Source organism: Grampus griseus, assembly GCF_964374135.1.
Source record: "Grampus griseus genome assembly, chromosome: 3".
Taxonomy (NCBI): domain Eukaryota; kingdom Metazoa; phylum Chordata; class Mammalia; order Artiodactyla; family Delphinidae; genus Grampus; species Grampus griseus.
Window position 1 is genome coordinate 125906425 of NC_139019.1, and position 65965 is coordinate 125972389.

The 65965-nt window shown below is 52.6% G+C and overlaps 2 protein-coding genes across 3 annotated transcripts; one reads left to right on the forward strand and one right to left on the reverse strand.

The window, feature by feature from the left end:
• The first annotated feature begins 409 nt into the window (after nt 1-409).
• Nucleotides 410-39754, forward strand: TCOF1 (treacle ribosome biogenesis factor 1). The gene is made up of 27 exons (XM_082651745.1): nt 410-533; nt 2939-2994; nt 5836-5987; nt 8052-8125; nt 9092-9278; nt 9840-9913; nt 11756-11983; nt 12856-13038; nt 13262-13489; nt 13665-13871; nt 14034-14216; nt 14350-14604; nt 14694-14891; nt 20270-20407; nt 20600-20785; nt 20913-21119; nt 24361-24468; nt 29190-29373; nt 30765-30901; nt 32548-32661; nt 32970-33216; nt 33684-33766; nt 34308-34488; nt 36424-36963; nt 37656-37753; nt 38506-38549; nt 39343-39754. The coding sequence occupies exons 1-26, from the start codon at nt 426-428 to the stop codon at nt 38530-38532; spliced, it is 4383 nt and encodes a 1460-aa protein (XP_082507871.1). The 5' UTR covers nt 410-425; the 3' UTR covers nt 38533-38549; nt 39343-39754.
• A 1366-nt stretch (nt 39755-41120) lies between these two features.
• On the reverse strand, nt 41121-50264 carry CD74 (CD74 molecule). 2 transcript variants are annotated; one of them, XM_082651347.1, is made up of 9 exons: nt 50067-50264; nt 45921-46093; nt 45619-45692; nt 45017-45079; nt 44152-44247; nt 43789-43876; nt 42567-42758; nt 42012-42074; nt 41121-41741 (listed from the first exon to the last, which is right to left on the reverse strand). In XM_082651347.1, exons 1-9 carry the CDS (start codon nt 50141-50143, stop codon nt 41731-41733), a joined length of 837 nt encoding a protein of 278 aa, XP_082507473.1. In that variant the 5' UTR covers nt 50144-50264; the 3' UTR covers nt 41121-41730. The 2 variants fall into 2 exon arrangements, with proteins under 2 accessions (XP_082507473.1, XP_082507474.1); XM_082651348.1 differs by lacking the exon at nt 42567-42758 and having other exon boundaries at nt 50067-50248.
• Nucleotides 50265-65965: the final 15701 nt, after the last annotated feature.

Here is a 65965-nt window from a genome sequence, read left to right on the forward strand (position 1 = left end):
AATGAATAAATGAGTGGGTAACTGCAAGTTCGGGTCTAGAGAGAGCTGGAGATTAGGATGTTCAGAGATGAGTAAAACCTGACCGCAGCTGTCAGACAGCTAAGTGGAAGACAAATCTCCAGGAACGAGTCCGAAGGATTTAAGAGGAAGTCATTCGAATCGTGGCCGGCCCAGGAGGCGTATCCGGGTCTGACCACGCCCTCCCAGCCAATGGGAGGTCTTGTTGTCCTCCCTGCCTCCGCCCCTTACACCCACCGGAGAGGGGCCGGCCACTCCTGGAGATAAGACTACATGTTCCGGCGTGCCGCGCGGCGGGTGAAGGAGGAGCCGGAAGTGGGAGGCGCGAGGTCTAAGGGCAAGAGGGAAGTGGCGGGCGGGGACTGAGGGGGGCGTGCAGGTAAGCCGACAAGCCGGGGGTTGCGGGCATGGCCGAGGCCAGGAAGCGGCGGGAGCTGCTTCCCCTGATCTACCAGCATCTGCTGCAGGCGGGCTTTGTGCGCGCGGCGCGGGAAGTGAAGGAGCAGAGCGGCCAGGTAAGCGTGCCCGGGCCGTGTGCGAGGGCCGCGTGCAAGATCTGAAGAGAGGAGGCCCGCGCCTCCTCCCCTGGCGGCCTGGAGGGCGCCCAGAGCCGGATACCCGCGGTGATCCGGGACGCGGCCTGGGGTGCCGAAGGAGGCTCAGCCTCTGCTCCCCACCCCTGCGGCTCCCAGTTCTTATGGGCCTCAGTTTCCCTGTCTGTGCACTGGGCGGGCCGGGACGTGAGATATGACTCTCAGGGCTTTATAATTCCCGCGCCCCTTACCTCCACGCCCTTCCTGGGAGCGGCAGTTTAAAGTTTCCGAAGTCTCGGGCCACGTGGCTCGGCGCGGCTCCTTGGGGCGAGAAGGTTGCTGCGAGTCTGAGAGGTGGATTGCGACCAGCTCTGGTGGGGCGAAAGAGCGCCGAGAGAGGGGGTCTGAAGCCCCTTAATTGAGCTGGAGCTCAAGTCCTTAGCAGCCCTTCTGTACTGAGTCGGACAGCTTTGGGATTCGAACTCGTGGTGCAGTCATTTCACTTCATCCGTTCTTTGAGCAGCTGTTAATCTGGCGGTCAGAGTGCTGGTGACAGAATAGTGAGCACGGTCCCTCAATTCACTGTTTAGAGTTTACAGTCTGAATTTGGTAGCGGAGATAGACATAAATCAAAGAACCATAAAAGCACCCGTACACTTAACACTGTCTTAAGTGCCAAGAACGAGAGGCATAGGGTGCTAAGACAAGAATGGCAGCTTGCCCTCGTCAGGGATATCCAGGGTTGCTTTCCTGAGGAAGTGGATGTTGCTTTGAGATCTGAGAGAAGGGAGGTGGATATTCCAAGCAGAGGTGCAAATGGTTGCATATGTACTGCCCCAGAAAGTTGACTGAAGTGTGGAGTACAAGGGTGATAGAGGTCCCCGGGGAGACAGAGGCAGGGAGTTGGCTTACTTTGGTTTTCATCTGAAGAGCAGTGGTAAGCCACGGGGAAGTTTTAAGCTGGTATGGTGGCTACTGACTTGGTTAATCAGTACCCCTTGGCTGTGGTGGAGGCTGTGGTCATGATGCTTGCTCTCAGGACCTCCTGGAGAAACTAAAGGCTGATGGGCCTTACGACATTACCTGTGCTTTTTCCAGTTTTCTTTGGACCTCGGTAGCCCTTCTTACTCCAGTTAACATGACTTAACAGCTACAGGGGGTGAAGGAGAATACCCATCTGCTTTGGGGCATTTACCTAAGCAAAAGCATCCTGCCCTCATGGAGCACACGTTCCAGCAGGAGCCGAAAGATGACTGATTTTTTTTTTTTTTTAAAGTTAATGATACAGTGTGTGGGGTGATGGTAGGTGCTAGCTATAAAAATAAGGCAGGTGTGGGGGGATAAAGAATGTCAGAGTTAAATTATCTATATAGGGTGGTCAGGAAACCCCAATGAGAAGGTGACATTCGGGCAAGGACCTGAAGGAAGTGAGGGAGTGAGCCGTAGAGTTGGCAGGAGAGAGCATTCCAGACAGAAAGAATTGCAAGCCCCCATGCGGGCGGGGTGCCCTGACAGATTTGAGGGACAGTGAGGAGGCCAGTGTGCCAGGGGCAGAGGAGAGTGAAACTGACACTTTCAATTACTGTCAGTTACAGTCTCAATGTTACTGGCTCCTGTGCTGGGCTAGATGGTCTCCATCAGGCCTGACAGCAACATCTTAGGTGGGTACTGCTGTTATCCCCATGTTAGAAAGAAAGAACCAGAAGTTTGAAGAGGTGAAGAGAGTAGCCCATCCAGTTAACACAGGCGCTCTGCCTGAGTCCAGGTGCACCCTCTTGACCACTCTGCCTAAATCCCCGGCACTGCCCTCGCCCCACATTACTCACTCAACCTCCTTGGGGCACTTGACACCCCAGGTTCTTGATATTTGCAGAGAGAATAGGCTTCTGATCTTGGCTCCAAAGGCCTCTGCTTCTACCAAAGGACTGGCACCATTTGGTTCCAGTCTCTTCCCAGCGGGTGAGCTGACAGCGCGGTGTCTGGGCTGTGGTTCGTACTGTCCTGGGGAGATTGACCAGCCTGGCTTTTGAAAGCCTTCTGAAAGGTCAGGGGTAGAAAAAGCCCTGTCTCGTGGCATCTAAGCCTGGAGAGTGCCAGGGAGGCTGGGGGCTGGATAAATGCTAGCCTGGAACATTCCAACTCTAATCTTCAAAGGTACTCCTCACCAACATGTTGTCTTAAAAGGTTTTAGCTGGAAATACTTGCCCTGCTTGTCTCTGGAAGGTTTGGGTGGTACTGGAAGGGTCAAGCAGACATACTTCCCAGAGCAGAAAGACCCCCTTCTCAACCACCTCTCTGTAGATGATGACGTTGAGAGAGTGGGGCCCAAGGAGGACCCTTACTGTGCTTGGGGGATTGATTGCTGCTTTCTCTTTACTTCTCTGCAGAAAAGTTTCCTGACTCAGCCTGTAACCCTTCTGGACATCTACACACACTGGCAACAGTAAGTCTAATGGGACTGAGAGAGTACAGCAGGGACACTGCAAGCCCTCAGCTTGGGATCAGCTAGGTTACTAACCTGGTCTAAGATCTGTCCCCATAGCCCGCCGTAGATACTGTTATCACCTCCAGGAAGCCAGGTCACAGATACGGGTGTCTGGTAATGGAGAGGACACTGAGCTGTGATCAGTGCCTCTTAAGGACAAAAGCTTCTCAGCAGCTTTTATTATTCATTCAATCAGTAAACATTTATTGAGTAACTACTGAATGCCAGGCTTTGTTCTAAGTACAAAGGTATTGTCATGAGTGAGACATACATGGTTCCTTCTTTCCTGGAACTGACATTGGAGTCCAGGGAGGTAAGCACACCTCAGAAAAAACAAATGAGTGTAAAATTATAGTGGTAGTAAGGGTTATGCAAAGAGGTGCCCAGTGCCAAAACTACCTAAACAGGTTAGCCTAGCCTCATTTGGGGGTTTAGGGGAGGCTTCCCCGAAGTGACCTTTGATTTGAGAGCTGCAGGTAGTAGGGGAGTGAACGAGGCAATAGGTGTGGAGGGGCCAGTAGAGCGTACCTGGCAGAGGGAACTACTGGTCTGAGGCCTGTAGCTGCGGGCACAGTGCAGACGAGGCTGGACCGTAGGCAGGGCCCACTCCATGCAAGGCCTGATCATCCATGGGGAGCAGTTGTGTCTTTGCCCCAAGAGCCGTGGGAGCCATGGAAGGGTGAAGCAGAGAGTGGTGAGATCACTGCAGCGTGGCACGACCAGTCGAGGCTGTGGATATCATTATCCAGGCAAGAGCTGACGGAGCTTGAGGCAGTAATAACATGGGAGGGAGAGAGTAGAGTCCAGGAATGTGAGAGGATGAGATGAGGGTCTGCGGATGGCTTGGAGAGGCAGTCTAGTCCACTCCCAGGTGTCTGACTTGTACACCTGAATGGAAGGAACCCAATTTGGAGGGAAAGATTTCAAAGACATGTTGAATGTGAAATGCCTGTAAAACCTGGGAAACAAGGAGGGGAATAATCTAAGGACGTATCAGCAGAGGAATGGTTTGAAAATGAAGGAGGGATAATCGTTCTCTCCATGAACTGGCCTGACCACAGCCAGCTACGGGAGTGAAGGACCTGCAGTCATGTCCCATGAGGAATGATAGTGAATACTGAACCGTCTGGGATGGGAAAGAGATGTCAGAGGGGCAGGCAAGGGACCTCTGTATGCACATCTTTGAAGACAAAGGGAGTGGGGTGTTCCCTGGGGCCCGAGAGGCTGAAGTGGGACCCACATGTACCTGCTTTAGGAAGACAGGTTTCAGCTTCTGAATAAAAGCAGTGGGTCAGGTCATCAGAGCTCTCCAGAAATGAGGTAGGCTACAGTGGAGTTGTGAGTTCCTTGTCATCAGAGGTGTGTAAACAAAGGCAGGCATGGTGTGGAAGGGATCCGAGCTTCCAGTAGAGAGCTAAGGTCTTTGAGAGCCCCATCAACCCTCAGTTCTTGGCTCTCCTCTGCTGCTGAGGTGAGCACAGGGCACACCCCCACTTCCTTTCGCACTTGCCTAGGTGTCTGTGTGTTTGCACAGCACTTCCTTCCCCAGAGAACTCCTTCAGTGAGCCGCAGCGCACGCCCTTCCCCGCCACCAGCCCCTTCTGTGGGTGAGGAGTACTGACTGGGATGAGGACCTCACAGCCTAACCTAGTGGTTCAAACCCAGCAACTAGCCGTATGACCTTGGACAAACTTGGCCTCCCCAAGTCTGTCTCCATCCATAAAATGAAGATAATAATGGTAAAGTGCTAAACCTAGCCATTGGAGGCATCCCCCTCCCACCCCCACTCACCTCCGTATTTATCGAGCACTTACTGTGAGCCAGAACTGTTCTTGATATAGCTGGGAACAACCCAGAGAAAAATCCCTGCCCTTGTGAAACTTACATTCTGTTGGGAGGAGAGAGGCAGAGTGAACTGATACATGTAGTAAATGAAACCTGTTTTTGCAGAAGATTCCCTGGGAACAAGGGACCCAAGCAGCACATCCCAAACTGGCAGAGCAGCATCCGTCCCATCTGGAGAACATGGGGCACAGACAGTGACTCCCTCGGGGCAGGAGGCTGGGGTCAGGGGAGATGATGCTCGAAAGTTCCAGCAACTCAGCCATCTGGGTGCTTATCCTCCCCAGTGCCTGAGACTTACTCTTTGACTCTGGGCAACTCACTTGCCCGTGAGACTCATGCTATGTGCTCAAGGTACTGAGGGAGCTGGAAAAGGTTCCTGCCAGCCCTCCTCTCCAGGGGCCTGGCTGTGCAGTGGGGGCTTCAAGCAGGAAGTAGGTAAAATAACAGGAGAGAGGAACGTGCTCTGAAGAAAATGAAACAGGATGGCAGGGCAGAGAATGTCTTAGGGGAGGGGGGGTGATCAGGGAGGGCCTCTCTGAGGAGGCTGTATTCGAGTTGAGGCCTGAAGGACAATAGGGACCGACCTGGGCAGACTCTTCCAGGAAGAGGGCACTGCAGGTGCCACAAGTTCTGGAGGAAGGAGGAGCCTGGATGGTGCTGTGAAGTGTCTGTAGTGCCGGCACTTAGCGCTCAGTGACTCTTAGCAGCTGTTATATAATATTGTCCACCCTTCCTGAATATTTGAAGACTCATAGACAATTGTAAAAATACGATGAAATGAGTGAAAATGCAGAACACAAAATTGTATCTAACACTGTGTTTCATCACTGTTTAAACTCTCTTCATGCACGTTTCCTTTGGGGGCAGGGAGGATGTGGGGAGGTCTTCCTTTTCAACTCTCCTGGGGTTGTCCTTGTCACCCGGTTGAACTAGCCAGTCACCCTTGTCCTGCAGAACCTCGGAGATTGGCCAGAAGCGGAAGGCAGAGGAAGATGCAGCCCTGCAGGCCAAGAAGACCCGCGTGTCAGACCCCATTACCAGCTCCGAGAGCTCAGAAGAGGAGGAGGAGGTGGCGCAGGAGGCAGAAGCAGGAACCACCAAAGCCAGTAAGAGCGCTGTGTGCCAGGGGCTCAGCTCAGTGCCCTGCACCTTTCAGGAACAGGCTGTTGTATATTGGATTGTTCCAGGGGAGGGTCCACCTCCAGCTTCTCCTTCAGTGAGCCCTCAGAGGACCGGCCCTTTTAGAGGGAAGGTTGGAAGGGTCCCACATACCTATTTCAGTCTTGATTTGAGCCCTTCCTCTGGGCCAGACATCGTGTCCCAGGGGCTAGGAATCCAATGGTGAACAAAAACATGGATGGGCCCTTACAGTCTAATTTGGGGTACGTGGAGTCAGCCCCTCCAGTGGGGCCCAGGAGCTGCATTTTTACAAGCCCTCCAGGTGATTCTGGTAAAGATAGAAGCCCACATTTTCAGAAGAACTGCTAGAGAGATTTCAGAGAGGGCAGCTGGCGGGCACCTCTTCTGTGTGCTTACGGGCTGCTTCAGGAGTTGCCGATCTTCCTGTTATTTTGGAAGTGTGCAGGTTAGCACTGGCAGGCCGTCCCGGGCACTCTGGTTTCAGGGTGTTGGCAGGGGTGACCCGGGGAGGCCTTCACAGCCCCTTCTCCCCATGTTCTCAGGGCAGTTTGTACTTTAACCAACAGTGGTCATAGCTCCACAGAGGAATTATCGTTCTTCTTTGCATTATTGGTTTTTACTTACATAGAAGATAATTTCTTAATTTTTAAATATGTTTTCTGATTGTAAAAGAAATACAGGCTTTGTTATGGAGTATTCATTATAGAATATGTGAAAATTACTTTTCAGAAAGGTAGGGAAAAATTACCCATATTCTTGCCACATATAATTTGGCAAATTATTCTTCCATTTATTTTTCCTGAACATGTTTTTTCAAATACTTGAGATCATACTGAATATGCATTTTATACCTTGCTTAATCTTTTAAAATTATAATGCAAAGCAAGTTCACTGTGAACTGTACAAAAGCATACAGAAGAAAAGTGGGAGGTTTCCTGTTCCCCTCGCCTGCTCCCCTTCCACTCCCTAAATGTATCTCCTGGAGGGGAGCCTTACAGTGCTCTCCTTTGTATCTGAAATCATACAGATAGACATCCATACTTGCCTACGTCCATACCTACACACTATTTAAAACAAAAATTGTAAAGTTTCCTACTGACGGGCTACTCGATATTAATAAATTTTTTAAGCTCTAATAATGGAATTATAATTATACTTTTTAAGAGTCCTCATTGAGAGAAACATGCTGAAATATCTGTGGGCAACATGGTATGATGTCTGATGTTTTCTTCAGAATAATACTCAGCAGGGAAGGGCGAATGGGGGGACAGTTGAAATAAGATTGGCCACAAGTTGATAACGGTTGGGGCAGGGTGGTTTTATACACTTTCTCTCTACGTAGGAACGGGCTTAACATTTTCCGTGATTAAAAATAGAGAGAGATGGAATTAAATGTCAGGAAAAGAATTAGATCATATCATTCATCTCAACAACATCCTGTTTATTTCACAGCATACATTAGAAATCTTTCCCTAATCTGAGCTCTAAGGAGACGACACCCCGGTGTAAAAGCAACAAGAATCTGGAAATCTCGACATCTAACAGGGTCCCGGTCTCATGGTTCAGCTACTTCTCCACTGAGAAACCGCTTAATTCGAGCAGCTTTCTCTGTGGACCTGGGGCTGCCTGACCTGCTCCTGTCTCACTGAGTGATGTTAGGGCTGCAGTGTGGCAGGTAGCCTGTGGGAATGGCACCCCTGGAGTTGTGCGGGACCTCCGGGGTAGTATGCGGCAGGACTAGGAGCCAATCCCTTTTCCTCTGGGGGCTTCAGCATCTCGTGCCACCAGGGAATTGGGACCCCATCGGGGATGCAGACACATGCCTTTCATGTCGTCACTCTCCTCTCTTGCTCCTGGGGGATGTGGCTGATGCACCACCGAGCTCTTTCCCAGTCCAGGCTCGGCCTCAGATCTCATGCCAGCCCCAGGCAGCCATACCAGTCGAATTATTAGGTGAGCTGAGCCTGTTTGCCACTCACCCATGAGAACATGCTCATCTGGCTCACCCAACCAGTGTTTGTGTCTTGCAGTCCCGGCACTAGCATCTACCAACTCCTCAGCCACGGGGATGGTTTTGCCTTCAAGTGTGAAAGAAAAAGCCAAGGTGAGTGAGACCACCTTCCAAGCTGTCGCCCGTGGGAGTTGAAGTGCCCTGTAGGACACAGTCCCCTGTGTCAGAGAAGGATAGGGTTGTGGGTAATTGCCCAACCCTTGGATTGGATTCAGATCTTGGATTCAGATCTCAGCCTCAGTCGCAGTGTGATTGTGGTCTGTCCCTTCACCTCTGTCGGCCTCAGTTTTTTTTTTCTGTAAGATGGGGATAATACCTACCGCCATGGGCCACTGGGCACATTACACACCTGGAAGAGACAGTTCCTTTCCTCCTCCAGCCCTGCATTCACCTGTTCACTCGGCAAATCGTTACCAATACAGTTATGTTCCAGGCACTGCACAAGGCAGTGGAGACACCAGAGCAGATAAGACACTGGTGGCTCTGAAAGCTTGAGAAGCATTTTATTTTGGGTTTTTTTTTTTTTTTTTTGGTTGTTTTTGGCCGTGCCGGGGGGCTTGTGGGCTCTTAGTCCCCCGACCAGGGGTAGAACCTGTGCCCCCTGCAGTGGAAGTGTGGAGTCCTAACCACAGGACCACCAGGGAACTCCCTCAAGAATCACTTTCTAGGCTGGAAACTACTTGGAAAGTAGAATATCCTTTTTTGGTCATCCACAAAGCAGTGTCACAGGCACGTAAAGGATTATGTCCCTGATATTGCCTGTAGCATTAGCAAAAAATATGTAGAAAGAATTATGACGCCATGGTAATGTCCACAACAAGATGCTCCTTACCACTGAGCAAAACTGCTGTGTCCCAAGAACTGTAATTCGGTTCTCTCCACACCTCTGTGAGGGGAGGTACCATTTTTAGCCCCACTTTGCAGATGAAGACACTGAGGCTTAGGGAGGTAGTGTGCCCAAGCTCACAGGGCTAGGAAGTGGTGGAGCTGGGCTCAGATGTGGTCTGTGCTCTCATTTGCCAGGCCATACCCACTGTCTGTCACTCCTGTTCTGTGTAGGCAAAGACCAAGAAAGCCAGCAAGACAGTGAACTCCACGGCACACCCTGCCTCCGGGAAGGCAGTGGCCCACCTCCTCACCAGGAAGTCACCCCAGAAGGCGGCAGGGCCCTCTGCAAATACCATCCTGGTCTCAGAAACTGAGGAGGAGGGCGGTGTCTCGGCCCTCAGAACCACTGTCAAGCCTGGTGAGCGGCCCTGCCCCTAGGACCAGGCCCCCCGAGTGCGGGCTGAGGAAGCAGACCTGGGCGCTGCTTTGTCAGGCCCTGGGACCCTCTGGAATTCAGGAGGTTGTCTCTATGACAGCGAGGACAGCCACCTCAGGCCATTTTCCCCTCCCCGGGTGAGGAAGAGTCAGCTGCAGGGACACCTCAGGCCTTGCGAGGGAGTGTGAGCAGCCGGGGTGGGCTTGGAGCCCTTTCTGGCTTATTGCTCTCAGGTGGGTGCAGGGCCTGCTGCAGAGGCTCAGAGGCTAAGCTGAGAGGCCTGGGCTTGCCTCCATCTCCCATGTAAAATAGGCGTCTGCCCTGCCTGCTGCTGTGTGCTGGTGGAAGGAGATCATCTGAGCCATCAGCTTCTGGCGCTCGTGTGCTGGGACCTAACATCACAGGCCTTACCGGGGCCTCAGAGCCGCGCAGGAGCTGCGGCGGGAGCGCCCGCACCTGGCCCTGAGTAGTTGGCGTGGAGGGTGCCGGCGAGGGGTGGGCGGGTCTGGAAAGGCCCTCAGTCCCTCCTTGTTTATTCCTCAGGAATGGCGGCCGCCAGCCAGGCCGCCAGCTCCAGCGAAGACACCTCTGGTTCGAGCGATGAGACGGACGTGGAGGTAATTGCCGCCCATCCTCAGGAGCTGCCCTCTGCAAACCTCTAACCCTCCTGGGGGCCTGGCCGGGGCCTCACCTACCAGGGGCACCAGATCAGTTCAGCAAGGGTGTCAGGGTGACCGGGAGCTGGGAAGGCTGAGGCCTGCGGAGGCGGGGAGCCAGGCACTGCTCCCTGCACTCTAGGCAGGCGAAGGTGTGGGGCTGGGGGGAAGAGACGCCATCCTGCCTGTGAGGTGGGGGGAAGCCTTCCTGGGATAGGCGGCACTGGACTGCGGCCTTGACGCACAGGAGGCTTCACCCAGGAGGGAGGTAGGGGGAGGGGTATTCGAGCGGGAAGAACTGCATGAGCAAAGGCCCCGGGGCAAAGGCCCCAGGGCAGGAGCATGGCTGTCCAGGGCATTGGGGTGTGGGTGAGGCTGCTGCGGAGGCTCTGGGCCTGCTGGTGAATGCCAGGCCTCAGCACTGGCCAGGGGTAGGCAGGTCTTTTAGTCAGTGGCCGTGTCTATTTTGTGAACCGTGACCTGGGAGGAGTCCCCGCTGGTTATTCCTTATTGTGCACCTTCCAAGCGCCAGGCCTTGGGGAAACAGTGGTAAGCAGGACGGGTGGGGTTCCTGCTGCTGTGGGGAAGTGGAGGGGTCCCTCAGAAACTTAACTGCTGTGGTGATGGTTATTATGAAAGGGAAATGTGGTGTGGAGAGCTCTGAGGCACAGTAACAGGAATGTGATGCAGACAGAGGGACAGCAGGGGCAGAGGCAGACACAAAATGAGTTTGGTGCTTTTAAGCAACGGTGATCTGCGATTTCATGAATGAGGCATAAAGTGATACAAGGTGAGGTCAGAAGTAGGCGGGGGCCAGATCCATGCCTGACCACGAGGACTGCTGAGAGGAATTTGGGTTTTATTCTGGAGGCTGGGAGAAGCCACTGCAGGGCTACAGGCCCAGCGGCAAGGTGGCCTGACTTACGGTTCGGAAAGATGGCTGCTTGTGGCCTGGATCGGAGGACAGTGCTGAATAGATGTAATGACGTGGTTGAGGGCTGTTGGAGTAGTGCTGGCAGGAGACGCTGGTGCCTGGCGCCAGGACACCCGGGGAAAGGTGTTGCAGAGGGAGAAAAGTAGCATTCAGGGATGGATTGCCCTGGCCCCCACGGTGCTTCCTACCTTGCCTTCCTGCCTTAGCCAGTCACCCACGAAGGTAGAGACCTTGCTCCCAGCTACCCCGGGCCTAGCTGTGGGCTGCTCCCCACATTCTGTCCCACCGTTGGGCCCTCGTTACAGCCAGCCGTAAGGACGCCCTGGGCTCCCATCCCCCAGGCCCTGCCAAGGGAACGAGCGACACTCCTGGCCCTGGGAAACCAGCAGCCAAACACATAGCTTCAGTGGGCCAGAGCCCAGAGAGGGAAGGAATGTGCCCCAGGAATCTCAGCAAGCCAGTGCCAAGACTGGGGTTCAGAGCCTAGCCTCCTGGCCCTTGGGGTGGCCACCATGACAAGATACTGTAGCTGGAGGGACAGTCATGAGCTGTCCTGGTTGAGAGTGGCTGCCCCTCTGCTGGGCCCTGTGTGCCAGGTGGGAGAGGAGCATCGTGGTTGAGAGCTCTGCCCCTAGAGCCATATAGACATGGGTTCAAGTCACAGCTCTGCCCCTTAGTACTGGTGTTGAGTGGTTTAACCTCTCTGAGCCTTTTGCCCTTTACTGGAAAATGGGTGTAAAGATAGTACCTGTCTTAGGGAGTTGTTTGAGAACCAGATGACATTAGGAAAGAGCTTTACAAACTATGAAGCATCTTATACTCCTCAGGGGTGGAGACGATTATTCTCTGATTCCATCGCCTTGTTCCAGGTGAAACCTGCAGTAAAACCACCACAGGTCAAAGCCTCGGCAGCTGCGGCCAAGGAGTCTCCAAGGAGAAGGGCAGCCCCGACCCCAGGGAAGGCGGGATGTGTGACACCCCAAGTCAGAGGGGGTGCCATGACCCCAGCCAGCAGGGCCAAGAAGCCAGAAGAGGTCTCAGAGAGCAGCGAGGAGTCCGAGAGTGAGGAGGGGGCCCCTGCGGGGACACCCAGCCAGGTGAGGCCCAAGGGAGGCCTGCTCCTCAGGGTTCCCTGGTTCCCTGGCCCCGAGACTGGTGGAGAAACTGTGTAATGAGCACCTTCCCTGCCAGAGGAGACTCGCCTTGGAGTTTGGGGAGAGGGAGGTGGGGCTATGGGAGTTGAAGGGCAAGGGCACCTGGTTTTGCTCTACCCGCTTCTGGAAATGACCTTTCCTGTCCAAGCAGTGGCCTGGAGTGGCTGCTTCCCAAAGGGCAGGTGCTGCACCCCACCCAGTCAATAACCACTCCCTTCACCTCAGTTTCCCTGTCTAGTAAATGGGCTGCTGTCCTTGTCCCAGCTAGTCCTGCTGTGAAGGGACTTGAGAAGTTTTAATTACCTGGTCCTCTGGCTTCTCAGGCCAAACCATGGCTTGTTAGCAAACAGGAATCCGCTTCCATTCCATCTGCTGGGACCCCCTTCTCCTCGCTTGGGTAGCCAGAGCTGCAGCTGGGCATGTCCTAAGGGAAAGCCAGAGAGGCTGGGAAGCTGTTGGAATCAGAGAACAGGGAGGAATAGGGGTGAGACAGGTGGTAAAAGGCCCCTGGGAGCCCTGAGCCTGCCCACCCTGGGGCAGGGCCATCATGGAGAACTGCTATAAGGAACTGGGACCCAGGGGATGAGGCAGTAGGGGTCAGGTGAAATGGGCAGGGGTTGTGAAGGCCCCGGGAATGAGGAGGTATGGCCATACTGGCTGGCCGGCCATACCGGCTGGAGCACCAGTCAAGGTGGGGAGTCCAGAGAGAAGCAGGGGGTCTTGCGAGCCTCACTAAGGCTTCGAGCCTTATTCTTAAGGTGTCACAAGGGGGTTTTCAGAAGGAGGGGAGCAAACTGCACTTTCTCTTTTACTAGGTGAAGGCCTCCCAGAAAACTGTCCAGGTCAGAGCTGCCTCGGGTCCTGCCAAGGGGACCCCTGGGAAAGGGGCCACCCCAGCACCCCCTGGGAAGGCAGGGAGGCCAGAGGAGGACTCGGAGAGCAGCAGCGAGGAGTCAGACAACGAGGAGGAGACGCCAGCTGCCCAGACCCTGCTGCAGGTGAGGCCTGGGGAGGGAGAGTCCCACAGCCAGCACCCCATCCCAGGAGGCCTTCAGAGGGCTTGTTCTCTCGCTCCACACGCACCCCAGCCATGCTCAGAGCCCTGCGCCTTCTCACCATGTGGTGTGGTGTCTGCGGTGTCCTTAACCCTGTCCGCTCTCCTGTGTTTCCTCACGCCCACCGTCTAGTCTCCCTCCCCTGATACTGTTTGTCTCGCTCCAGGCAAAGCCCTCAGGGAAGCTCCCCCAGGTCAGAGCCACCGCAGCAGCACCTGCCCAGATGCTTTCCCCTGGGAAAGGGGCCCCTCCAGCACCCCGTGGCAAGGCAGGGCCTGCAGCCATCCAGGCCCAGACCAGGGGGCAGGAGGAGGACTCAGAGAGCAGCAGCGAGGAGTCAGACAGCGAGGGGGAGGCGTCCACAGCCGTGCCCCACACCACGAGCCTGGCTCAGGTGAGGCTGGAAGGATGCCTGGCCCGGCCCTGTGCGTCGCCTGAGAGACCCTGTGGGCCTCTCCTCCTCTGCACCCGGAACTGCTGCCCTCCATCCGCCCTGCGCACCTCCTGTCTTACCTCACACACATTCCTCCCAAGCCCCCTATCCTGACCCTGTCCTTTGTCACTCCCAGGCAAAGCCCTTGGGGAAAAACTCCCAGGTCAGAGCTGCCTCAGCCGCAAGCACGGGGCCCTCAGCGAAGAGCGCTGTCCCAGCGCTCCCTCAGAAGGCAAGGGCTGTAGCCGCCCAGGTGGCAAAGTGGGAGGAGGACTCGGAGAGCTGCAGCGAGGAGGAGTCGGACAGCGAGGGGGAGGCGCTGAGAACAGCAGCCTTGACCCAGGTGAGGCCCCTGCTGTCAGGCTCTTCTCTCTGGCTCAGTGCCAGAAGCCCCATCCCCCTCCGCTCACCATGCCTGTTGACCCTCTCTGTCTCTTTGTCTCTGCGTCTCTGCACAAAGCCACACTTTGGGTGCTCTCCCCTGAGCCTGTGTGTCTCGCTGCAGGCAAAGTCCTCGGGGAAAGTCCTGCAGGTCAGACCTGCCTCAGGTCCCACCCAGGGCCCCCCTCAGAAGGCCGGGCCTGCAGCCACCCAGGTCAAGACCCAAAGGTCCAAGGAAGACTCGAAGAGCAGTGAGGAGGAGTCAGACAGTGAGGACGAGGCCCCTACAGCCAAGACTCCAGCCCAGGTAGCTGCCCCCGCCGGGGGAGCAGCTCCACAGGGAGCTGTGGGGGAGGATGGCAGTGGGGCTCCAGCCCTGAGCGGATGGGGGCTCTGAGTCCAAGATCCTTCTGTAGCTTCTGACTTCTGTGTCCCTGCAGGCAAAATCAGCTGTGAAAACTTCTCAGACCAAGGTCTCCCCAAGGAAGGGCACCCCCATTACACCCGCATCTGCCAAGGTCCCACCAGTGCAAGTAAGCGCACCAGCCCCCTGGAAAGCAGGAACGGTGACTTCGCCAGCATGCACATCATCCCCAGCCGTGGTCAGGGGCACCCAGAGGCCAGAGGAGGACTCTTCAAGCAGCGAGGAGCCGGAGAGCGAGGAGGAGACGGCTCTTGCCACATCTGTGGGACAGGTGAGGCGAAGTTCGTTTGGCTGGGTCAGGGCTAGCCCCCACATGGTCCTTTGGCTCCTGTGACATGCCTCTTTTCCATGTCATTCCAGGTGAAGTCTGTAGGGAAAAGCCTCCCTGTGAAAGCTGCCTCAGCGCCCACCAAGGGGCCCTCAGGGCAACGGACCACTCCAGGGCTCCCTGGGAAGGCAGGACCTGCCGTGGCCCAGGTCAAAGCTGAGGTGCAGGAAGACTCAGAGAGCAGTGAGGAGGAGTCGGACAATGAGGAGGCAGCCTCAGCTGCAGCACAGGTGAGACCTGGGAGGAGCCAGCCTGCCCCACCCACACCGTCCTGGGATGGGGCTGGGGATGCACTTACCTAGGCTGCTCTTGCCCCAGGTATGCAGCAGCCTCAGCTCAGCCTCATTCCACACCTTCCACTCATCTCCTCCGCCCGTCAGAGCTCCAGGGTCGAGCTCCAGGGTCTCCTTCATCACCTTTTGAGCTCCCACTGAGATTTCTTTTTACACAAGCTCTGTTAAGTACCCCATCTGCCAGGTGCCAACTTATCTGGGACTCCTTTGGCCCTGGCCCTTGGAGTTGCCAGCCTAGATAGGGGGGCGTGGACATGTACAGATTATTTCAGTGTGGTATGATAGTAGGGTTGAGACGGAGGATGTGTGCCTAGGCTAGCAGGGCGTGGCACGTGATGGTGTCTAGAGGTTTTTGGGTAGAGGAAGACCTCTTGAAGAAGTGTGGGCTGTGGGCTGAAAGAGTTGGCCAGGTGATGTGGAGTGTTCCGGGCAGAGAAACCAGCCTGCGCAAAAGCCAGGGGGTGGGAGAGTGCCTGGCTTTGTGAGTTTCCCCAAGCAGAACATTCTGGTGGGATCACTAGGGGAGACCATGTGAATGGCGAATGGTGGGAGGTTTGGAGCCAGGCTGCCTGGGTTCAAGTCCTAGCTCCACGTCCTAGCAAATGAAGTAATCCATTAGGGCCTCTGTTTATTCTTCTGTAAATTGGAAATCAACCTGCGCAGAGTTGAGAATTTGATGAGATCTCAGCTGCCACACCCGGCAAAGGGCCTGCACACAGCAAGTTCTCCTCCGTCTCCCTGAGGGAGCAGAATCAAGAGGTGCCTTCCAGCCTGGGAGAGTGGAGAGAAGTGAAGATATCTCACTCCCTATGTTCACCCACCCACCATTTATCATTTTTAATTGTCACTCTTTTTTTCACTAACCACTCAAATTAGTCATTTCTTGTTTCCTTGTACCAAAGCACACATTTTTATGGATTTTTTTTTTTTTTTTGGTCCTGATCTCACTATTATCTTGTAGGACCCAAGGTCCTATCATTCCTTTACTGAGATTTTAAACTATTCTTGGCCTTCCCAGAGTCTCAGGTCAGTAGTCTCCTATCCTGTTTTTCCAAGCTACAGACATATTCCAGACCAATGCCTTAAAAGTTTCAGTGTGCTGATCACTTAATATCTGTCTTCCCATTTGAGCCTCCCACCTGTACCATGAGACAGTGTTCATTTACTTTGGTTTCTAGAAGAGGAAATTGGAACTTAGAGGAGTTGTTTGGTGACTTGCTCCAGCCCCACCAGCGCCTGCCTCCAAAGCCTTTGCCTTTCCCACTTCCTTCTGCTATATCTTGGCCAAAACTTTTCCAGCCACAGAAATGGTCATACTTTGGGGCCTTATTTTCTGTCAGGTAAAATTGAGCAGGCAGTCCCTCTCTATAGGGGCGTAGACTTTATAGCCTGATGCTCTGTCAGTAGCTACTGCCTTTCCTAGCTTCAAGAGGTCTGAAGAGCTTCTGCTAAAACAAGCAGGGCTGATAGGAGTCTTGTTGACCACCTTCTTTTCCTCGCCTTCATCTGAAGGATGAGGATAATAACTGTCTCTGTTGTGGGGTTATTATGAGGATTGAAATAATACTTGTATGGCCTCACCCGCAAAATGCTGTTCTATTCTGCTTAGCATTGCTGGGGTCAGAAATGAGTCACAATCTCTGATCTGCTCAGAAACACCCAGCCAGCTCAAAGTAAACCATCCATTGAGGGAATTGAGGTTCAAAACAAATTAACAGGACTTCCCTGGTGGCGCAGTGGTTAAGAAACTGCCTGCTAACGCAGGGGACACAGGTTCGAGCCCTGGTCCGGGAAGATCCCACATGCCACAGAGCAACTAAGCCCGTGCGCCACAACTACTGAGCTTGCGCTCTAGAGCCTGCGAGCCACAACTACTGAGCCTGCGTGCCACAGCTACTGAAGCCTGTGCACCTAGAGCCCGTGCTCCAGAACAAGAGAAGCCACTGCAATGAGAAGCCCGTGCACCGCAACAAAGAGTAACCCCTGCTCACTGCAACTAGAGAAAGCCCACACGCAGCAATGAAAACCCAATGCAGCCAAAAAAAAAAAAGATTAATTAAAAAAAAATTAACAAAGTCAGAGAGTCCGTTCTGGAAAACCAAATGTGCCAGAGACTCAGGAAGGAGATGATTCGTGACTTAAATATCATAGAAAGACAGCCCTTGTGTGAGAAAGGCAGGAGAGAGATGTTCAGTCAGTGTTTGATGAATGGCCAGATAAGTGGTATGGTGCCTTCTGGGCCTGACCTTGTGATATATGTTGATCTCATGTCCTGTGACATTGTTACACATACTTACCAGTTCTAGTGGCTTTTGTAGATTCCTTAGGATTTTCTGTATACGGATCATGTCTGCAAATTAAGGGCAGTTTTACTTTTTTCTTTCTAATCCAGATGGCTTTTCTCTTTCTTGCCGTATTGCACTGGCTAGAACCTCCAGTAAGATGTTGAATAGTAGTGAGGAGAGCAGACATCCTTGCCTTGTTTTTACTGGTAAAGCATTGTCTTTCACTCTTTAAGTGTGATGTTAGCTGTAGGTTTTTCATAGATGCCCTTGATCCAGTTGAGGAAGCTTCCTTCTATTTCTAATTTGTTGAGAGTTCTTATCATGAATTGGAGTTAGGTTTTTATCAAATGCTTTTTCTCTATTGAAGTGATTTTTCCCCCTTTGTTCTGTTAATATGTGTTACATTAGTTGATTTTCGGGTATTAAATCAATGTTTCATTCTTGGGATAAATCCATCTTGGTCATAGTGTATATTCCTTTTTATTTGTTGCTGGATTTGGTTTGCAAATCACTTGTTAAGGATTTTTGTGTCTGTGTTCATAAAGAATATTGGTCTGTAGATATCATGTGATATCTTTGCCTGGCTTTGGTATTGGGTGATACTGCCTCATAAAATTAGTTGGGTAGTATTTTCTGCTCTGTTTTCTGAGAGTTTGTGTTGGATTGGTATTATTTCTTTCTTAATAGAATTCATCAATCAAGCCAACTGGGCCTGGGCTTTTTGTGGGGGGGGGGTGATTTTTAGTTACTAAGTCAATTTCTCTAATTGATATTGGTATATTCAGATTTTATTATTCTTGAATCACTTTCTATTTTGTACCTGTTAATAGTTGTGTGCACAGTTAATAATTTGTGCCTTTCTAGAAACTTTTCTGTTTTCATCTCAGTTGTCTAATTGGTTAACATAAATTTGTTCATAATATTCCCCTATAATCCTTTTAATATCTATAGGGTCTGTAGTGATGTCTTGCTTTCTTTCCTAATTTTTGGTAATTTGTGTCTTCTGTCCTATTCTTGGTAAGTTTAGCTAAAGACTTATCAATTTCTTTCTTTTCAAAGAAACAACTTTTGGCTTCATTGATTTTTCTGTATCATTTTCCTGTTCTCTGTTTCATTAATTTCCACTGTGATCTTTATCATTTCTTTCCTTACTTTGAGTTTGATTTGCTCTTCTTTTTCTAGCCTCTTAAGGTGGAATCTTAGATTTTTTTTCTTTTCTTTTTTAAATTTATTTTGGCTGCGTTGGGTTTTCATTGCTGGGTACGGATTTTCTCTAGTTGCGGTGAGCAAGGGCTACTCTTCGTTGTGCTGTGTGGGCTTCTCATTGCGGTGGCTTCTCTTGTTGTGGAGCATGGGCTCTAGGCACGCGGGCTTCAGTAGTTGTGGCACACAGGCTCAGTAGCTGTGGCTCGTGGGCTCTAGAGTGCAGGCTCAGTAGTTGTGGCGCATGGTCTTCGTTGCTCTGAGGCATGTGGGATCTTCTCAGACCAGGGCTCGAACCCATGTCCCCTGCATTGGCAGGTGGATTCTTAACCACTGCACCACCAGGGAAGTCCCTGGAATCTTAGATTTTTGATTATATCTCTTTCTTTCTAATGTAAACATATAAAGCTATAAATTTCCGTCTGAGGACTGCATTAACTTTGTCTCATGAATTTTGAAATGTTTTTTTTTTTTGCGGTATGCGGGCCTCTCACTGTTGTGGCCTCTCCCATTGCGGAGCACAGGCTCCGGACGTGCAGGCTCAGCAGCCATGGCTCACGGGCCCAGCCGCTCCGCGGCGTGTGGGATCTTCCCGGACCGCGGCACAAACCCGTGTCCCCTGCATCGGCAGGCAGACTCTCAACCACTGCACCACCAGGGAAGCCCGAAATGTTGTATTTTTAAATTTTTATTCTTTGAATGTATTATTAAGAAGTGGCTTAACTTCTAAATATATGGAATTGTACAGATTTCTTTTTGTTGTTGATTTCTGATTTAATCCTGTGTGGCTGGAGAATATATTTTGTATGATTTCAGTCCTTTTAAACTTCTAAGACTTGTTAGGTCAACTTAGACTTGGTATCTTTTGTTTTGTTTTTGTAAGTCTATGTAAAAAACATTACTCTCCTCTGGATGACTTGAGTTCTGTGCTGCTAACCACCTTACCCTTAGTCATACATAGTCCGTGCTTTAGAGAGTTTTCTTTCTTCAATTCATGACTGATAATTTCACTTGGTCCCATGCGAATGAGGGAAGCTGGGTTGTAGGGCATATCACTGTTCAAATGACATCTCTGAAGGAGACAGGGGCCTTGAGATGATGCCAAATTCCTCATCCGATTTCACATTAGCAAGGCTTGCTTTCACACTCTTATCAAGGATTTTGCTTTTTGTTGCTCTTATGTCTATAGTTCTGTTTATAGACTCTGACAGGCTTTTAGGGGGTTCCTTGAATATCAGTTTAGTTTAGGATAAGCTGAAGAAAACCTCAAACAACAGTCGTTTTCCTTTTTGTTCTGCCATCCTGAGTACTTGGCTCGCATCTCATAGACTAAGATGGCTGCTTGAGCTCCAGCTATTACCTCAGCATTCCAGGCAGCAGAGAGGAAGAAGACACATTTCCTACGTGTGTAAGAAAGTCAAATGTATGCTTGACTTACATCCATTAGCCAGAAGTTAATCACATGGCCACCTAGCTAAAAGGGAGCCTGGAAAACACCTTTGCTCTGGGTAGTCTTATACTTAGCTAACAGTAAGAAAAGTTCTCACAGTAATAAGTTTGAGTGCTTATTGTGTGCCAGGCACTGTGTTAAACACTGGGAATCTCCCATTTAATCCTCACCGTCCCTATGGGTAGGCCTCATTTATTCCCATTTTATAGAGGAGGAAACTGAGGCCCAGTGAGGTCAAATGATTTGCCCAGGTTCACACAGCTATTACCGGAGGAGCCAGAACCCAGACTCAGGCATCTGACTCCAGAATCGGCATTCTTGGCTACCTGCTCTATTGCATCTCACCTCCTTTCCGTAATTCCCTTTTCTCCTTCCAGGTGAAGACCTCAGTGAAAACCACTCAGACCAAAGCCAACCCAGCTGCCACCAGAGTGGCTTCAGCCAAAGGGGCAGCATCAGCTCCTGGAAAAGGGGTTTCTGCAGCTGCTCAAGCCAAAGTGGGGTCCTCAGCCAAGGCAAGTAGGACCAGCGCCAAAAGAGGTGCCAGGGTGGGATGTAGAGGAGGCCAAGCAGTGGCCCCTGCCTGGACAAGGGTTCTGCACAAGCGGGAGTGATCTCCCCACAGCCATGCCCTGGGTGGGGCTTCACTTAAGGGCAACTGTACTTTCCTCTTCCTTCCCCAATACTGTTCCCTCCTCATGATTCAGGTAAAGCCACCAGCAAGAGCCCCCCAGAGCAGTGCCGTCTCGGGCAGGGGCCAGGTGTCTGTGCCGGCTATGGGGAAGGCACTGGCTGCAGCAGCCCAGGCCCAGCTGGGGCCGGTCGGGGGCCCACAGGAGGACTCGGAGAGCAGTGAGGAGGAGTCGGACAGTGAGGGAGAGGTGCCCGCTCAGGTGAGGCCCGGGTGGGCAGAGAGCAGCCCTGTGCTTCCCCTCTGTGCCAGGAGCTGCCCACAGCACAGCTACACATGCCCCATCCATCTCCCGTCGCCCTTCCCTGACTCCGCTTCTCTCACTCCAGGCGAAGCCCTCAGGGAAGACCCCCCAGGTCAGAACTGCCTCAGCCTCCACCAAGGGGTCCCCCAGGAAAGGGGCTGCCCCAGCACCCCCTGGGAAGGCAGGAGCCCCAGCCGCCCAGGCCGGGAAGCGGAAAGAGGACTCAGAGAGCAGCAGCGAGGAGGAGTCAGACAGTGACGGGGAGACGCCAGCAGCTGTGCCCCCAGCCCAGGTGAGGCCTCACGAGGAAGCAGCTACAGTGCCAGGCCTCTGAGCCACCTACTCCTGCATCAGAACGTGGGTTCAGGGCCAGGTGAAGAAGGAATTAAGACCAGATTAAGGCTCTGACCCCAGGATCCTTTCCCCCAGCTGCTGTACCCCATGTCTCCTTAGGTGAAACCTGCTGTAAAAACCCCCTAACCAAGGCCTCCCTGCTGAAAGGTGTCCTGTGCACTCCCATATCTACCAAGGTCTCCACAGCACGAGTGGGCACACCAGCCCCATGGAAGGCTAGGCCAGCAACTCCTGCCAAGCCCCCAAAGATGTCACAGGGCCATGAGGAGGCTTGGACTGTGATGCAGGTACCATGAGGCCCTGGGAAGCTGGAGGAAGTCACATCCCTCACCTGGGCCTGGGGCCTCCTGTAGGCATGTGTATCTCTCAAGGAGAGCTCTTCTAGCTTAACATGAAGCCTGGGGAGTGGGGAGAGGGAAGGAATGAGCAACTGACTTTTATCTTGACCATTTTCCCTCTGTCTGCTTGCACAGAAGAAGTTCAGGGTGACAAACTCCAGGACTCAGACATGTGATGGCAACAACAGGCTCAGGCCTGGTAGGGGTGATAGATGGCAACTGACATGGAGCCTTGGTGTCAGGAGAGACAGTAGGGAGTGGTGGCAACTAGGACAAACTGGAGAGCCCTTGTCTCATCTAGAAAAGCAGTCCCTGTCAGCTCCAGCCAGTTATGACCTGGTGGAGATGGACCTTTGTAAGGCCAGATCTTCCATTTCTTTTTTTTTTTAATTAATTAATTTATTTATTCATTTATTTTTGGCTGCATTGGGTCTTCATTGCCGGGCGCACGCGGACTCTCTCTAGTTGCGGAGAGTGGGGGCTACTCTTCGTTGGGGTGCGCGGGCTTCTCATTGTGGTGGGTTCTCTTGTTGCGGAGCACGAGCTCTACACACGCAGGCTTCAGTAGTTGTGGCTCACAGGCTTAGTTGCTCCGCGGCATGTGGGATCTTCCCAGACCAGGGCTCGAACCCGTGTCCCCTGCATTGTCAGGTGGATTCTTAACCACTGCGCCACGAGGGGAGTCCCTTGATCTTCCATTTCTTAAGGGAAGCTGGAAATCCCTGTTCCACGCTGAGCTCCAGCCCCTCATAGATTTCTGTTTTCTTCATGAGTAAACAAGCACCAAGAAGTGTAAGTGCTCCTAGCACTAACCTCTCTGCCTTCAGTGCATCAGACCACTGCTGAACACGCTGTCTTATTGATAGGGACAAAAGGATGAAACATGTTGGCCCTGCCCTCAAGGAGCATATAGTCTGTAGGGCAAGACAAGGTGACCGGATTATTGGAGAATATTCTGGTTGTGCTCTGATGGTGCTGGGAAAACAAGTGTCTGAGAGGCCAAATGAGATGATTGAGCTGAGCTTGGAGGAAGACCTGGGGTTCCCTAGACACAAAAGTAGAGACAGACCCTCCAGGTTGGGGAGGGGAGTGTGGAAAGGGAGGGGGGATGTAAAGTCAGGTGGGTTCAGCAAAGGCCAGCTGTCCTGTAGGCAATAGTCACTTCTAGTTGCTTGTTACCAGTAACATTTATGGGGACCTAAATGCCAGACTAAGACACAAGGGTCCCAGCCACGTTTTGGACTGTGGTGCTTTTTGTAAAGTTTCTTTTGTTTGTTTTTTAATTTTTTTTTTTTTTTGGAGGGGGGCTGCATTGGGTCTTCGTTGCTATGCTTGGGCTCTCTCTAGTTGCAGTGAGCGGGGGCCACTCCTCGCCGCGGTGTGCGGGCTCCTTATTGTGGTGGCCTCTCCCATCGCGGAGCACGGGCTCTAGGTGCACGGGCTCTAGGTGCGCGGGCCTCAGCAGTTGTGGCTCGTGGGCTCCAGAGCACAGCCTCTGTAGTTGTGGTGCACAGGCCTAGCTGCTCCACGGCATGTCGGATCCTCTTGGACGAGGGCTCGAACCCGTGTCCCCTGCATTGACAGGCAGATTCCCAACCACTGCACCACCAGGGAAGTCCCTGTAAAGTTATAAACAGGTTATTGTATCAGTCGGGACATCCTAATCTGCAGGAGAAAACAGAGCTACTTCACAAGCGCTTAGATGCTAAGGGGATTGGTTATCTCAGTGCACAATGTTTCAGAATAAGGTGTCTGTAAAGGTGGTTCCTTCAGCTCGGCATCATCAGTGACTCAGATTTCTTCCATCTCTATGCCTCGTGTGCCTCATTGTCACAGCAGGGCTGCAGCATCTCCTAAAGAGCTAGGAAATCCCCCAGTTGACTTCCCCTCCCCTTGTCTCCTTGACCAGATCTAAAGCATGTGCTCTGCCCGCCCCCTGCCACCCCCCAAAAATGTCACTCACTGATGAGAGGCCTGCAGTTCCTGTGACTGGCTAGGAGAAGGAGCCACCCTCTCCAAAGCCTGTGGTGGGGACCCCCAGAACAGAGTCAGGGTTCTGTGAGCAAGGAAGCCATGGGGGTGTGGCTGTTGCAGTGTGCATTGTAGTTGATTCATTTTAAAAATTGGGAAATACACAAATCAGGATCTTCCAGCTTTTCTTAAGAAATTGGAGGCTCAGGCAGCATGGGTCCTGCTTTTCTGAGTGGTGAAAGTGGGGCCTTCGCACCAGTAGGGAGGCCCAGAGCTGCCCTCTGCACCTGCCTGGGCTCCCCTGAGCTGGTCACCAGCAGTGCCTTGCTGATTAATCACTGCTCTCCGAGTCATCCTCTGGCTCCTGACGGCTCTTCCCAGCCAGCCCGCCCCCCTCGTCTACGCCTGGCCCGGGAGGAGGGGGGCAGGAGGGGATCACAGCTGCTCGGAGCACCCTCAGCCAACTCCTGCTTGTAGCTGGGGCTGTGACAGCCAGGTGTGAGCTGTGCTGGGGCCCCTGGCCCCACCCCTGCCACTTCGTCCCGGGCCACTATAACCTCTCATTCAGATGCCCGGCCAACAGCACGCCAGCCCTCAGGTTTTAGTTGTGTCTGACTCACACATCCCTTTCACGTTCAGAGTCAGCTCCGGAGGAAGGATAGACAGAGTGGAGACCTGTGTTCCCAGTGGCTGGGAGGCATGCCGGGCCAGCAGCTGTGCCCCCCGTGTGTATATAGGGGGGTCATGCTATCTCCCCCGGAGACTGAGGGTCGTTGCTCTCTGGCCGTGGTTTCCCCACCCCGGCCTCTCAGTTGTGCTTCCCGTTGGCTAACAAATGCCCCCTCACCCACCATATGCTTGTCCCGTCAGAAGGAGGGTAACTCCAAAACTGCCAGAAGCAAGACCCTGGCCCCAGCGCCCCCGGAGAAGAAGGCAGAGGGGTCCTCAACCAGCAGTGATGAGCTGCCAGCGAGACAGGTAGGCCAGGCATTGTCTCTGAGGACCCTCGGGCTCAGAGCTGGGTAGGTGGGCCCGGGCATGGGGGCAGATCTGTCCCACTTAAATAGCACTTCCCAGTTTCCTGAGCTCTTTCCTCTGTTTTAACACGTTCATCCTCACAATAACCCTGGGAGGCAGGCAGCAGAGCCAAGGCAGCAGGGCCAGACGGTGTAGGGTCAGAGCCGGCGGCCCCGCCCACCAGCTCCAAGGCCCGGGCTTGCCTTAACCATGCTGAGGCCCGGCTGTTTCAGCTGTGAACAGGCAGGGTGGCAGTCCTGCTTCCCCGCTCTGCATGCTGGCACAGGTACACAGCGTGCCGCCCGACAGGGAGGGCCTGTGAATGCAGGAGGGCACGTGGTGGTGCATCAGGAGTCAAGGCCCAACAACTTGAAGTGATTTCCCCAGACTCCTGTGACCCATAAGGAGCCAAGGAAGGGGCAGACGCTGACACCCCTGCTTCCTGTTGGGAACTGGGAGCCTTCTCTGCAGGGCCTGTCAGAATCCCACAGGCCTGGTCCCAGACCGCACTCACACACCTGCGGCCCATCCTCATACGCTGCCGGCCGTCCTCCCCTGACTCTACCCCTGAGGGCGGCACCAAGCCCACCTTGTCTGCCCAACTCCAGAGGCCCACTTTCACCTGGCAAGTGTCTGAGCTTCTGTGTGAACCCCAGGCCTCGCGTGCAGCTGGCACTGCCCTTTGTCCTCCTTTAGCCCCAAGTTCCTAAAAGCTTCTGCCAGGCCCTTCGGAGATGCTGGAGCCCGCAACCCCCAGACCAGTGGGTCTCCTTAACCAGCTCCCCTTAAGGACTTGCCTGGCGGTCCAGTGGTTAAGACTGCGCTTCCAGTGCAAGGGGCACAGGTTCCATCCCTGGTCGGGGAAATTCCGCATGCCACGCGGTGCAGCCGAAAAAACAACCAGCTCCCCTTAGATGTACCACGTGCTAATCAGTCCATCGGTAGAGTCAGATGCCATTTGCACACCCCCAGTGCTGGGGTGCTCACTGCCTTTCTCTCCTTAATAGCCTAGATTAGAAAAATAACCATGAGCAACTCCATCTACCATTGGTCACTTTCTGAGTGCCAAGGACTGTGCTAGGCCCCATACTTTCATTATTCTGTTTAATCCCCACAACAGACCTATGAGGATAGGTGCTTCTTGTTGGTTTTTTGGGGGTTTTTTGTTTTTGCAGTACGCGGGCCTCTCACTGTTGTGGCCTCTCCTGTTGTGGAGCACAGGCTCTGGACGCGCAGGCTCAGCGGCCATGGCTCACGGGCCCAGCCGCTCCACGGCATGTGGGATCTTCCCGGACCGGGGCACGAACCCGTGTCCCCTGCATCGGCAGGCGGGCTCTCAACCACTGTGCCACCAGGGAAGCCCTAGGTGCTTCTTTTATTCCCATTTTGAGGAGGAAGGAATGAGGCCCAGAGAAGTTGGGTGAGCTGCCCTGGTGTCACAGGGCTGTAACAAGGGGACAGACCTGGTGTTTGAACCCAGGCTGTCCGCTCTCTGGCACTACCCCGACACTCCCCTCTCCGTGGCAGGAAGGAAGCAGGGCTTGGACACTGCCCTCTGGCTCTCTGGAGCCTTTTGGGGGCTGCCTCCTTCTCTTGAGTAGGATCGAAACAGCTGGGGGGGGGGCGCTTCGCCCTTCTCTGCGGGGGTGGACTAACACAATTAATATGAACATCATGCTTAAACTGAACCATTTAATTGGTACGTTAGTCCTCAGTATTCTGGAGTCCCTATTAAAAAAGAGGAAAGAAAAAAGTCAGCACTTTGTGCATTCCCCGGGAGGATTCAGGGAAGATGGCACGGCCTGGGGAAGCTGCAGCCTCCTCCTAACTGGGGCATTTTTATCTCCTTAATCCCAAGCTCACTAATTATTATTATTATCGTTATTATGCGTTTATCAGGCACTTCTCTGTTGACGAGTTTCACTGTTTTTATTATTAGCCCGTCCGTGCGGGAAAGGGATTGATCCCAGGGTGGTGGGCAGAGCCCCAGGCTGGGAGGCAGAGAGGGGATGTGGTCCATTCCCAGGCCCCCTCACTGTGCCTCAGCCTCCCCCCATGCAGGGGATGGGGCCTGCCCCCTTGCTCTGAGGGGCACCTTGGGGGGTGGTCCGTGGCTCAGCCCTGTTGTGCTGGCATTAACCCCAGGCCAGGGTCTGTGCTGGGATCTGGGATAAGTACCAAATTAAGAAGACTAGGCCCTGCCTTCAGAGTTTTAGGTTGAGTCAGAAAGAAAGAAGAGACCTGTAAGAAACTAAATGAGGGTGTTAAATCAGAGGCTTAGCATGGTTGGTCCTGGAAGGAGTTCCTGTCTGGTGCCTGGAGGACTAGCTTCCAGCCCTGTCTCTGACACCAGTTTGCTGGTCACCCTGGGTAGGGCCACTTGCTCTCGCTGAGCTTCAGCCTTCTCAACCCCTGGGGTGAGATTCCCTGGGGACTGGTGAACCGTGGAGGCTCCAGACCACATCCCTGCGAGTGGGATTTCTCATCTCCCTGGGGTGGAGTGGGCCCAGGATCTGCTAACCAGTCCCAGGCAGCTGTGGGAGAGGCTTTGGAGAAGTGCTACCGTCCAGAGCTCGGGTACCTTCATGGCCATGTCCCTTGGAGTCAGCAGCCTGGGCTAATCCACCCGACCCCTGCTCTGCCCCAGACTGGAATGAGGGCACTCTTGTGATGCGCTCAGCTGTGACTTCTAGAAGGCCCCCGAGTTTGGTCCTACAGGTGTCAGACCCTGTAGTAGGAAAGGAGCGCCTGCATTCCCTCTGGGCCCTCACTGCGCAGCACCTACACGGGGCGTCCAGCCAGATGTTTGGGCTGCTTCCATTTCCAGTGCGTCTTTTCTGACGTACCCCAGAAAGAAAGCCCTTGTCACCCCTGTGTGTACTGGGCAGACCAGAGGCCCTCCGGTGAGTGAGCCCAGGCTGGGGTTACTAATAGCCGTTTCAGCAGGTGGGACAGTGAGGCCCACGAAGCTCAGGGGCTGGGCTACAAGGTGAGGTCGTGGCAGAGGTGGGATCAGAAGTGCATCCCACATACCCCTGGGCAGCACAGCCCTCCTTCTGAACCCTCCCCAGTCCAGGGCTCAGCCAGGGTCCCCCTCGTGCCCCGGCCCCCAAAGCCAGGCCCCCTGCCCAGCCCCCAGCCCGGGGGAGGGAGGGGTGCAGGGCGTGGGCAGGTGGAACAGGGAGGAGGCTTCTGCTGCGGAGCTGCTTTTAACATCCCAGACGCTATTGTTTGCCTCAGTGGGCTTGCTGCCTCTCTTCATCCCCGACAATCTGTTCCTCTGTCTTCTCACATATATATAGATCCCCCCTCCCTCAACTGTAAGCCTTCTCCCACTTTCCATCTTCTCTCTTTCATCACGTGGGAAGGAAGGCTCTGGAAGTGGCAGATCCGAGCAGCCATGGGGGAGGCCGTTTGGCAGGGGTAGGAAGGGCCCAAGCCCAGCAGAGCTTCCCCCCTTGGGCGGGCCCCTTTCTGCTTTCCTTTTTACTTTACCTCTCCAGCAGCACCCTGGGAGGAGGTGGAGTCAGGCTCAGGAGGTGGGCAGAGACCTGGGTCTCAGACCGTGGCCGTGAGCAGCTCCCGCCTGCTGCCCTCCTCTCCCTGTGGGGGTGGGGCTGGGGCCAGAACCCAGACCGGCCCTGACCTTTGGGGACTGGAAAGTAAGCTCCCCAGATGCCCTCCTGTGCAGTGGGCATATTCACTGGAGCTGTGGTTCCCGGGCATCTGTAGAATACCAGGTGGTCCTGCTTTCTTTCTCTTTGTTTCAGTGTCTCACTGGAAAATGCAAAGCATACCCACAGATAGAACAGTGTACAGAGCTCCCAAGTGCCATCCCCAGCTTTGGTAGTTCTGAACTTGTGACCAAGCTTGTTTCATCCAAACCTTCAACTCACTTCCCCAACACCACTGAATCCCTTTTTTTTTTTTTTAAGCACAATCTCTAAAAAGTTGACCCACCTAGTTAGTGTCCCCATTTCCCCAGTTGTCTCATGAATGACGTTTTCTATATCTGGCATGGTCAGATAGGAGTCCATGTAAGAGCCACACACTGTACTGGGTCCCTTCGGTCTTACTCTGTTGATTTTCCCTGTGTACTTTATTTGTTGAAGATACTGGGCTGATGTAGTTGGGTTGCTGCATCCTGGCCACACCCTCAGGAGGTGGCATCAGACTCTTGGGCATGGGTCAACTAGATTGTGAACAACTCCCCGGGTGAATCATGTATAACAACCAGGCAACTGAGGGGGGCGCTGCTTGGAGCGCCCCATGCGGCAGGTGTCTCTGAAGTCAGCCAGAGGAGGGAAGCTGAATTGCACGTTCTGGCCCTGACTCTGCTTCCGTTGGGCCGTGTGACCTTAGGCAGCTCGCCTCCCCTCTCTGGACTTGTGGTTTTCCCATCTGTATGGTGGAGCTAACGCTGCTGACCTCAGGGGTTTGTGTGAGGGTCAGATGGGCTCCTGTGAGCTGTGAGGTGCTGTGCGGGGTCTTAGTGGGTGTGTGGACTGGGAGTGAGCTGGGAGTGCCCTGGGCAGCTAGAATGACCTCTGACTGTGCCCAGCCACCCCAAGCTCTCTGGACCCCTTGCCTTATAAAACCCTCCCCTACCCACCTTCCCCTTCCTCTTCCCCTGGCCAAGCCTTTAATCACTGGGGGGGTGTGTTTTGTTTTTGTTTTTCAAGGTGATTAAAACCCCTCTGATTTTTGTCGACCCTAATCGTAGTCCAGCTGGCCCAGCTGCTACCCCCGCCCAAACCCAGGCTACAAGCACCCCGAGGAAGGCCCAGGCCTCAGAGAGCACACCCAGGAGCTCCTCTGAGAGTGAGGATGAGGACGTGATCCCCGCTACGCAGTGCTTGACTCCTGGTGAGCACAGGCCCACTGTGCAGGGCTGACTCCCCTGCTGCAACTGCCAGACACACGCACACACACCCGCGTGCACACACACATGCACACACACCCCCACTGGGCTGGCTCAGGAGAAGTAGCTGCTGGGGCTTCTCTGTGCTGGCTCCAAAGGGTAGATCCCAGACCAGAGGCTAGAAGCTGCAGGGACCAGGTTTGTAGTATAAGGAAGAGCTTTGTAACAACTGACTGACTGAACATGGAGAGGGCTGTGAGGTAGTGAGCCTTCCGTTCCTGGTGGCATGTAAAGGGGAGGGGTTAGGTAATCCCTAAACAGAGACATGTAGGGAAGGATTCCTGGAGACAGGACCAGATCTGGGATTTCTTTGATTTTTTTTTTTTTTTTGCGGTACGCGGGCCTCTCACTATTGTGGCCTCTCCCGTTGCGGAGCACAGACTCCAGACACACAGGCTTAGCGGCCATGGCTCATGGGCCCAGCCACTCCGCGGCATGTGGGATCTTCCTGGATCGGGGCACGAACCCGTGCCCCCTGCATCGGCAGGCGGACTCTCAACCACTGCGCCACCAGGGAAGCCCTTCTTTGACTTTTGACAATCTGTGATTCTAACAGTGATAGCAAGAAAATGGTTAATTACTATTATTATTACTAGAACACTTTTTAATGAAGATATTAATACCTGATCTTGGTAGGCTAATTAAGAAATGCAGGTTAGCACAAAAGAAAAAACCTCACTTGGAATCCCACTGTCCAGAATAATTACTGTTAACATTTTACGACTATTAACTTTGCAAAAACCTATGATAACGCCATGTGTTTTTAGTGAGACCACACTGTACATACGCTCAGTAATCTTTACTTGGTGTGTTGTGACATTACATATTTACAGCATGATGCCTGCTGGCTACAGAGTGGTCACCGGGGCGGGATCCTGCAGTTTGCTTAGCCAGCACCACGTTGGAGGAAGCTGAGCGTTTTGTTTGGGGTGTTTGGCTATCATGAACAGTGCTGCAGTGAACATGTGTAATCGAGCCTCTGCACATGACCAAGGCCGTCCTCAAGAGAGACTGTTTTACATGCGCGGAGAGTCACGTTTGGCTCCAGTGCTCTGCCTGTTGCTCAGGAGGAGCGGCCTGGCCAGCGGCGGGGGCGGGGGGGTGGCTGAAGGTGGCGAGGACGAGGCCTGGGGTGACAGCCACAGCAGTCGTGTCATCTCCCTGTCATGTGGAGACAGTGGCAGATCCTGCCTGGAAGGCTCGGGAGGGGATTTAACGGGCTTCTACCACAAAGGCCCTGGGCACCGCTCAGGATGGGCTGAGAGATTGGGTGTTGCTCCTCCGGGGAGGCCACGGGCTCCTGTGCCCTGACGCAGCCCCTCCCGCTCCGTCTCAGCCATTAGGACCAGCGTGGCAACTGTGCCCACGGCCCACCCCAGGGCAGCCCTCAGAGCCAGCATGGTGGGGGCCGGCAGCAGTGAGGACACCAGTCGGGTGTCTGAAGGCAAGAAACAGGAGACGCCAGCCACTCAGGTACCCGACGGACCGGGGGGCGCTGTGCGGGCTAGCAGGGCTGCGGGGCTCCCCCGTCTGCCCCCACTTCCCCACAGGGCTTGTGGGTGGCAGCGCAGTTGCTTTCACCCGCCCCCTCGAAGCCAGAGCCTTTCCTGGCCTGGGCGCAGCCCTGATCCGAATTAGCCTTGCGTGATCTGGCACGTGGCGCCCGGGCAGAGCCAGCCCTGCTCCCTGAGTCCCTCAGCAGCTTTTTCAACAATGTCAGGCCTTTGGTTTGTTTTTTCTCTCCCGGTTTGAACAAAAGTTTGCCATTGTCAGTATTTGTCATAGTGACCATGAGCGTTCTTCCCAGGCTTCACGGATTTCAGTGCATTTTTATTTATTTGGTCCTTGCTGGAACTTAAAAACCGGGCAGGGGAGAGTTAATGGCTCATCATTCAAATGATGAAACTGAGCACCACGCCCTCAGCAAGACGGTCCAGATGTGACCAGGATCAGGCAGGGTCAGAATCGGGGCTCCTGCCTCCCAGTCCATTGCTCTCGGGGCTGTAGGGTTTGTTTCCCTGACCCCTTGTGCCCGCCCGTTTTTTCTGAGAAGGCAGGAGGAGGGAGAGCTGGGGAGGCGGCAGCAGGACTTGGGCACCTCCACTCAGAGGGGCTCATCACGAGCTACAGCTCAAAAAGAGCTTCCTGGGAGCATGGGTGCTGAGTGGGTGGCTGGCTTGTGGTCACGGCACCCAACAACCTGCATCCATGTGGCCGTTCAGCCAGCAGATGGTGCTGAGCATCTGTCCATGTGGGACACTGAGGATACAACAGGAAGAAGACAAGGAGGGTCCCTGCCCTCGTGGAGTTCCCAAGGCGGGGGTCAGCCATGAAACAAGGAGACCAGTAGTTAAAGTACTCACCAACTAGGGAACCGGGGGATGACCTGCTTTAGAAAGGACGGGCCGGGGTGGCCTCCCAGAGGAGGCAGCACTGAGGCCGGAGAAGCAGCCAGGCCTGGGCGAGCTGGGGAGCCCTCCAAGCAGGGAGACCCAGGTGCAGGGACCTCTGGGGAAGCACTTGGGGGTTGGAGAGCTGGAAGAAGCTGGGGTCAGAGACCGCAGAGGGTAGAAGGCAGGGCCCAGGCAGGGGCCTGAGTCCCAGCACAACGCATGGTGAGGGCCTGGTGAGGGCCGAGGCAGGGGCCAGGCCTGACAACGCATGGTGAGGGCCTGGTGAGGGCCGCGGGGGGCCTGGAGGTTTCAGCGAGGGATCACACCCAGGTTTCGTTCCGTTCTCTGTCCTTGGCCGCTGCCGTGTGTGGGAAGCAGGAGTGGCACCAGGGAGACCGTTAAGGAGGCCGTTACAGCCACGAGGCTAGAGGCGCAGATTGAGTGGTGGGGCCTCCAGTGGAGCCTGAGCTGCTTCCCTCCCCTGGGCTGGGAGCTGTCTTTGGACCTCTGAGAACGCTATGATTAGCTCATAACCTGAAGCCTGGCACCATTTTCTGCCCAGATGGTGGCGTTGCCCCTTTGCCCCTCAGTCCTCCACTCCAGCCCCAGGTTCCTCTTGCAGCTACAGGTCCCCTTCCACCCCAGCCAGACCGGATCTGACCAGGCTGTGGCATGGTGGCATCCTGGGAACTTGGGAGTCTCAGGGCTGCCTTTGGCTGTCCACAGGTGACAAAGAGGAACCCAGCTCACCTCCCGCTGACCCAGGCTGCCCTGAAGGTCCTTGCCCAGAAAGCCAGTGAGGCCCAGCCTCCTGCTGCCAGGACCCTGTCTTCAAGTGGGGTGAGCTGGGGAGCTGGGGGCCAGGCCCCACTCTGGAGGGGACGGTCATCAGAGACCGCAGAGGGTAGAAGGCAGGGCCCAGGCAGGGGCCTGAGTCCCAGCACCAGCACTTACCAGCACTGGCCTTAGCACACACGCTTACCTCCCGGGCTTCTGCTGCCCGTCTTAGAGAGTTGTGGGAGGATTAAATGAGGCCTGTGTGCGAAGCAGCTAACACGGTGCCTGGCCCTTAACTGAGGTGTTCAGTAAGCACCAGATCTTATTTCCCCTAATTTTTCCTTTCACCCTTTCTCCTCTCACCAAATTAGACTGACAGTGCTCGGGGAACACTGCCCATGACGAGTCCCCAGAGCACCTCCGCGCAGGCCAGAGGGGCCAACAAGCTCAGAAAGCCTGAGGTTCCTGCAACCCAGCGGGCCATAGCCACTCCCTCGGGACGCCCCAAGGCCAAGGCCTCTGGGACCTCAGATGACAGCAAGGACAGCAGTGGCAGCTCTTCAGGGAGTGAAGAAGATGCTGAGGGGCCCCAGGTGGCCCCATTGACCCACAGGCCAGGTGAGGGTCCTGGGAAGAAAAGGCTGGGGGACCTGGTGGAGCCCTCGCCTCAGGCCTCTGCTTTGTATCTCCACTTGTTCTGCGACTTTGGCCTAGCCATCCCACACAGGGTCTCAGTTTACCCAGCTGCACAACCCCATAACAGAGTTGGTCCACATGACGTTAGAGGCCTTCCTACTAGGCTGTTTGGCCACTCCCAACTTTTTGGTATCAAGCTCCCCTAACTGAGGCCCCAAAATCCCAGGGCCATGCCTCCCTTGGGAATTAGGTTTTGGCATTCAAGTGTCTCACTTGGAATGCTGTGAATAGCAGTAGACCTTGGAAGGGAGCAGATGAAGCCTTGGGCGGGAGGGTGAGGCACATACACAGGGACCAGGCTGTCCTGGGGCCCTCCTGAGGGCTCCGGCCTGTCTAGCTGGCACAGGGTACCTGGGACTCCCAGTAGGATACCTGTGCTTCTCCAGTAGGTCCAGCCCCCTCCAGGAGGGAGACGTTGGTGGAAGAGACCACAGCAGACTCCAGCGATGATGAGGTGGTGGCACCTTCCCAGGTAACCGCGAGGGAAGGGGCTGGCAACCTTGGGGGCCTTGGGGCAGGAGCCCCAGGCCAGGCTCTTGCCCACCTGTGCAGTTGTAGGCCGAGGCCACTCCCTGGCTCATAGGTCTGGGCTCTTCCTTTTCCCAAGGGCCCTGGGCAGGGTCCTGTCCGTGTGGAGCCAGGCTGGCTCCTGCCCCGAGGCCCCTTTTCAACATAAAGTCGTGAGCAGCGGACTCTTGGAGTCTGTAGACAGGGCTTACCTTGATTTAGGTGATCCCCATATAAAAACGCTCTTTAACAGATGGGGTTTCTTTTAAGGTTATCATCTGTACGTAGCCAATGCTAGTGCTTTTCCATTTGCATTAGTAATAAGAAGTTTCCTTTTTAAATGTGCCTGTTAAAACTATGTAGTAATTAAAATAGTGCAGGAGGTACTCACAGAGGGCTGGTGTGCCCACCACCCAGTAGGGCTGGCCCAACCCTTGGGGTCCCTGTGCTGGTGTCCTCATAGCAGGCCATACACTGCTGGGCCTCTTCACACTGGGCTTCTTCAGTCTCTCCTCTCAGGTTATGTGACCCCTGGGCTAACTCCGGCCAGTTCCCAGGCTTCAAAGGCCACTCCCAAGCCAGACCCCAACCCCTCGGTTTCCTCTACTCCGGCCACCAGAGATGCCCCAGACGGCAAGCAGGAAGTGGAGCCCCAACAAGCAGCAGGCACCATGTCCCCTAAAACAGGTGAGTCGAGGGCTGCAGGAAGGACACAGCAGGATGTGGAAGGACGAGGCAGGGGCCTCTCTCCCTCCCTCAGGAGCCGTCCCACCAACATGGTCCTGTCTGCCAGCAGGGCCTCCCCAAGTGAGGCCTGGTACCCCTGCATCAGGCCTGGAGGTGCTCATGAAAGGGCAGGGGCCTGCGCCCACGGGGCTGGCTGCTGTGGTCTAGGGCAGCCTGGAGGTTGGGTTATCCAGCCCTGTGGGATGCTGGTGCACCTGGTAGGGTGACCTCTGCCTTAGAGGAGGTGCACCTTGACTTTCAGGGCAGGCCTTGGCGCTCTCTAGCTGTCCGTGTTGACTTTTCTTCCTAACAGGTAGGCTCATGGTGCGGGACGTCGGGACTCAGGGTTGCTCAGACAGAAGGTGGGGCCACGTTTGGAGAAGTCTTCAGCACATGGCGATGACCCCAGGCTATGGACTGACGTTCTCTAAAGCTTCAGACGAGCCCCTGGCCTCTCTGGACCTCAGCGCCTTAACCAGACAGGGCAGGGGTCGATGCATCCATTGATGTCACGTAGAAAATGGCACATGTGGAAAATGGTCACGCAGTGTTTGGAGGGCAGACTGGAGTGCTCAGGTCACCTGGCCTAGGGCATCAGCCACCGCTGACTGTGCCAGCACTATGGGACATTTAGAGGGTACACCTGGGACAGCTCTAGGGGTTCCCTGGCCTTGGTGTTCTAAGGTGTTTGGTAGACAGGAAGCAGAGAAGTGGGCTGCAGGGAGAGAGGTTGCCGAGGCACCCGTGCCCTCCTCAGCTCCCTTCTCTAGCCGACTCCTGTCCTTGCCAAGAAGCACCAGAGGACTGAATTGGGCCTCCGTTTGTCCTGCAACCCGCTCTGCCCACCACCCCTGGCCCACTAGGGCTCTGGAGCCAGAGCTGCTGCAGGGCCCACTGCCGGGAACAGCCCTCTCCTCCCCACGTGGAGCAGGGCCAAGCCACCAGCACCCCCCCGAGCCCAGGGTGTCGGCGCACTTGTGCTGTGAGGCCCCGAATGGGGCTGAGACCCGCCAAGTCACCTGTGAAGTTGGGGCGGCATCAGGACATATGCTGAGTCCCACAGCCCCCAGTCCCTGGGCTTTTCGCGCAGCTTGCCTGGTGCCGGGTCAGCAGAGGAGTCATTGCTCACTTTCTTCCCCAGCGTTCTTCTCTTTGTGAGAGGCGGGTGTGACAGGGAGACGTTTTAGAGGGGGCTGTGGAAGGTTTTTCACACGTGTAGCCAGCATACAATTATCAAAGGAGAGCAGAGGCGTGGAAAGTTCTAAACAAAGGCTGCAGCAGGAGTCACTCTGGCAGGCAGTAAACCTGCTTAGTCAGCCACCATGTGCATGTTCACTGCACCCAGCACCCCCAGGCCACACCACCTGGACCCCTGACCACGGAGGGCCTGGGCCCACTGTGCACAGGTGGCCGTGAGTTGACTGACCGCGTGGCCTTCGCTTTTATTACGAGTCTGTGATTTAGAATGGGGGTGAGGGGGCTCACAGTTCATCTAACCCCTCATTTTACAAATGGGGAAACTGAGTTTGGTTGTCAGACCCAGAACCCAGGTCTCCTGCCTCCCAGCGCTGGACTCCTGACTGGTAGATACTATCCCTATCCTGACGGTTAGATTCTTTGATTTGTTGGTAGATTTCAAGCCCATTGACGAACATTCTGGAGTTAATTTCCATCCCCAACCTGAGCTTGAGTTTTTAGTGTGGGGAAACAAGAAGAGAGCTCTAAGTTAGAAGCTGGCAGAGAGGTGCGAGCCGGAGACCCAGCGGGGCCCCGCCGTCCCCCTCTGTACTGCACCAGAGGAGGTCAGGTCTGTGCTGGAGCCCCTTGACTTTCATTCCACGAGTGGTCTATTTCCTGATTCTCTCAGATCCGTGACCCCGGGTCCTCTCTCCATAGGCAGAAGAGAGGCTAGCGTCACACCTCAGAAGACCGGGAAGGGGCCCAGGAGCCCCCAGGCCTCCATGCAGGCGCTGCAGAGCGACATCACCCGGCGCCTGCTGAGCGAGCCCTGGCCCCTGAGTGAGGCGCAGGTGCAGGCGTCGGTGGCGAAGGTGTTGGCGGAGCTGCTGGAGCAGGAGAAGAAGAAGGCCATGGGTGCGGCCAAGGAGGGCAGCCGGAAGGGCCGCCTGGGCAACAAGCGGAAGCTCTCCGAAGACCAGACAGCCGCCGGTGCCCCCAGGAGCAAGAAGAAGAAGCAGCTGGCGGCCGGGGATGGCGGGGAGCGTGCGGTCTCCCCAGAAAAGGCCCCCAGGACTTCTAAGGGGAAATCCAAGAGGGACAAAGCGAGTGGTGACATCAAGGAGAAGAAGGAGAAGGAGTCTCCCGGCTCCCAAGGGGCCAAGGAGAAGCCAGAAGGGGAGCCGGGGAAGGTGAAGGGTGAGGGGGGAGACCAAGGCAACCCAAAGAGCAAGAAGGAGAAGAAGAAAGCCGACAAGAGTAAGTGCCCAGTGCAGTCCCGGAGCGCGTTCCCCAGCCCCGCCGAGTGCTGTCGGTCACCTCCCGGGCAGGCAGCCCCCAGCCAGCACAGAGATGGGGCTGAGCATGGCTTGTCCATGGTGGGCAGGATGGGCAAAGGCAGAACCAGGTGCCGGAGCACAGGGGCCACCACTGCTGAGAAGGTGCTCACGGCTCCAGGGCGTGTGCCCACGGAGCCCCTAGCTCCCTCACAGCAGCCACCGCCACGCGCACTTGCAGCTCAGGCCCCTGCGATCCAGGCTCCTGGACAGCAGCCGCCCCTCAGCGCGCTCTGCACTGGTCTCCGCCTGCGGCAGGGCTGCCTTTAACCCTCACTCCGGCCCTGTATGATGGGTGATAACTCATTTCCATTTACAGGTTGAAAGGGTCTTTTTAAAATAAATGTGTAGACGTTTTACAGAGTGAGTTAAAGAAAAATGGTAATAGTCCAGATGATCCACGGATGGAGCAGAAATCACGAGGCTGGCCCGAGGGCCAGGGCAGTTGGTCACAAAGGCCTATGGACCTGTGCTTTGACGGCTCCCCATGGTGTGGGGCATTTGGGGGGGGAGAGCTCCAGGGCCCCTGGAGACCCGCCCCCTGTGTCTCTCGACATTGACGCCAACATTTAAGACTAGCACCTGTTGTTTAACAAGTTCACTTTCTTCCCTTAGAAAAAAAAGACAAGGAAAAAAAAGAAAAGAAGAAGAAAGCAAAAAAGGCCTCATCCAAAGACCCTGACTCACCATTGCAGAAGAAAAAGAAGAAAAAGGTAGAGTGAGTTCCTGAGGAGTCTCAGGCGCGAAAAAGGGGCCCAAACCCAGTCCCCAGGGTGAATGTGATCAGCCCCAGCCTCTGCACGTCAGGGTAGGGGTTCGTGTGGGCCAGACCTGGTCACTGTGCCCCTTCCATTCTCAGGGTCCAGAACGGGGGCTTGTGCGTTATGATACACTAGAGAAGAGCTAGGGGTGGGGCGTCACCCTGAGGGGCACGAGGTCTGTGCACATGGGCACCACGGAGTGGCCCTATCTTGCCTGTGAGATAGAAGGATAGTCTTATGACAAGTGAAGAAAGCAGAGCCCCCCAGGTGGGCAGGGAGGCCAGGTAGGCTGTTGCAGGTTTCCAGGTGAGAGGAAACGTTCCCTGGCATGTGTGTGCCCCAGCGGGCAGGGCATCCCCACCACAGAAACACACACAGTCTGCTTCATGCATGTCAAGGGCTGATCGCCTGGCGAGGGGGCCCTCAGCACCTTATACTCAGGCGCAGTTCTCACCGTGGCCAGCAGGACTTCAGCTGTGGTCAGAAAAGCTGAGCATCTGCTGCTGCAAAGCCCTGAGCTCCTTCCTCCAGAGCACACGGGGGCCGCCATCCCTACCCTCGGGATCTCTGTATGCCCAAAATCTGTTCTGGGGGAGCCACGAATCCTCAGGAGACAACTGTCACATCCCCTCCTGGTGGGGGCAGCGTGGGTGGGGAGATGCTTCAGGTACAGGAGCCTCTCATACGTACTCCTCTCTTCACAGAAGAAGACGGCAGAGCAGACTGTCTGAGGGACGCCAGGCGGCAGGTGCACTTCCTGACCCGGGAACCCCTGCTGACCATCTGCTCCCCGGGAAGAGTGGGAGGGCAGGCCCAGCATTCACCGTGGTTCCGGGGAGCTAGACTGGGCTTCGTGGGTAGGCCCTGAAGGGAAGGGGGTTTGGTGAAAGAGGTTGCATTCCTCAGGGTCAGTGGGTGATGCCGGGAACCAGAGCTGTAGAATCAGAAGTGTCCGGGACAGTCCTGGCAGTGACCGACACTGAGTGTGCAGTGGGAGGTGGGTGCTGGTCTGGTGCCTCTGTACATGAGGATAAGGCTTGAGGTCGGGGACAGCTCAGTCTCTCCCTTGCCACTGCCAGTTCTTTTTCCTTATGATTTTGTAATTCGAGGGCATTTCCTCATGGGAAGGAAGATGATTTGCTCAAAACAAGCCATTCTGATGGCTCTGTGCTTCCCAGGTAGTGGTGAAGTGGTTAAGTGATCCGCCTGGCTGAGCCGGCCCCAGCCTGCTGTAAATGGGGGTAATACAGGCCTGGGCTGGTAGTGAGGATTCAGTGCAGTTAATTAAGCTCTAAAGCTCTCAGCCCAGTTCCTGGGACATGGTCAGCACTGACAAGTATCCACCGTGGTTAGTTAATGCCCCTCCCCTGCATAGGAGATGCCAGATTTTGAGTTTGTTCTCCTTGGTGGAGAAACAGGTCAGGAAGTCTGACGTTTCCTTCTCCCAAGGATTTCTTAGCCAAGTGGTGGCCAGCCCCGTGCCTCTTCCCTCTGCCCACCAAGGGTTGGAATTGAATTTTTAACTTCCCCTCCTTCCCCAGAAGATGATGGCCAGCTGCGGTGTCCGTGCTGGCCAAGCCAGTGAGCCCTGCAGAAAGGCTGGTCCCGGGAGGAGGAACCACGCCCAGCTCCCGTGACCTCCACTCACTGACCCTGGCCTGACTTCTGTGCCGACAAAGGATGCCTCGTATGGACATGTACAATACATATATATATTTTTTAAGTGACCTGCCCCTCCCTTCTCAGACCCAACATGCCCAGAGGTCTCGGGACTTGCCACCTCTGCCCTGCAGACCCAGTAAGGCTCAGCCTGCGACTCCTTCCATGCCCCTGGTCTCCAGCTATGCTGAGGCTTTGTCCTTTTTGTCAGTTTTCTCCCATTTTGTTTGTGTGTTTTTTGTAATAACTCAGAAAATAAAAGACGTGAAGGAAAGGTGCAAGTTCCCATTGCATCTGGGGCAAACGTTTTGCCATTGATTGATTCTTGGAAGGGAGAGTCTGGCTGACACTTGGCAGATGAACAAACCATCGCTCAGGATTTATTCTTGACCGTGTATCAAGGCTCTGTGATACTGTGGTGAGTGACACACTGTTTGCCAGAGAAGGAGACTCAGCAAAAGGCCCTGGTGTTGAATTGGGGTGGGGAAGGCTTCCTGGAGGAGGTGGCATCTAAGCTAAGGGGGAGCTCAGGCATGGTCATGGCTGGTTGCTGTGGTAGGTAGGTCAGGCAGATACCCAGAAGCAAGAAATGGAAGGGGGTCTTCCAAGTCACCTTTTGAAGTTAGGACAAGCTGCGGGCAGGCTCTCTTGAGGTACTTGGTGGAGAGTAGCTGGCAGGGACAGTAGGAGCAGGACGCCCATTTAGGACTGAGTTGTCCACGTGTCTAGGTAACAGAGGTTCTGCGATGATGAAGGCAAGAAGTGGAGGAACGTGAAAGATGTGTCAGGGTGACGTCCGCAGGACTTTGTGATGGCCAGTGATGCAGAGGGCCACTTCCCTGAGCCCAGAGTAGTGTGGAGCACCCAAGGTCATGGAGTCCGCTCCAAGGCTTTTAGCCTTCTGCTAAAGGCAGCAAGAGGCCGTGCAGAAACAGAACACTGGGCTGGGGAGGTCTGGGCGAGCCAGGGTGGCATCCACATTTACCCTAACTTGGGGCTCCTGGGCCAGGCCCTCCCCCAGGGAGCCTCTCCCCCCTTAAGTGTGTTGATCTAGAACAGAGGCCGCAGAGCAGTGTCCTATTGGGCTCCTTTGACCCACAGCAAGTCTTCAGACTTAGAAATAGAGATTTCAGTGAACTTCTTCATTTGGGGCTCCTCTTGAAAAGTCCAGAAATCTGACCACAGGGGCCTCTGCTCCTCCTGGTAATGAGCAGCTGGGGCACTGCAGCGGCCGCCCCTTAACTAGGACATAGGCCCCCCACTTCCACAGCCGCCACTCCCTGGTGATCCCGACACAAGGGCCCATGTTGTTGCCATCTGTCATCACACTTGTACTGTTCTCAGTATAGAAAAGAAAATGGGGACGTGAGAAGCTGGACCCAGAGGAGCTTGTGCTTAAAGAACTGTGGGCAAGAGCCTGTTTCTTCTTGGAAGTAGGGAATGTATCTTGTGTGTGGAACATGGAGACCAAGCGTGTCCGCATCCAAAGACTGCAGCCCCGCTCCCCACGGCCCGGCCCTGCTCCCCACGGCCCGGCCCCGCCCCACAGGCATCTGTATTTGGGCTCTCCGGGCTGTGTCCTCCCACCAAACCACAGGATGCAAGGTCTGCAGTTCACCCCCTTCGAACCGGACCCAACAGAGCAGCCAGGAACTGGGAGTGTTCTACTCACTACCTTTTATTCTCACAGGCGCCGTGGCCCTGAGGGCCGATGACAAGCTTGGCTGTGCAGACGGAACTGGGGGTTGGTAGAAAGGAGGGGCTGCGGGTGGAGAGGCTGGTTCTTCCTGGGTGGGTGATGCTGGGGAGAGGGAAAGGGTGGCTCCTCCCCCACAGTTAAATGGGCTGGAAGGCCGAGGCCAATGGGGGAGGGGACAGCAGAGGTGTCCGTTCTGGGGCTTGGGTCAGTGCCATCCCTTCTCCCTACACCTGCCCACCTCTTCCATGGGCCTAGATCTTGGAGCACCATGTGGTGTCAGAAGTGGGGGTCAGCCTGGTTCATGGTCCATCTCCCCGGGCCTTATGTCCCTGCTAGTGGATGGGGTTTTGAGCAGCAGGGCCCTTCTGCATTGTTAATCTGTGCTGTTCTGATGATTTGATGTGTCCAAGGATGATGGAGAGCCAGGCGCCAGAGTCTCATAGAATGAGGTGCAGGGTAGGAGACGGCAAGGGGAGGGGTGTGTAAAGGAGGGAGAGGGGCTAGGGTAGGGGGCCAGGGAAGCTGTGGCCATGCAGGGCTGGCTGAGTGCTGGCGTCTGTGTCTGCTGTGCTCACAGGATGACTGCGGAGAGAGACACAGCAGGTTAGGGTTGGAGTCACCTGTTGCTGCCCCTTCCCAGCATCCTGTGGCCTCAGAGCAGTCGAGGACTCTACCCTCCACTGCCTCCCGCTTGGGTACAAGTACTGACCATCATAGCCCCTGAAACCCCCAACCCTGGTCCTCATCTGTGAAATGGATGTTGGAGAATGGCCCAGGGTCATCTACCCACGAGGGAGTAGGCCCCTCGGGGGCTAAGCTGCTAGGGACCAGATCCCCTGCAGGGGCCCTTACCCTGACCGAGATCCTGCTTGGACATGCCCAGCCCAGACGACAGATCCTCCATTTCCAGTGGGTCTGCAAAGGAGCACAGTGTCCACGTGTTAGCTGCAGCCCAGACTACCGCACCCGTTGACAAGGGGCCTGGATGGGCTAGTTCTGCCCAACCTCGCCACGAGCCTGGTGCTTGGTAGAACAGACATGAGTGGAAGGATGCTTGTTGGATGGCTGCAAGCGGCAATGAAGTGCGGCCGGGGAGTTAAGTGAGCAAGGCCAAGGAGGGGGTGATGCAATCAGATGGGTGGATCTGGAGACACCTGGATGCATGCGTGGATGGGTAAAGTGGAAGGACTGAAGGGTAAATGAGTAAGTAGATGAGTGTGGGCAGAGGAGAGAAATAATAAATGCACAAACAGATAAGGAATGCACAGGTGGGTGGATGCATGGCTGAGTGGCTGCCCCCCAGGAGTTGTCACCTCGAGTGTCCTGGCCCCAGGTGCGCCAGGAGAGACCTCCTACCCCTCAGCCTTCCTGGTCCTTCCTGCTCCTGGCACAGCGGCCACTGCTTACCGCTGCAGTTATGGTGCCCACGGCTCCTGGTGTGGGGGACCTCGGTGCCGTTGGGGAAGACGCACCAGCAGTAGCCGATGCTCCCATAGCACTGGAGCGGCATATAGTTGCCATTCTCGTCGCACTTGGGCCTGAACATGCCCGGGTGGATGTCAGGGATGCGGCTGACCTCTTTCTGGCACTTGGTCAGTACTGAAGCGACAGGCACGGTGAACACAGTGAGTGAGCAAGCTCTGGGCCAGGGTCTCAGCAGAACCAGAGATCCACATACCACTGCTGTGGGCCTAATGCCTTCTGTCCAAATGGCTGTACTTGCTCTACCCATTGCACAGATGGAGAAACTGAGGCCTGAACCAACAAGGTCCAGGATCAAAGAGGAAGTGAATGGCTGTGTGGCTAATTCATCCCAGAACATGATTTCTTCAAACACTCAATGCCTATTAAAGTTTAGAATTGCACCTGTGATTCTGACTTCTAGAGAAAAGCAATGGACACCTTGGTAAGTCTGAGCTTGCATTACTGGGGGTATCCAAGTAGAAGTGGGGGTTACTATGTGATGGGGATGTTATAGAGGGGATTCAGACATTAGCTGGGAGTTGGTCGAGATCGCATCCAGTGTGCCCTCTATGACTCTGTGATGGAGAATCTGAGGCCCAGAGAGGGGTGGACCGTTGATCTTCCACTTCTGAAACTGAAGCCCAGAGGGAAGAGACTTGCCCAAAGTCACACAACAAATTAGCACCAGGATGAGAACACAGGACCCATAAAGGCTTTAGGGCTGAAAACCCTGGTATACATTGTCCATGAGATGGAAAAACCCCAAGGCCCTCTTATCTAGTACCTGCTGGCTGTGTGACCTGGGAGAGGTCCCTTTGAAGGGCGAGAATCATGAGCCCAGCCCTCTCATGGGAACCTGCAGGGTGCAGTGCTGGGTGGGGAAGGTCATTGCCATGACTCCTGGGATGTTTTGGGTGGTTGTTGCTCCAGGCCCCCTTGTGCAGTACCATCCGCCACAACGAGGGTCACCTCCTGAAGGGAGGACTCGGTACCCCAGACAGGATGGGGGCTGGGGGCAGCCAAGCCCAGAAGAGCAGGCAGGAGAGACAGGAGTGAGAGCTGAGAGGCTGGGAGAGTCCTGTGCATGGATCAGGGAGTGCCTAAGGCTCTACCCCTGAGGGAGCTCCCAGAAACCCTGCCTCCCCAAGGCTCCCATTCCCTCTACCTTTTGGTGGAACTTCAAAAGGCTTCTCCTCCAGCGAGATCTTGCTCATTTCAAACAAAAGCCACTGATGCATCCAGCTCTCAAAGAGCTAATGGGGATAAAGGCAGAGAGTCAGGCTCAGTAGCCCTCTCCAACCCAGCCTGACTCTGTCCCTGGGGACAGAGACATGGAGGGCCAGCGGGAGCCTGCTTCCTCCTTAGAGACCCCACAGGGCTTGGTCACTCTTCCATGGCTGTGGTTTTCTGGGTGCTGGTAAGCCGCCTCCAGCTTCCTGAGAATGGCTTCCCTGCTCACCCCGCCTCTTCCCAGGGCTGCTCTAGATGTCAGGAGAGGGAGGGTACCAGGGCAGGGGAAGCTGCTGACCTTCCAGTTCATGCCATCCATGGTGTCCTTAAGGTGTTTCAGGTTTTCTGGGAAGCTCCCCTTCAGCTGCGGGTACACCTTCAGGGGGTCAGACTTCTGCAGGGTAGCAAGGCAGGAAGGAAGGTTAAAAAGCTTCCTGGCAGGCAAGGTTTAATGTGCAGCCCATGTTCCCCTGGTCTTCCGTTCTGAGGGCTGGACCCCAGACCTCAGCATGTTGGAGCTAGTGGGGAGGGGAAGTGGTCTGGGTAATACGGCTACACAGCTACAAGACCCCAGGGCTAGGAGTTGGGAGACCCAGTTCCAGGCCCAGTTCTACCAATAACCCTCAGTCTTCTACTCCTTGCAGGCTCCTGTTCATCTTTCAGGTCTCACCTCCTTCAGGAGGACTTCCTTGACTTCATCCCAACCGCCCAGCTAGGTTGGGTTCTCGGCCTCTTTCCTCACAAAGTCCCCTGCACACCCCTCATCACCTGGTCACCTGTCTGTCTCCCATGCTAGCCTGAGGTCTCCGTGGGACTAGGAGCTGGATCTGATTGCTCCCGATTGTGGGTCCAGAGCCTTGCACAGTGCCTGGCACTGAGTAGACATGCAGCAAAAATTGGGGAAGGAAAAAACAGGCATCTTCAGCAAGTCACTTCCAGACTTTGGGCTTTGGTTTCTCCATCCCAAACACAAAACGGGGAGTGGTGGGTCTGGACTTCATATAACGTTTAAGGGCCACACTTGTCTTCCTTCACTAATCTGGTGATCCCATATTGGATGTCTGCTGTGAGCCAGGCATGGCGCAGGTCTTGAAGCATAGCCTCACTGGGGGCTTATGGGGATGGGGCAGAAGCTCAGGGATGCCTGGCCAGGTTCCACTCACCAGGAGCAGCCGCATCACATGGTCCTGCGTCATGTTGCCATACTTGGTGGCGTTCTGCATGGGCTGTGGAAGGAAGGAATAGGGTGTTTCCCAGCACTGGCCCATGGAGGAGGGGCCCTAGAGCAGAGCCAGCAGCTGGGGTCTGGGTGAGAGTGTGGATTCGCAGATGTTCAACAGGCCCACCTCTGCCACCTCCAAATGTGAGGGCTCGGGCAAGTCACTACCTTCCTGCCTCAATATCCTATTCGTCAACTCTGCATAAGCTTTCCTGCCCAAGGCTTTGTGGACGGGAGATCGTTTAGTGAACAGAAACGTTATCCATATATGATATCAAGGGATCTGAGAATAGGAGGGACTGTGAGATGCTTGGGAAATGAGAAGTATCTCGTAAGTTGTGGAGGACTGAGCCCTCTTCCCAGGGAGGGCCCCAAGAGGCTCCTTCCTCCCCCACCTCTGGAGTTCCTCCTCCTCCCCCAGCAGTCAGGACCCCCTCTCCAGCTCTACTTTTCCCGGGCCAGCTGTCCTCCCCTGTCCCTTGGCACCTGCCCTCCATCCAGGCTAGGTAATGCTTCCCTCTTCCGCCGCCCTGGGGCTGGCCTTACCTCCGGGCCTTCCATGGGCAGGTCCTGCAACAGCATCGGGGCGCTGAGCCGCATCTTGGTCAGAGGCTTGGCGGCTGTGGGGCAGAAGGTACAGCATGAGCGTGGCCCCAGGGAAGAGGGCACTCAGCTCCGGGGACCGAGATCTCAGACCCAGATGAGGGGCTGGAATTCCAGACCAGAGAGAAGGGACAGCGGGCGCAGCTGGATACAGGAATGAGGGGTCTTCTGAGGTGAGAGACGGGGGGGTGAGGGCTGTGGGGATGGGGGGGTGAGGGCTGTGGGGATAGAGGTGGGGCACGCACACTTGGGAAGCTTCATGCGCAGGTTCTCCAGCTGCAGGTTCTGCGAGATGACTGTCAGCTTGTCCAGGCGGCCCTGCTGCTGGTACAGGAAGTAGGCGGTGGTGGCCTGGCCAGCCAGGAGCAAAGCCACCAGGATGGAAAAGCCTGTGTACAGGGCTCCACGGCTGCACTTGCTGTTGGGGGCAGGGAAGATAGGTCAGAAGAGGGTCCGCGGAGGTGGCTGCCCCGAGGACTAGCAGGGAGTGGGGAGTGTGCCCCCCATTTCCAGCCCTCGGCCCTCAGCTACCCCTAACAAACACACACTTTAAACACAAACAGGTGCCTATGAACCTACAGCTTGAAGACGTTCCCCTGACCCCCTACCTCCAACCAGTGCTGCCCCTATAGCCCTCCCAGGTGGAAATCCTGGAGCTGCCCCTGGGCCTAGGCTGCGTGGGGAAGAAGCGGTGACAAGTGCTTGTCTTCTCCAGACCTTGGTCCCACCTGTGCAATGATGGGTCGAGGTGGAGGGTCTCCCCAGGTTCCCTCTACCAGAGGATCTCCTGAGGATCAGGGCTGCCCTCCAGGCAGCCCCCACTATGCACCCAACCCCTGTAGTGAAATCAGAGATGAAGGAAGGAAGTAGGGCCTGGACAGCAGAGCATGCAGCCCACCTGAAAAAGAGAAGTGAGGCCTTGCCATTTTTAGGAGTGGGTTGGGTGCATCAGACAATGTCTGGCTGGAGCAGGGCCAGGGACCACCCCCTGTGGGAATACATCCTCTGCCCAAGACACTCCCTGTGCCTCTGAGCACATCTCTGCCATTCTCTGGGCCTGTTTCATGGGTACCTCTCACATCAGCAATTCTAGAATTTGGTGGTCATCATCTGAAGTAAGATCTGTCTGTGACCACAGAAGTATTATGAATGGTAATATCTACCGGGGATGGGGGTTAGGAAGCAGGGTGGGGCGTATCTCAGCAGGATTTTGGTGCCTGAGCCTGTATGACCTGGGAGAACGTCTCACGCTCTCTGGACCGGCTGGCTGCACAGGGAGGGGTGGCCAGACCTCGGCCAGCCCTTGGAGCTATTGGCCTTGGATACACTTTTGAGGGCACATGTAAATATTACGTGCCGGGGAAGTAAGGATCCCACCCCAGGACCCTGAGAGTTCCTGACCGGTTTGTTTTCTCCCACCTACCCCAGGGGTAGAACTACTAGGACCCCACTGGAAATTGAGGACGAGACTGCACCCTGCTTACTCCAGCAATCAGCAAGGATAGTTTAGGAACCTGCAGGAACACCCTGCTGCCTAGTAACTCATGACGTCACAGACATGGCTCATTCTCACTGGCTCTCTGCTTGTCAGTCCTCTGTGATTTCTGGGCCAAGGCCCAGCCCAAGGGATTATTATTCTGAAAGGAGAAAGTAAAAAGCCTGTGTGGAGAAAAGGAGAAAAACCGACAGGAGGGGAAAACAAATCTTACTCATTGGCCTTCCCAAGGAACAGGGGTGGCCTGGCCTCTGAAGTGGTGAAAAGTCCACCCAAGTCTGGGTCTTGCCTGAGTTCAAGCTCTACAGTCTCACCCCTTCAGCAGCCCCACACCCAGTCTAGCCCCAGCTCTGCCTCCCGCCATCCCCTCTCTGAACCTCAGTTTCTCATAAGGCCTGAGACTCTAGAGAGTCATAATGAAGACGAGACCATGTAACCTGGATTGGAATCCTGGTTCTGCCACTCCCTTAGCTCGGGGACCAGGGGCAAGTCACCACCTAACTTCTCTGAGTGAGTAACTTGAGGTAAGAACATCTACTCTACTCAAAGGTTGTTATATAAAACAAGAGCGGGGGTAAAACTCTCGACTCCATACCCAGCGTGTGGTTAGCACCCCATAGGTAACACTGAGCACGAATCTCAAAGGAGTTAACAGTTAACTTGAGCATCTAGATGCCTTCCTATCTATGCATCTTGATTGCCTGTCTCCTGCTTCTAGACAAAGGCCAATTCTTGTCACCCCTCTCTTTTTTTTGTTTTTTTTTTTTTGCGGTACGCGGGCCTCTCACTGTTGTGGCCTCTCCCGCTGCGGAGCACAGGCTCCGGATGTGCAGGCTCAGCGACCATGGCTCACAGGCCCAGCCGCTCCGCGGCATGTGGGATCTTCCCGGACCGGGGCACGTCCCCTGCGTCGGCAGGCGGACTCTCAACCACTGCGCCACCAGGGAAGCCCTTGTCACCCCTCTCTTCACTTCCTCCTTTCTACTGCCTCTTTCTTGACTAGTAATAATAATTGGCCAAAGTTGGGAGCCAACCAGAACTAGCCAACCAGAACTAGCCAACCAGAACTGGTTCTAGCCAACCAGAACTACAAATGTTGCCAGGCAGAAGTGTTCACAAAAGGGTCCAAAACAGGCCAGGACAGTTTTTAGAAGCAGTAATTGAACTAAAAGGAAAATTAGACAAGGATTTGACGAGGGGGCACCCTTTCTGCTCACTGAGCCCATGCTGGGTCTGCAACTCACTGGGAGGCCTGAGCTCAGAGGGGGACCCATCTTCCCTCCCTGCAAATCGTGCCTCTAGAAGGAGGTCAGATGGTAGAATAAACTCAAACTTTGATATCAGACTAGTCCTGGGGTTCAAATTCTGGCTCCAGTATTCAGTAGCTGCGATAACTTAAGTAAGTCACTTACTGATATGTCTCAACTTTCTCTTATGCAAAGATGGGAATAATAAAAGTACCCAACTTGGGCTGCCCTGGTGGCACAGTGGTTGAGAGTCCGCCTGCCGATGCAGGGGACACGGGTTCGTGCCCCAGTCCGGGAAGATTCCACATGTGCCGCGGAGCGGCTGGGCCCGTGAGCCATGGCTGCTGAGCCTGCGCGTCCGGAGCCTGTGCTCCGCAACGGGAGAGGCCACAACAGTGAGAGGCCCATGTACCGCAAAAAAAAAAAAAAAAGGTACCCAACTGATAGGGTTTCTAAGAGAATTACGATTGAGTTTAGCATTTAGTTATATGTCTGGCACAAAATTAATCATAGTAATGACTAACAGTGACTGAAGATTGGTGACAGGTATACAGTGAATAGGAACTATTATCATAACTCTTGTCGTAGTTATTATTACTACTACTGAGACCCAGAGAGAGACACTGATTTATCCAAGTCACACATGACAGTAGCAGAACCTGGACCAGAATCCAGCCCTCGTAAGAGTCGGCCCTCCTAGCCATGGGATTCCCCAGGATTTTCACAGGCTGTGAAAATGGTCTCTAAAGGTCTCTAGTTACCTGTCCCACAGTATGCAGTTCCTCATGACACCTCTGAGAGTCTCTCCCAAACCCATTTCTGCCTGGCAACAGCTGACATCACAACTGTAGGTCCCTGTCATTTGCGAATTATTTGGGGGAGCAGGGGCATTAGGGTAGCTGCATTCTAACCACGCCTTTTCTTTTCAGGGGAACAGATGGATGAGGCCATCTTGGAGTTGGGAAGGGGTCCTCTGGATGGCTGTGCTGGCCCCTTGCTGCAAGGGAGAGGGGAACAGGCAGGGTACCACCCACATCAACCCACAGTCCCTTCTAGAAATTTAGCCAGAGACCCCCTCACCCTTTTTTGATCCCCCTCCAACATCTCTCATTCCCTCCTGTGATGGCAAAGGAGGTCTCCATCTACTCTACAGACACCTGCAACGATAATTCCCTTGATATAAACACATATAGCAATTTGTGGTAACTAGGAGGAAACTCCTCTGTGATGAGCTGCTTCTACCAATCTCTTTTAGAAAATCTGCTCCATCTAGGATCCATACTATTTTCAAAATCTGGTCCAAAATTTCTAACCTAGGCCTCATGGCCCAGCTTCAGGGGACTCTGTGAAGCTGCTGATATTGTGTGAAGCTCTAGGGAAGGAGTCCAGAGCTCTCTTGATTTTCAGAAGAGAAGTGCATGATGCATAGAAAGTTAAAACCCCTGTCCTAGAGGAGCTCCCTCACTTTACAGGAGGGAGAACTGAAGCCCAGAGCGGGCTAGAGACTTGCTCAAAATCACCCAGTTAGCACTGGGGTCAGAGCCCAAGTCCATGCCTCCTCTGACTCGCGGTCTACTGCTCCTCCTGTAGCACCTGCGCACTCTGTGCGGCCCAAGGTCTGTGTGCGCTCTCCTGCCGTTCACACATACCTCTCCTGGGCTCCAGGGCGCTGGCCCAGCATGGGCACCTGCTCATGGTTGGAGATGAGGTCGCGTTGGTCTTCCATGGTTCCGGCCTCTGGTCTTCCCCACTCCTGCTGCTGCTGCTGCCTCCTGCCTGTCTAGGACGCTGAGCCCCTGGCTCACCTCTTGAAGTTGGGGCTGAGAAGGAATCTGATTCGTCCACAGGAGGGCACTCCGCCCACCTAGTAGAAGTGGAAGTGAAAGCCACAAAGCTGGAAATACCCCCCACTTGAGCAAAGCTTCCTTTAAGGGGGCAGGATGAGTCGGGGGAGGTCCCCCAGGCAGGTGGAAAGGCCAGCATGCTTCCACTGGCTGCCCAGGGCCCTCATCACTTGTTTCTGGGCAGACCTGTGGATTCATAAGGCTCTTTGGATGTTTTGAGAAACAGGCAAATGTTCACTCCCTAGACAGGAAATCACTTTGAAGCAAAAAATACCCAAAATGCTTTGTTTGTCTCCCCTCGCACCTATAGATGAGTGGGTGCTGAAAGGGGCTGTGCCCCTTTTGTGAACTTAGACAAGTTCCTCTCCTTCTCTCAGTCCTCAGTTATGTCATCTCAAAATGGAGGAGGAAAGTTGGATTCACTGTTCCCTCTGCTTTCTTCTAACTCAAGCATTTTATGAACCTGAGTCCATGGTTCTAAGGCTCTGGTACTAATATTTGCCACCACTTACCAAGCCCTCCTTTGTGCCAGGCACTGTGCTAATCGTTTTGCTTGCTTTGTTTCATTTAATCTTTACAGTAACCCTTTGAGGGCTGTTTTATTTTATTATCTCCATTTACAGATAGGCACACTGAGGCTTTTGAGAGGCTACATGTTTGCCCAGGATCGTGCATCCAGGAATTGCAGCCCATGATTTTAACCATTCTACCCTTCTCCCTCCTGATGCTCAAATTGTGTCGTTCAAATTCATGAAAGCAGGTACCTCTACAGGGAGGGAATGAGGAGGGACTGGGAAAGGGTACCCAGGGGAGGTTTAACTGTGTTGGCATGGTTTTATTTCTGACTATCTGTGGCTTGTAGACCTTATTTTTTTTTATTAATCTTTATGTCTTTTGTGTGTGTGTTTAAATTTTCATTAATAAATGAACAAATTTATGGTATAAGTACATGAAAAGATGTTCCACATCATTAGTCGTTAGGAGGCAAATCAAGGCCACAGTGAAGTACCACTTCACATCCACCACAATGGCTATAATCAAAAAGACAGATAACAAGTGTTGACAAGGATGTGAAGGAATTGGAACTCATATATTGCTGGCAAGAATGTAAACTGGTGCAGCTACTTTGGAAAACAATTGGGCGATTTCCCAAAAAGTTAAATAGAGTTACATATGACCCAGTAATTCCATTCCTAGATATCTACTCAAGAGAAATGAAAACACGTATCCACACAAAAACTTCGTAGTGGATACACAAATGTTCATAGCACCATTATTCATAATAGCCTCAAAGTGAAAACGACCCAAATATACACCAACTGATGAATGAGTAAACAAAATGTGATTTATCCGTACAGTGGGATATTATTTAGCCATAAAGAAGAATTAATATCACAATAAAACTGTTATTTTTTAAAAAAGGAATGAAGTACTAATTCATGGCACAAAATGAACTTTGAAAACATCATGCTGGGCTTCCCTGGTGGTGCAGTGGTTAAGAATCCGCCTGCCAATGCAGGGGACACGGGTTTGAGCCCTGGTCCAGGAAGATCCCATATGCCATGGTGAAACTAAGCCCATGCACCGCAACTACCGAGCCTGCGCTCTAGAGCCCGTGAGCCACAACTACTGAAGCCTGCGTGGCACAACTACTGAAGCCCGCATGCCTAGAGCCCATGCTCTGCAACAGGAGAAGCCACTGCAGTGAGAAGCCCATGCGCCGCAACTAGAGAAGGCCTGCATGCAGCAACGAAGACCCAATGCAGCCAAATATAATAAATTTATTTTTTTAAAAAAAGAAAAGAAAACATCATGCTAAATGAAATAAGCCAGACACAAAAGGCCACATATTGTATGATTCCATCTATTTGAAATGTCTGGACTAGGCAAGCCATAGAAACAGAAAGTAGATCAGCAGTTGCCAGGGGCTGGGGGGGAAAGGGGATGGGGAATGACTGCTAATGGGTATGGGATTTCCTTTCAGGGTGATGAAGATATTCTGGAATTAGACAGTGGTGATTGTTGCACAACTTTGTGGATATATGGAAAAACCACTGAATTGTACCATTTTAAAAGCTTGACTATTATGTGAAATTTATAGCTCAATTTAAAAACAGATTTCTTGGTAATGATCGCTAGAACACATATATAGCTTTGCTTCCTCTTTCACTTGGCTCTGTCACTAAAATGGCGAAGAGTTGCCTTTTTTTTTTCTTAGTGTAAATCTATAAGGACAAAGAGAACAGGAGAAAACAGTGCAAAATTTTGGAAGCTGGAAAGCAGGTGGATTGGAGGTAGTCATTAACAGACCCCAGAAAGCTTAATCCTAAACCTGCAGCTAGAAAAGCTGAGAAGCCACCAATTTACATGATAGAACAGGCTCAGGAATTGAGGTATTAGGCACACTGGGTGGGAGTACAGGTGGGGCTAAAAAGAAGATTCGTTGGAAGTCTGTTTATGAAAACAGTTGGATATCCATGTCCTCTCCCTCCCCAACTATCCCTCCCTCCCTGAAAGAGGACTGGAAGTCTATCCCTAGGCACAGTGCAGGGCATGGGCCCAGTTCTAAAGCTGAGAGTCCCAGCCTTCTCTCTGACCCAGTTCACAGAATGCCAGAAGCCAGACCTTCTTTCTCCAGGCAATAAATGAGAGAAGGCTTCCCTGGAGAGTATGACCATCCCACAAGGAATGACCTAAAGATTCTGATATTGGGGTTCAACAATGAAACAACCCAGCCAGATAACCCTATAGGGAAGCCCTCAGTGAATAAGCCCTTCACATGGGTCACGGCTTCCACTTGATTTTTTAGACAATCAAGGGTCATGGGACATCTGAAGTAAACCTCTAACATAAAAGAGAGTGAACAAAACAACTAACCAAACCCCAAAAACCATGCAGGAAGCGAACACTCATTAATAGCCTTAGGGAGGTAAAGGATGATACTGCACCCATGAAACAAGAATAGTATGCTATAAAGATAGAAGTACTGTTAGAAGAAGAACAACAAAAAAGCTCTTAAAGACTAAACATATGAGGGTAGATATTAAACAACCAGTAGGTAAAAGATAAAGGTTTTGTGTGTATGTATGTGTGTGTGTGTTTTACCTCCCAGAAAGTATACCACAAAGATAAAAAGAAAGAAATAGAAAAGATAAGAGAATTAAAGACCAGTCCAGGATGCCCAATAGCCAAATATCAGAGTTCCAGAAATAGGGAACAGAGAAAATAGAGGGGAAAAAATTCAGTACAATTCCCAGAACTCAAAGACATAAATTTCCAAACTGAAAGGGCCCAGTGAGTACCAGGGCCAAAGTATAAAAATAATTTCACACCAAGGCACATCAAGTGAAGTTTCAGAAAAATAAAGACAAAAAGAAGATTCCACAGAAAGAAATAAACAAGACAGATATAAAGGACCAGGAATCAGAATGACTTTGGACTTCTTAAGAGCAACCCTGGAAACCAGAAGATAACGGAGCAACACCTTCAAAATTCGATGGGAAAATGATTTCCACCCTAGAATATTTACTGAGCCAAATTACTAAATACGTAGGAGGGTGTCATTAAGGTATTTCCAGACATTAGGTATCTCAAAAATTTTTTCTTCCTCAGAAAGCTTCAGGAAGGTATGCTCCACCAAAATGAAGGTGTTCACTAAAAATAAAGGAAGACCTGGGACACAGGAAACTGAAATTCAGCTCACAAGAGGGAATGGGGATCCCCAGAATGATGGTACAGCAAAATCCCAGGAGTAAAGCAACATATCCATATTGGATCAGGCCCAAAGGCTCTGAAAGACATTTCTTCAACAAGATAAAATTGATAGATAGCTGATAGGTCTGAACATACTAAGAGGTGACTTAGATCCTTTTTTGGAGAGTATGAGGTTGAATTATGATAATTTCACAGAAAATTAAGCAAATGAAAAACCAAGACAACTATTAACTCTTGGGAAAACAAAAGTTATATAGGAAATGAATAGTCATGATACTATACTACATAATGCAGCTATAAAAGGCATTTACATTGTCATAATATAGTAAACTTTGAATACTGACCTAACTAAACATACAATAGAGGCATTTGGGAGGATGAGAGGTCAGGAAAAGTCACTTAGAGGAGAAAAGAGGGCTAAATCTTGGTCTTCCACAGTGAAAAGCCAACCAGATAATGTTTAAAACTGAAACAATCTGGAAGTAACAATACCAGTAGTCATTTAGAGATATGGAGGTTAATACCAAATGAATCAGCTAAAAACGTTTTAAAGTGGTATGAAAAGGAAGGTAAAGAATTGCTGTTTTTCACAGCCAGCCCTTTAGAAGGATTTGATTATTTAAATATGTGAATTTATAACTTTGATATGAAGTAAAACTCCATTCAACATCGAAGTCAGTTGATTCTAAACTGACTGTGATAACAAAATGGTAGTCTAATGCCTTTTCCTTGCGAAGCAGCTTTAGGCCAAAGCTGAGGGTGACCCCAAGGGTCATCCTGTCCTCGCCCACAGGAGGCTGGAGACGATTCCAGCTAGGAGGGTGGGCTGGATGATGGCTCCCTCCTTTGCTTCTAGTAGGGTAAGAGGACTCAGTTGTCACACAGGCCCTGCTGCCCGGTGGAGCAGCCCCATCCTACCTACCCTCCTGCATGGGATGGAGACAGAATGACAGGAAGAAGGAAGGCTTGGTATCTGCCACACCCTGAGGGGTATCCAGGGTTAAGGCAGGATTCTGCTCCCCCACTATTCGTATGAAGAAAGTCTGGCTCAGAAAGCGGAAAGGAGCTGGCCCAAGGTCACAAAGAGCTGGGACTGGTCTAAACAAAAGAGCTCTGAGGCCAACTTGCTGGATTCACATTCTAGTTCCAAAATGGCAGATCCCAGGGCTGAGAAAGGGAAAACACAGGTGAGTCGGAGACATCTTTTTTTCCCAGAAAGCGAAGAAGTGCTCAAAGACCGCTGGAGTTTGTCAGAAGGACCCTGGAGCCAACTTGAAGAGGCACCTGCCAACCACATATGAGACAATTCCAGCATCAATAAGAATAATTTACCCCGCCTCTTTAAAAGGAACTATACAGTTCAATCCCAGCTGATGAGGAAAAACCCTTGTTTCTAGAAGAATGCAAGCTAACTAATGTAAAAGAAAAGACAGAATTAGAAAATCACCTGTTTGTAACCCCCAGTGTAATAATTAACTCAGGCAAGGACCACCAATAGATGCCCAAACCATGAGACAAAGGGTTGGGGGAGAACAGGATATCCACATGCCATAGTATCATCCCCAAAGTCCTTGCTGGTTGTTTACAGAAAAAGGCAGTCTACAATGGTGCAGCCCTGCTGTCACCACCACATGATCAAACTTTTAGCATCACCAGTGGTGGAGCAACATAACATTATGTATTTCCTAATGGGGTAAGATACTCAGCTGGGGAGTATCTTTGCTAAAAAAATCATTAAATGAATCTGCCTTTAGACCTAAATTCTAGTTTACAGGACACAGAAGAACGAATGAAATAAAACTATGAGGAAACAGACAAATTCAGAGACAGTCTACAAACAACAACTGTACCCATCGAAGAGTCAATGTCATGAAAAAATGTGCATGTGTGGGTGTGGAGAGGGTTCTATATTTTAAAAGATTGAAGAAACGTAACAACCAAATGCAATTTGTAAATTTTGACAAGATTTTGGTTGGGAAAAAAGCTGTAAGAGATTTTTATTTGGTTTTGTTTTTTGGGTTTTTTTAAAATACAATTTATTTATTTATTTATTTATTTTGGGCTGCATCGGATCTCCCTTGCTGTGCGTGGGCTTTCTCTAGTTGTAGCGAGAGGGGGCTACTCTTTTTTGCGGTGCGCAGACTTACTGCGGTGGTTTCTCTTGTTGCAGAGCACGAGCTCTAGGCGTGCGGGCTTCAATAGTTGTGGCGTGCAGGGCTCAATAGTTGTGGCTCACGGGCTCTAGAGCGCAGGCTCAGTAGTTGTGGCACATGGGCTTAGCTGCTCCGCGGCATGTGAGATCTTCCCGGACCGAGGCTCAAACCCGTGTCCCCTGCATTGGCAGGCAGATTCTTAACCACTGCGCCACCAGGGAAGTCCCTGTTTTTTGGGGGGTTTTGGCCGTGCCGCAGAGCATGTGGGATCTTAGTTCCCCGACCAAGGATCGAACCCGCACCCCCTGCACTGGAAGCGCAGAGTCTTAACCATGGGACCGCTGGGGAAGTCCCTGTAAGAAATATTTTTAAGAAGCTGGGGCAATTTGAACATGGACTGAATGTTAGCTGATACTTGGGAATTATTACTGCTTTTCTTAGATGCAATAATGGAACATTAGTCTGCTAGAAAAATATACTTTTAGAGGCCGAAGGCTGAATGAAGTTCTTGGAGGTGACATGACATGAGGTTTGCAAGTTATTTTCAAAATAGGAAAAAAAGAAAGATAATAGATAAAATTAACAATAGGTGAATCTAGGTGGTGGGTATATGTATGAACATTTTCTCTGTATGTTTGAAATTCTGAATAATAACTGTTTAGAAAAAACGTAAAGGCAATTGTGTACAAATCCAATTTCCTCCTATATAAGAACTGTGCTAGCTGCTAAGACGACACTATATTCCCATCACATTATTGACACATTATTACATTGACAGTGGGCTCTTTCACAGCATGAGCACAAAATGTGTGTTGTAAGCCTCCTTGAAATTTCTCAGAAACTATCAAAAGTTTTGTTTTGATAAGAAAAAAATTCCAGCTCCACCACTACAGGATGTGATTTTGAGCAAATTACTTAACTCCACCATGCCTCAGTTTCCTCACCTGTAAAATGGGCATACTAACAGAACCTAAACCATTAGATTGTTAGGAGTATTGAATGAATTAGTATACATATGCCTGATGTAGAGACTAAGTGTGCAATAAATATTAGGTAGTTCAGTGATAAATTTTTTTCTGCAAATCTGCTGCATCTGAATCCGGGACCCTGCCTGTACCCAGAGATTTGGAGCTGCTCAACAGAGCCAGAGGGGGCCTCCCCCTCCCACTCTGGATCATCCTGGGAGTCTCCTCCTGTGGTGTCCCCATTAAGCTAGTCTAGGTTGAGATGCCTGTTCTCCCTTGGTCTGGGCACTCCAAGACCCAGAGGTGTGAGTTCCTGCCAGATCACCAGGGTGAGCCAGGAGGTGGAATCCCCCAGGACCTCTGCTATCCTGTTTTCCTCCTTAGTCCCAAAGTCCCTGAGAGGAAAGAGCCACCCCAGGTGGTAGGCAGTGCATGTCCAGCCCTATCTACCACCCCAGGATGGCCTGGCCATCCTTTCTGTACGGGGACCCTAGCACACCTTGGCCATGAACAAGGGGTTGGAAAAGGTCCTCTTTGTGGGAAAGGAGCAGGCCTGGGCTACAGTCCTGTACCTGTTATGCCTGGCCTGGGCAAGCCACTTACTTCACTTCTTTCACTCACTCATGCATTCAACAATTATTTATTGCACATCTACTTTGTGCCAGGTCCTTGGGCTACATAAATGAACAAAGCAGACAAGTATCCCTGCCCTTATGGAGTTTACATTCTAGTGGGAAACAAACAAGTAAGTTTATTTATTAAAGAGTGATGGCAGTGGTGGCGCAGTGGTTAAGACTCCATGCTCCCAGCGCAGGGGGCCCGTGTTCGATCCCTGGTCAAGGAACTAGATCCCACATGCATGCCACAACTAAGAGTTCGCATGCCACAACTAAGGAGCTGGTGAGCCACAGCTAAGGAGCCCACGAGCCGCAACTAAGGAGCCCTCCGGCCGCTACTAAGACCTGGCACAACCAAATTAATTAATTAATTTTAAAAAGAGTGATGGCAGACACTAATATATATAAAATGGATAACTAATGAGAACCTGCTGTATAGCACACACTTCGCTGTATAGTAGAGGCTAGCACAGCATTGTGAAACAACTGTACCCCAATAAAAACAAAAAAAAGAGTGGTGCCAGAGATCGGGAAAAGGAAAGGTATTACTGCAGCAGCAGGATAGGGGCAGGTTGTAGTACTTTATAGGGTGTTGGGCTGGGCCTCACTGACAAGGCGAGATTTGGGCACAGGCTTGAGGTGTTTAATGCAGCCCGTGTCTGGCTGAAGGATTCCCTGGACAGAAGGAACAGCCAGAACAAAGATCCCAGAGTGGGGATGCACCCGGCATGGCTGAGGAACAGCAAGGAGGCCAGTGTGGCTAGAGCGGCGCCACTAAGGTGGAACATGACAGGACATGAGGTCAGCAAGTTCCGGGGTCAGATCCTGTGGCCATTGTCACAACCTTGGCTTTTACTCTGAGTAAAATCAAGAGCCATGGGAAGGCTTTGAGCAAAGGAGTGTCATTATCTGACTTGCAGTTTAAAAGGGTGGTTCAGGCTGTGTTGAAAATCAGTACAATAGGGGCAGATAATCCCCACTGCCTCATGGCACTGCTGTGAAGGTCCAAGGAGAACTGGGGTGCGGAAACATTTTATACTGAGTATAGTACAGTGTTTCTGGGAGAAAGAAACTAGCTGCTTCACTCCTTCCCATCCTACTGAAGGGACAGTTGAGTGAGGAGAGGATTTAATTTGCCCTAGGTCAGATGTTCTACAACCAATTTAGGATCTGGGAATCCCCTACTCTTCTCCCAGCTGCCGTGTGGCAGGTAGGTTAATAGCATGACCTTTGGACGTGATCTCAGCTAGCACAGCTGAGTAGCACTGACCGAGCCTTCCCCTAGAATTCATTCATCCAACAAATATGTATCAAGCACCAGTTCTGTGCCTGTCACTAGGACACAGGGGCATTTGGAGACACCTGGCGATGGCTGAGCCCCAGTCTCACTCAGAGACCAGGCTACCAGTGGCTGAGGTTGGGCTTAGCGATCGGGGTCAATCTGTGGCTGGGGTCAGGTCACAACTGAGGCTGGAGGCAGGGAGACCAGTCAGGAGGCTGTGGTGAAAAGTCAAGCTGGAGAGGCAGGCCTGTTGGAGGCTATAGCAAGGAGCACTGGAGGAAAGGTGACGAAGAGTAAAAGTGTCAGGACGAGGTCCACAGGACTCAGGCAAAACTGGATATGGATAGAGGGGTGAGACCAAGATGCTTGGTGAGCTTTTCTGCTTGGGTGATGGAGATGATGTCATTCACAGAAACAAAAAGTCCTTGGCACATTTGAGGAACAGAAAGAAGTACAGTGCGTCTGAGCCTAGTGAGCGAGGGGAAGGGTGGTTTCAGATGATGTTGAGGGGACAGGCTGGGCTGCAGCTTAGGTATTATTCCAAGCACAATGGGAAGCTGGCAAAGGGTGTCAAGCAGGGAGGGGCTGGGGCTGGTTTATGTTTTTAGATGATGTGCAGCATATAGATTTACCAAGGGCAGGAGTGGAAGCCTGGAGATTAGTTAGGAGTAAAGTAGTTTAGGTGAGAGATGGTGGTGGAGACAAGGAAAAGTGGATGGGTTCGATAGCTGTTTTGAAAGTAGAAATGTCAGGACTTGCTGTGGGAGTGAGTTCAAAGACGGTGGCCGGGGCTTCCCTGGTGGCGCAGTGGTTGAGAGTCCGCCTGCCGATGCAGGGGACCACGGGTTCATGCCCCAGTCTGGGAAGATCCCACGTGCCGCCAAGCGGCTGGGCCCGTGAGCCATGGCCGCTGAGCCTGTGCGTCCGGAGCCTGTGCTCCGCAACGGGAGCGGCCACAACAGTGAGAAGCCTGCGTACCGCAAAAAAAAAAAAAAAAAAAAAAAAGACGGTGGCCGGGTTTAGAGCTATACAATGGATGGTGGCATTTGCTGGGGTGGAGAAGATGGGAAACACATTCTGGAATCGGTAGACCCTAGAGTTTGGTTCTGGCTGTATTCTATGTGACACCCACGTGTTGACCTCAGGTAGATGACTGAAACTTGAAGAAGAGTGAGCATACACCTTTGTAAATGACCAAATTACGGGCAGCATTTTCAACCATGGGATCAGGGCTGAGCTCTGGGGACCCTCAATGTGTGGAGATCGGATGAGGAGCAGCTCTGAGCAGTGCAGAGGAGTGGTCAGGGATCAGAAGGAAAACGGGGAGAGGGTGTGATCACAGATCCCAATAAAGGAGTGAAGGAGTGTCAGCTGTGCCAAATATCACTGCGGGAAATGCCCACTGGTCTGGGCCACATGGAGGTCATGGGAGATCTTGACAAAAGCAGTTCTGAGAATTGGGTTGGGAGGCGATTGGGAGGGAAGAAGTGAAGCCAGCATGGGAGGGAGAGCAGAGAGGTGAGGGTAGCCCCTGGAAGAGAACACAGGTCACGGTGTTTGAACATATTTGTCCAGATGGAAACGCCTCAGAAGGGAGGGCGGGAGGGAGGGAGGGACTGATGATGCTGAGGAGGAGGGGTTCTGCTGAGCTCCTGCGCAGTGAGTCCCTGGTACTTCCACAGAGCCGCCCCTGTGTGGCTGACCAGCCTCCTCCCCAGGCAAGAGCGGTCCTGGAGTGCCTCTCTGTGAAGGCACCAGACCAACTCCCTGATGCCTCTCTTTTCCTGCTCTCCGGCTCTCAGACCTGCCTCCTCAGCCTGGCAGCTAATTTCCCAATTGCTGCCACCAACAGCCCATCCACTGGGTTTGGGGAAAAAGTGAAGCTTTCTGAATTACACCAAGGCCTTGGCTCCTGACTTTCCTGACTTGGCGGATATCTGTCTCATCATTTTATTGTCACAATAGCCCTGTGAGCCTCAGGGAGATTAAATGAGATGTACAAACTAGCCAAGTGCCAGCAAGTGGCAAACCCAGGATTTGGGCCCAGGTCTGAGCTGTCCGCAGAGCCCATTCTCTTAAGTACCTTGCCTCCCATAGAGCCCTTAACTCACTTTCACCAGTCTTAGTGAAGGCCATGCCGCCTACAGCCCCTATTCCCAAGGGGTTGGATTCAAAAGGCAGATAGGATTCCTTCCCAATCCTTGTGGGCAGTGTCTACCTTCCTTACTCTCCAGAGAAGCTTAATTATCAGTTCACTAGTTCTGTCCTTCTCGGGAATGGTCCTTTTGGAGCATTTCCCAACATCTCTGGCGCTCTGCTTACATGCCTCCAGAGCACAGAGCTCAGTACCTCCACAAGCAGCTCATTCTAGGCAGGATAGTGTGGCAATCCAGAATGTGGACTCCAGTTGGTTGAATCGCAACTCTGCTTCCTACTAGCATCCTGTGCCTCAGTTTCCTCATCTGTAAAATCGTAGTAATAGTACCTACTTCCTAGTATGATAATGAGGATGAAATAAGATGCTACATTTAAGTTGCTTGGTAAGTGCTTAATAAATTTTAGCTACTGACACTGTCATTATTGCTATTTTTCCTGAGGTAGAGCTACAACTTGCTCTCTATGACTTCTACACTTTGGGCCTAGCCCTGTCCCTTGGAATTCTGCCCTCTTCCGTACTCCCTGTAGGCTATTCCTATTGTCCTGCATTTCTCAATTTTCATTTTCTCCTGACACCAATTTTTTTGTGTGTGCAAGCTCAGTTACTCATCATGCTAACATGATTTTCCTAAGATCATGATTTCTTCTTGACAGAGTCACTGGCTGTTTGCTAGGCAAGCTCAACGCTGTCAAACATTGAGGGGGGTGGGAGAATGGTAGCTTCAAGGTCTCTCTCCTCCTGCCCTCACAGGCCTTCTTGTTGGCTCCTGGGCTTCTGCATTCCCTGACTTTGGAATCCCAATCAGTGGGCCTAACTGACTGCATATCCTAAACGTCTATCAGGGCAGGATTATGTCAAGGTGAAGGGTACACACTCTAGAGCCAGACAGAGCCAAGTTCAAATCCAGAATCTTCTGCTTACCTGCTGTGTGATCTTGGCCAAGAAGCCTCCCTGAACCTCAGTTTTGTTACCTGCAAAATGAATTTTTAAATTTTTAAATTTTTAATTTTTTTTGGCCACACCGCATGTCACCTGAGATTTTTTTTTTTTTTTTTAATTTTATTTATTTTTGGCAGCACTGGGTCTTCATTGCTGCGCATGGGCTTTCTCTAGTGGCGGCGAGCCGGGGTTACTCTTTGTTGTGGTGTGCGGGCTTTGCATTGTGGTGGCTTCTCTTGTTGCGGAGCACAGGCTCTAGGCGCACAGGCTTCAGTAGTTGTGACACACGGGCTCAGTAGTTGTGGCTCACAGGCTCTAGGGCGCAGACTCAGTAGTTGTGGCGCATGGGCTTAGTTGCTTCACGGCATGTGGGATATTCCCGGACCAGGGATAGAACCCGTGTCCCCTGCAGTGGACGCATTTTTTTGTGTGTGTGCTGCCAGATTCTTTTATTAGCCAAGTAGGACAAAGAACAGGTCACAATGTCACAGGAAGTCAGACAGACAGACAGAGGGATACACGAGACAGAGTGTCATGCTGTACTACACAGGGGGCGGAGCAGGGGAGGGGCATTTGAGTCTTGTTTTTTCAACTAACAGAATAAATAAATACAGTACACAATGGTTTTGCCACAGGCTGGCATAACCTCTAAGCACAAAAGGTCACAAAACAGCTGGTTTGGAAAGAAGTCTGTACAGCCCGCTGCTACAGAGTCGGGGTGGGGGCCCAGGCCCCTGGATCGTGCTCTGGGGAAGTGAGGAAGCAGGGAAATGGAGACCTCGAACAGGAGGGAGAAGAAAGGAATAAGGCCTTCCTGGAAGGAACAGTCAGAGCCTCTGGCTCTCAGCCTTGAAGTGACCGGGCTGACCTGGGAGAGACTTCAGCCTCAGTCTCAGGTGCAGTGGGCCCGTCCCAAGCTCATAGGAGATGCAGGGTACCGCTTACAAGTGCTCCCCTCTTGCTCTCTGGCTGCTTTCAGTCACTGAGGCTGGTCCCCTAAGCTACATTGAGATCTCCCCGGGGAAGGGGACCACATACACTTTCCTTACCTTCTCTGGGCTGGTGGAATTGGGTCAATTGAATGAGCAAGTATTGTCAAAGCTCTGAGGGAAGCTGGGCTGAGCCGGAGGTGGGCCTGGTTCTGACGTAACAGAACATGACTCCGGGGTGGAATTCCTCCTTGGGAAGTCAGGGGAGGCTTCCTGGAGGAGGTGGTAATGTCTAGAGCTATTGGATTCCAAGGTCCAGTGATAGTTATTTGCCTCCAGAGACGCAAAAAGCTTTAGTCCTCATGCCTGGGCTAGTTGAGATTGCTTTCATTTCAGAAATAGAACTTCCTGGAGCTGATCCCAGAGGATAAACCAGAAATCCCTATTGTCTCCTAGAGTCTCTGCTACCTTCCCGTCTCCCTGCCCAAGTCTCTCCTCTGATCTCCTGTGGCTGTTGGATTCACCTTCCAAATCCCAGATACCTGATCCTGGCTCAACTGATCCCCCTGTTCAGAAACCCTCACCTGCCTGCCTTGGTCCCTGCCGCATCAAAGTGAGATCTTGGATTCAGGACCCTCAGCCCCACCTCTCATGAAGCCAGCCACCAATTCCCCATCATCCACAAAGTCTCACTCCACTGCTTTGTTCAAACAGCTTTCCTGGCCCAAGCTACCATCGCCCTCACTTTTCTCCCATCCAAAGCCTTCTCCATCTGCCCCAGCCCAGACGAACTCCCCAAGGGTCATGGGGTTAGCTGCTGGAGCACCAGGGAAGTCCCTATCTGCAAAATTTGACTGATAATAATCTTGCCTGATTTATAGGGTATTATGGGGACTGATTAAGATAATGTATATAAAACAGTACAGTGCCTATCTCAATAAACATTTGCGATTAATATCCTAGGGCTGTGCTGTCTAACAGGGCAGCCACTAGCCACATGTGGCAGTTGAAGCCTTGAAACATGGCTAGTCTGAATTGAGATGTGCTGTTAAGTGTAAAACACACACCGGGTTTCAAAGATTTAGTAGAGAAAGAAAATGTAAAATATCTTGGTAATAATTTTCTATATCGATTATACATTGAAGTGAAAATATTTTGGATATATTGGGTTAGATAAAATGTATTATTACAATTAATGTCACTTTCTATAGTTTATTAATATAGCTACTAGAGAATTTGAAATTACATGTGGCTCGGTTTTGTGGTTTGCATATTTGTTTTGGACAGTGATAGTACAGTGGAGTGTTATGTCGGGGGGTTTGTTGGTGGTGGGTTTTTTGGGTTTGGGGGTTTTTTTTCAGTGTAGGAGAAGAGAAACAGTATATTTGGTTTGGGGGCATTTGATTTTCAGTAGCTGCACCTGTCTCTTATAGGTGGTATTTGAGCTGCAAGTTTTCTTTATGTATTATAGAGATCCAGTCTTTTGTCTGTGAAGATGGGGAAATTAAAGCCCATAAGAAATGGGATATGCCTAGGGCCACAGAAGTTAATGGTGGCAGAACCCAGACACCTCCCCCCATCCCAGCAGGTGGCTTCCTATCTGTACGATGCTGCCACCTGGTGGCCATCCATATATGACGGCTGCAAACTCAACAGCCACTGGGCTCCCTTCAGGAGGGGCACTCTGCTGCCATCTACTCCCCAATCCTCTGCAAGGACAGGGAGGGTCCTCCTCTTCCTGCTCCTCAACCAGACTGTACTGAGCCCCAGCCTGACAAAGGTATGACAGCACAGTGACTGAGGAAGGCACGCTCCCCGGTTACAGACAAGCGCAGGTTTGAATCTCTACTCTGATCCTTTCTAGCTATGTGCCCCTGGACAACTCACTTACTCTGACCCTCAGTTTCCCCATATGTAAAATGTGGATAACAGTACTTGCCTTAAAGCTACTGAATGAGATAATATCTGCAATTTGAGTCAACAAATATTTAGAGAACACAACTTAACGCACTGTTCCTGGTGCTGGGATACAGCAGTGACCTAAACAGACAAGTCCAGTGGTTCTCAAAGTGTGGTCTCCAGACCACTGACATCAGCACTACCTGGGGACTTGTTAGAAATAGAAATTCTCAGGCCTCCATCCCAGATCTACTGAATCTGATGCACGCTCAAGGTTGAGAACCACTGGACTCAAGAGGCACAGACTCCGGACTATCAGTTGGGGTTAAGTGTTATGAATGTGGCAGGTAAACAGCTTAAGAATGATGGCTAGAGGTGGGGCAGCGGGCAGAAACATTAACTGATCTGTGATGATCAAGGAAGGGCTGTTTGATAAGGTGACAAGTTCCAGCAAAGATCTGAAAGCAATTATCTAGAGGAAAGGGAATGTTCCCTTTTAGATGTTTCCTTTATTTATAAAATAAGTCCATGTAATATACAGCATGGTGACTATAGTTAGGAACTGTAATCTCTATTCTGATCAACTATACATCCAGCTAAAAATTGAGACTGCTATTCATAATGAAAAAAGCAGCACTTTAGGGAACTGTCTCTGCCACACTAAGTGATTCTGATGTAACTAGCCTTTGGGGGTCTGGCTTACACGTGTATGCCTCCAATGATTAGGAGATCCACTCTTCATGAAGCAGTTTTATTTCCTCTTAGCAGCTCTCTTGTAGAAAACTCTTCTTTATCTGATGCTTAAATCTCTCTACAACTCCTACCCACCCACTGGCCAAGTTCTACCACTTAAGAACTACAAGCAACAAGACTGCTTGCTCCCTCTTCCCCAAGACAGAACTTAAAGTCCCTTATACATCTTCTCTTTGGCCCACTTAAGGTCAGCAATGCTCCCCTGAGACCACGTTTGGGGAAAGGTTTTCCAGATCCTTCATTAAGAGACTGAGAATGGCCTTGATAGTATTCTCCTGGGCAAAAGGGAGCCATG

Excerpts from the sequence above, each read along its gene's own strand:
- CD74 (XM_082651347.1), bottom strand. The coding sequence starts at position 50,143 with ATGGAAGACCAACGCGACCTCATCTCCAACCATGAGCAGGTGCCCATG. Across the intron at positions 45,693-45,920 it reads GCGCATGAAGCTTCCCAAGT|CCGCCAAGCCTCTGACCAAG; the intron begins GTGCGTGCCCCA and ends TCTGCCCCACAG. Across the intron at positions 45,080-45,618 it reads TGCCCATGGAAGGCCCGGAG|CCCATGCAGAACGCCACCAA; the intron begins GTAAGGCCAGCC and ends TTCCTTCCACAG.
- TCOF1 (XM_082651745.1), top strand. The coding sequence starts at position 426 with ATGGCCGAGGCCAGGAAGCGGCGGGAGCTGCTTCCCCTGATCTACCAG. Across the intron at positions 5,988-8,051 it reads AGCAGGAACCACCAAAGCCA|TCCCGGCACTAGCATCTACC; the intron begins GTAAGAGCGCTG and ends TGTGTCTTGCAG. Across the intron at positions 9,279-9,839 it reads CAGAACCACTGTCAAGCCTG|GAATGGCGGCCGCCAGCCAG; the intron begins GTGAGCGGCCCT and ends TTTATTCCTCAG.